The following is a 72,089-nucleotide window of genomic DNA, read 5'->3' as shown; positions in this document are numbered from 1 at the left end:
TAAATGACTTAATGTACCACCAACATCCTACCTGGCAACCACTGCGCATATGTGTTTGGCACTCTTGTAACATGTACAAGCCACTTTTCTCTTGTAAACACATTATTTAATACCTCTCACATTTTGCAGGCTTTTGATACTTGTGCCAGTGCCACAATTGCCTACATAGCGCTTATGCTGGAGTGTCTGCCTTATAATGCAGTATTTTACCTCTGATTGCACTTGGTTTTCTCATGTAATCTGTACACCTGTCACTTTTTTCCTCCATTAATGCACCGTTTGCTACCTCATGTATTTTGTATACTCACACTTGTCACTTTTGCCTCATGTAATGCCCGTTTGCCACCTCATGTATTTTTGTTTGTTCACAAATGTCACTTTTACCCATGTAACTTATCGTCTGCTTTTGTAATTTTTTCACTTGTAATTTTCTGTTCCTATTGTGAAGCGCTCTGACACGGCCGGGTAAAGTTCGCTCTAGAAAAAACACCCATCGAGGCTGCAGGGCATGGTCCGCCCCTTCAGTGACTAGTGCTGACATCACTGGAGGGGGAAGGGCCTTGCACACCAGTCCCTAGGGGAAGAAACACTATGCCATGCTGCCGCTGCTCCAAGGACCCACGTGGGCCCGTGGGAAAATGCCCTGGGACCCACGCAGGACAACAGAACGAGCCTCGGAGCCCTGCCCCAGACACCCCCGAGCAGGCTCGGGGTCATTTTTTTAAAGAAAGAAAAGCACCAAAACTTGCCACGAGGCATACGGGCCAGAAGACCGCCCCCCAGAGACCCCGAGCAGCGCCAGACACAAGCGGGCTCGGCGGCATTTTTTTTTTTTATTTTTTTTTTTTTAAAGCAGCACCTGGGGCACGGAGCCCCACAGGGACCCCAGGACAACAGGACCCTCACCCCCCGAGCAGCGCCATCAGCAAGCGGGCTCGTGGGGTTATTTTTTTTTTTTTTAAGTGGCTAACGGAGACCTAGGGATACCGGAGCCCTCCAACCCTCACCCCCCGAGAAGCGCCACCAGCAAGCGGGCTCGGAGCTATTTTGAAAAAAGCGGCTAACGGGGCACTGAGCCCCCAGAGCAGCGCCAGACACAAGTGGACTCGGGGGCATTTTTTCAACAAAAACGGGACAAAGCATTTGGGGCCAGAGCCCCACCGGACACACAGCCCACGCCCCAGCACCCCCGAGCAGCGCCATGGAGAAGCGGGCTTGGGGGTATTTGATTATTAATATAAAAACGGGAAAGAAGGGCCCTGGAGCCCCAGGACAACAGGACCACCGGAGCCTGACACCCTCAACCCCGAGCAGCGCCCTGGAGAAGCGGGCTCGGGGGCATTTTTAGAAAGAAAAAATGCAGCACAAGGCCCCAGGAGCCACGAGGACCGCCGGAACACCAGCACCCTCACCCCGAGCAGCGCCTGCCACAAGCGGGCTCGGGCTGATTTTAAAAGGGCCTCATACACCAAAACCCCCAGGACCATGGAGCCCAGAGCAGCACCAAGTATACTGAAGGACAACCCTGCAAGAGCTCCTACAAGGATACAGACCCATACTTCTGACCCTAAAAAAAAAACAACGGTTTGGCGAGTACAATAATGCATTATTTATTTTGAATTATCTGCCATGTATATTATTTAAAGACCTTATGGTAACCTTGCAACACCAAAGCCTCTAACATGTATTAGCATTAAATGTACAACATCCTGGTAAAATGTTTCTATGAGCTGTAAAATACACGTTTCCCCTCTGCATGTACCCTCCTAAGGCCTACAACATTATGCCCCTTAAATACAAAGCCTGCAAACTCTACCCAACAACACCGCCTCTATTAACATTAAATGCCTACACGCATAGCTTTAAACTCCATGCCTCAAAGCCTTTATTCATTTTAAATACATTTACATTACAATTCAAGTCTTGTAAAAAACTTCATTGGCACCATTATTCACATTAAACACAACACATAGCCTTAAAGATTAAGAGTTTACAAACCATTCTACATAGTACTATTTAGCATTTTCAAAACTACAGTTTTGTATACTTTAAATACCACATAAACATACATCCTTTATTTACCTTCCTTAAACTGTCGCAGGCGGCTTCAATCTGGGAGAAATTGCTCAGGTCCATTCTTGCCTTAAGTTCCAAGGTTGGCTCTGTGCCTCCAATCCACGCAAGTCGCTTCTCAATGGTTTTGAAAGGTTTGTTGGTTTAGAAATTCTCAAGGTACAGCAAGGCAGTCCAGGCCAGTCACTTCCAAAGTTTATTGAATGGGTTGTTCGTGCAGGAGTCCTCAAGGTGCAGCAAAGCAATCCACGCCAGTCGCTCCTCAAGGGTTTTTGAATGGGTGTTTGGCAGTGTTCCTTAAGGGGCCTTTTTATACCTGTCCAAGCATGCTAATTAGAAGCCCCCCACACCCTTTATGACTTGAGGGGGTTTAGAACAATGTCATGGGGTCTTTTGGATGGGAACTTTTTTTTCTATCCTTGAACAGTTTATGCTGTATACATCTGTTACTTAAACTCATGGCCTATCTTGGAAGGAGTAGGGTTATCACCGGTGCTTGGGGGGCCATCGCAAAACATATCTAAATCTTCTGGACATTTTTATAATGGGCCTCATATGTTAAAGCGGTTTGTACCTGCTCCTGGGAAGTAGGGACCCCCGGGAACAGACTCTTGACCCAGCACTAAACCCATCACATGTCATCTTTCCTGCCAGGCATGTCAAGTTTGGGAATAGCCGGTCAACTTTCCTGCCAGACCTGTCAAGTTTGGGACCAGGGGCTTTGGGGGGGTGTGAATTACATCCCAACAGATGGCACCCTGTTTCAGGTTCTCATGTGAAGCTTTGCCTCTACACGACATCTGTCTTTTTCAACATCTCAAAGCTCAGGGGTTGCTGTGGTTTATTATTTTATAACAGGCCCAAACCTTCCTGGGAAAAGTGAACATGGTTTGTGCTTTTTAAAACATACTATGGGTTTCCCACCAACTACATTTTAAAAGCTCCCCTTTTTTTTCCCTAACATTAAAAAACACCTCCCACACCCTGGGCTGGGGACTCAGGACTGCCCCGCAGCTGTTCAGCCTGCAGATGTCTGCAACCACCAGTTTTAAACATGCAGACATTTCCAGCCTACAGCCACACACTTTCCTATGCACTTTTAAACATATACACAATTACCTCATGTTTTGCAGCCATACCTGTTACTTGTTGGGAATATCCCTACATGGCACCCCTTTCAAAACCAGGCCTGTTTAAGGCCAACAGTCTGCGCCCAGGCCCTGTCAAATTTAAGGCCAGGGTTTCCTGCCAGAGCTGTCAAATTTAAGGCCAGAAGTTTAATAGACCTTTCAAATTTCCAGACTAGACCGGTCACATTTAAGGCTGGGGTTTCCTGCCAGACCTGTCACTTTTGCGGCCAGAGTTTGATGTGAAAGGTATCACTATACACTACTCATGGTGTACAGCTCCAAGTAGGCTGCGTTTTACTCGGGAAGAACACAGGTTCCCCAGTATTGGCAACTTTCATAGATTCCCATGCTTTGCATCATTCCCCCGTCATCGGAATGATAGCATTGGTAAATAAAAATACCATAGCAGTAAGTAAAAAAGCGAAAACTTGGCCTAGGCCTCATCTCATTTTGTAGCCTATCCGCCTCTTTTTATAAAAAGAGACCAAGAATTCTGTAACAACCAATCAGAACAGCCTCACCCCTTAGAACCCTCCTGAGAGAGCCTCAGATTTAAGTAGCCGTTGTGCAACAGCCACTATCTCAGGAAAAAGGCAGAGCTTTCCCAGGGGAGGAGGGTGGGCGCATGGGAATCTATGAAAGTTACCAATACTGGGGAACCAAAGTTACAGGTAAGTAACTTGTTTACTTGCCCCAGTATTGGAACTTTCATAGATTCCCAAGCTTTGTATCAGAGTAGCTAGCAGTAAGCCCTAAAAGCACATTTTGTTACAAGAATATCACTTCCTTGCCACATAGATACTCACATTGGAAAATCCCGTCCTGCTTGTTGATAAAATGCATGGCCGTCCGTTCGGACCAGCACTTAACAATTCTGAATTTGTGCCAAAAAAGCCTGCAAGGCTAATCGAATGTTTTTGAGTTCTAACAGGTTGATGTGGCACTTGCGTTGAACTGGATCCCAGTGACCGCTTACGTGCAGCTCCTGGAGCACCACTGCGCAGCCTTCTAACGAGGCGTCCGTGGTGAGAACCATGGGAGACGGAGGAAGCGTGAATGTTAATGCTTTTGCGATGTTGTCTTTCACCAACCACCAGCCACATGCTTTTTCATTGCTGGGGTTACCGTAATCCTGTTGTCGAAAGAGCCCTCTGCCTGGCACCATTGCTTGTCGAGCTGCTCTTGCAGTGGACGCATTCCCAGCCTGCAATGTGGAATCAATGGTATGCAGGATGAGATTGATCCGAGCAGGGACTTGTAGAGCCGTACTGACAAGGATTTCCTCTTTAGGAAGAGGCGAGCCGATAGCATCAATTTGCGTTGATGTTCCTCTGTTGGGTAAGCCTTTCAGCGTTTCGTGTCCAGAATGCATCCCAGAAACTTTGCTGACCTGGATGGTTGAAGAACTGATTTGTCCTTGTTGAGCCGAAGGCCCAGGTGGTTGAACAGTTGGATGCAGGTCGTAATGGCTTTGGAAGTTCCCTGGAAAGATGGAGCCTTGAACAGCCAGTCGTCCAGGTAGGGAAACATTTCCAGACATTGTTTCCTGAGGAATGCTGCCACTGGAGCCAACACCTTTGTAAATATCCTTGGTTCAGACCGGAGACCAAAAGTAAGTACTTTGAACTGAAATGGCTCTTCCCTACTGTGAAGCGCAAGTATGGCCTGTGAGATGGATGGATCGGCACATGGAAATAAGCATCCTCTAAATCCAGAGTCGCCATGTAGTCTCCTGGATTAGCAGTCGAAGAATATCCTGGAGAGTGACCATTATGAAGGATAGCTTGATGAGATCGGTGTTGAGCTCCCGCAGATCTAATATGGGGCTCCATTTTTCTGTTTTGCGAACCAGGAAGAACCTGGAATAAAACCCTTTCACCCTTTGTGAAAGTAGTACAGGTTCTATTAACCCCTTGATGAAAAGCTGGTGGGCTCCGAGGCGTAGTAGTCCCAGATGTTTCGACTCGTTGGCGCCTGGCGCTCTGTTTGGAGGAAGATGCTGAAATTCCAATGTGTGGCCACTCTGAACGATATTCAGGGCCCACTGATCCGATGTAATAACTTTCCAACTGCTTAGACAATGAGAAATCCTGCCCCCCACTGATGACATCGGAGGGGTAGGAACAGCAGAAAGAGCCGTGAGGCCGCTATTGAAGTCATCCCGTCCTTGAAGATTTTGACGCCCTCTCTGATTGACGAGAGAAAGGCGCCGACTGGCCTTGGCGTTGGTTGGAGTATTGGGGTTTGTAAGATTGGGAGTATTGCGAATATGACTATTACCGCTGTTGGTTGCAACCTCTGTAGGAGGAAAAACCTCTCCCACCTTTGAATGGAACTTTGCGGTAGTTCAATGACCCCAAGGACTTCGCCGTATCCTTTTTGATGCCTTGAAGGGCTTCATCGACATGCTTTCCGAAAAGCATGTCCCCATCATATGGCAAGTCTAAAATTTTGTTCTGGACCTCTGGCGAAACCAGGTTGCCCGCAGCCAGCCCTGGCGCCTTATCACAGCTGAACCCACCAGGGCACGAAAAGCAGTAGTCGCTATATCCATAGCACAATCTATCACCTCCGAAGAGGAACGCTCTCCTTCCATCAGAACCTTCCTGGCATCATCTTTCGCTGCATCTGGAAGCAGATCCACAAACTGGGATAAATCGCACCACATCTGGCAATCATACCTGCCCAAGATGGCAAGAGCATTAGAAGCTCGAACTAGTAGGCTGGCCATGGTGGAGAATCTTTTGCCCGCATTGTCCAGACGTCTCCCTTCTTTGTCTAGAGGTCTTTTAAGTGGCGTTGATGGGTTTTTAGACTTGCTTTGTGCCGCTTGGGAAATGACGGAATCCGGTTTTGGTTGTCCAATCAAGCAAGCTGGACTGCCCTCTGGTGCTTTATACTTCTCCAGCCGGGGAAGAACAAGAATGACTGTTACCGGATTTTGCAGGACCTTAATACCTTCTGACCATACATGCACTATAATAGGGATTGACCGAACAGACTTTCTGTAAGGTTCCTTAAAGTCATAAAGGAAGCAGTCTGTCTGAACAGAAGTAATCGGCAGGCCAAATCTCTTAGACGCCCTTTCCATAAGGTTATAGAAACCTCCAATATCAGCTTGAGGGGAGGTAGCCGTATCCGGCACTGGTGCATCCGGATCCTGAAGGTCATTATCATCATAACCTATCTGGATCATGAGTAGGATCTTCCTGAAGATTCTTATCAGAGGAGACAGTCATCTTGAACGGTCACCACCTCATGGTAACTTTCTCTGGGTTCTGGTTCTGTAACTCGTGAAACCACAGGTGTCACTGCCACCGCAGGAGCAGTTGGAATAGGAGGAGAAGGAGGATGCTCCTGTTGTACTGCAGGTTGCAATGGAAACCTCTTCCTATAATCCTGTAACATTAACTGCAAATCCGTAATCTCCTGGCGTAAGTTCTGTGGAGGCCTGCCTTGCTGGACATGTTGGCGTCCTGTATCGTAATATTTCTCCGAATCTGTATCCTGGCACTTTACTCGTAAGTCTGATGGGCTGTAGGCATCCCCATAAGGACCATCATCACCCTCGTCATCAGACTCCTCATCGAACAACAAAGTGGAAGGCAAAGGTTACTCGTCTAAGAGAGGTCATCTCAGGAGTTATTTGTTGCCTTTTTATGGAAATGCGAAGTTTTCGGATCATCGATGACCTAGTCGATGGACTCGTCGTCGGCAGACTCGCCGGCGTAATCGTCGTCGATAGAAGCGCCGACGGGACAGTCGACGGTGGAATGGATCTCGACGGAGTTGCCTGTCGACAGTGGATTGATCGTCGACAAGCTAGTCGTCATCACCATCAAAGCAGCTGTCGTCCTCGCCACTACCTTCGCTGACATAATAGTCGACGTCGAGAATGTAGACACCATCGTCTACGAGCAGGAAACCGGCACTTTAAACGTAGACGACGCCACCTTTGACGGAGCTGTACGAGAACTCTGGTCTTTCTTTGAAACCGTCGTCGACATACCTGCTGATTTCGGCAACGGACGTGGCTTCTAGTCAGGCTTTCCTTCCTGAGGGACAGCAGAAGGTTTCTTGCCTTCCTTCTTCTGAGATGGTGGAGAAGTAACAGAAACGTCTTCTCACCTTCTTTGCTGTATCTGACTCCGCAGCCTGTCCCAGCCTCTCCTTTTCACCTCAGTGAGGAGATTTAATGGGACTAACCTTTTCAGACCTATCAGCTTTTTTTTTAAGTCTTGATAGGTGGCTCAGTAGAAGGGGATGACCTACCCCTCTTTCTGGATCTTCTGGAGGATGCAGCTGATGAAGAGTCCTCATCGTCAGATGAAATAACTTCTTTACGTGATTTCATCTTTTGCAGCCAAGTTAATAGGCGGCCCTCCCTGTCTCAAGGTCTTAGACGAGAAAGTCCTACAGATCTTACAATCTGTGGCCTTGTGGTCCGGGTACAAGCAGTAGATACAGTCATCATGCTTGCCCTCCACAAACAGCCTCTTTTTAGAACAAGTAGCACAAGCTCTAAATAGTACCTTCTTCTCCTTGTCAAACATTGTACATTTTGAAGAAAAAGTCAAAGAATTCAAGTTGAAGAAAAAAAATCTGAACAGAGCTCAGTGGAGACTCCCTAGCACGTGTGGTAGAAAAATCTGAGGCTCTCAGGAGGGTTCTAAGGGGTGAGGCTGTTCTGATTAGTTGTTACAGAATTCTTGGTCTCTTTTACAAAAAGAGGCAGATAGGCTACAAAATGAGATGAGGCCTTGGTCTAGTTGTCTCTTTGTACGTACTGCTATGGTATTTTTATTTACCGAGGCTCCCATTCCGACGACGGGGAATGATACAAAGCATGGGCATCTATGAAAGTTCCAATAGTGGGGCAAGTGACAGAGCCACTTATTAGTTCCTTTCCGCACCCTGCCATGCAGATCCAGAGCTCCACTCCAACTTGCATGTCTTTTATTGGCTCCCAAAATGAAATCCAGTGCAATGAAACAATGCCACCATCTACAACTACAGGTTTCACACCATGCAATGACTGCAGGGTCTGTTACAGTCCCTGCACAAGTTCCATCTTTAATGTCTGGGTTCAGGGAACGACTCAAAGTCATGTGATTAGTGCACCCAAAGTTGATCTAGGGCTGTGAATGCTGAATTTCAAACATAGGAAGTCGTCCTAGGCCTCAACAAAGTCCTGCTCCAAGTAAAGGATGAAGACCAACTGCCAAAGCAACTTGCTCAACAAGTCCTCCAGGAATTCAAAATTCAAGCATAAACATAAGCAAAACAGGATTCAAGCCCATCCTTCCAATCTATCAAAAGGGAAGTTGTGAGAGCAAAATGGTACCACTAAATGTTGCTTCAGTACCTACAGTTCCCGATGCACCCAAAGTTCTGACCCACAGCAGATCATTGCCTTTAATAAGACCATGCTCATATCTTTGGCACACTTCCTGTTGCCTGTGGAGCACCTACAGGTCCCAATGATCCATATGAACCATCAACTGAATTACTTCAAGCAGATCGGTCCTCAGTGGCAACTGAACACCTTTGATAAGGTCCATCACAGGTTAAGCACAAAGTCAGTGATCCAGATCTTTCATGCATGGTCACACCCCAAAACGGACACAGCGCAACTGAAGTCTGAGCCTATGCCTATGCTTTTACTACTAGAGCACAGGACTCCTGTATGCCTTCACACCTCTGCCTTGCCAGAGTGCTGAAGATGATCAGGCCCAAGTTATCCTAATCACTCCACACTGGGCCAGGAGTCTCCCACTAACTATGGAATAATCTTTCTGCCCACGTCAAAGTTACAACACACACACACATTCGGCTTTTAGGAAACCCTCACCCATATTTCACTAACCCCTTTCCATTCAGCCCACATCTATCTAGTGCTGGGTCCCATTATTATACTAGTTTGCCACATTTCATTAGACTGTTCCCAGCACCAAGAAACCTGGAGGTGAAGTTATGCTTTATAAATATCAAATACAGCAAACCGAGAACAGCTGAAAGGCGGTATATTTCAAGTTAGATTTTTAAACTACTGCCTGTCCCATTTTACAAGGTTAAGGATTAGTAACTTTAATTCAAACGTCCATCAAATAGAATAAAAAAACTAAATAGAACAGATTAAGAAACTGCAGAGAAACAAAATATGACAGTTGGTGTCAATCTGGATACTAAAGGCGAGTAAAGGATCTTCATGTCCTCTTGCCCTGAAAAGCAGACTACACTTAGTAGCCCTTCCACATGATGAGATCTAAATAGGTGGAAAGAAAGAAACGTGGGGATTGCACTGGATCTTTTACCACACAGTGATTGTTGGGTGGCCAGGAATGGTTAAATATTTTTTAGATAGGACTATTTTGAGATCCAGTATCTACAGATGGAGATTGTCACATCTGACCATGTTAAAACAAGCATTTGCAATGCAATCGGTCTCACATTTACACAACTGAGCTATTGTCATTGTAAATGACAATGCCTTTTATTTAGGTGTTGAAAACATGAAAGGTATTGTCATTTACAATGCCAGTAGCTTAGACTCGCATAAATGCCAGACCCATTGCATTGCAAGTGCTTGTTAACAAACGTAGGTGAACATTGTGCTGTAAAATGCACCATTTGCGCAAATTTTCAAAATTAACCCAACCAAGTCCCTCCTTCGGAGGGCAGGCCTGCGCGATGGCTACACTTCAGAATTTCGGTGAAGACCGTGGTGCAAGGAATTATTGGATCTGGGTTGCGCCAGATCTGGAAGAGGAAATAAAGCTCCTTATAAAAAAAAATTAAAAAGGCAACTGCATTAGATGGCATATTAAGCACTTCCAGTATCTTGGGCTCAGCAAACTCTGCTTGACTGGCATCACTCCCACTGTCAGAAGAGTGGGAGCTCTTAGGAGTTAGTTAACTGCTAAATTGTATACCGTGCCAGCATACGCGCTAAAGCGCGGTGCTGCCAGTGCAAAAAAGCAGAGAGGTTAATAGAAATCCAGAAGAAGCTTGTTCGTAAGAATATATCACATTCTCGCTTTCTATGAGGTATTGTTAGCGGTTATACATTGTGAGGTGAGAAACTCAGTTACCAAGCAAGCAATATTTCAATGATAGCCTCTTTACTGCGGCTATAGCATAATGTGAACATGCAGGAGTCAATGCTACGTGGCGAGACAAGGCTTGTCCAATTTTCCTTCATTGTACTGCACCTCTAGTGGCAGATCCAAGACTGATCTATTTTGAATGTATTCAAGGAGAAAGGTGCCCGTGTTTCATGCCTTTTCGGGCCCAGCTTGCCACCTCAGACAAGCTACAGCCACCTGGTGGACTGCATGGACGAGATTCTCTTTAATACAGAAAGTCTGCGGTGTCACAGATAGGGACCCCGTAGCTGCCTTAGGAAGAGATGGGTCCATGCACTGAAGAGGCATGTTTAAATAGATTTAAACTTGAATGAGTTTACACAACTCATCAGCTCGCCTTGTTAAAAGAGGTGGGCTCTAACATGGGAAATGAAGACGCTGGAGCCTGAAAAGTTTTTTTTTTTTAAATATCCATTATTTAAATATATATATATATATTTTTTAACGGTGCCTTTTAATCAGCTCTAGAAATTGAAAATAGGGGTGGGGTGCCACTGAAGTCTTGAACCAACTTCAAGCTAGTTGCATGGCTTGTTTTGCTAAGCCAGATACATGGCTCTGGTACAGCTCAACTTTCTTGGAACCTCTGGTCAAATCCAGAACTGTGACGTGCCGCTCTCCCCATATCTAAATCAATATTGCACAATGCTAAGCTAGGTAACCTGGGTTCAAGCTGGGCTTCCCTTTTTAAACAGTTTTTGAGCCTGAGCAATTACTTTATTTCAATTGGCCTTTTCCTCTATCACCACACAAGAGCATCTTAAAAACACACCAATTTAGGAGGAGCATGTACAAAAAAACCTTCTGAATGTTTTTTAGTCCTTGATGTTGCTCCACCTGTAATATCACCTAAAGCAGAAAGCTGGGTGCATATTACAACTGACTTGCCTCACTAATGGAATTTTAGTCAGGGCAGTGGGTTGTGGGGCATGAATATTACCAAGTGCATAATTAGAAACATTTGATAAAGGTCACTCAATGCAGTGATACAATCTAATACACCAACGTGAAAGGCTTCCACATTTAGTAAAGTATACTTTTGGAATAAATAGTAGTTATCACGTTTTATACGATGAAAGTCAAATATGTTGAGCACTGTCTGTAATAACTAGCACCAAGCCAGGCTGTTTGCTCGGATCGGTTCTATTAATTTGCTGGTTCAACCCACCTAAAATGAAAAACACAAAACTGTAGCTGCTCACCATTGCAGACTGCTTTTATCCTGGAAAGTGCTAGCACTTGAGCCTGCTGAAGGCATTACCACGATTCTGAGTCCTCGTTGTACCAGCAATGTGCTAGGACAGGGAGACGGAGGACCTAGATGAGGGGGGGAGAGAAATAAAAAGCTGCCGTATGTCGAGGGAATTCCCGTTCAAGAACTGAGCAGGACTGTAATTCAAAGCAGTACTAGAAAAATAAATATCACCCCACCCCTAATGGAGGAGTAAGCTTAGGACACCTCCATCCAGAAGGATGGTCGGCGGAGGGGGGATACAGCACCTAGCTGAACAGGTCTATATACAGTTTGTACACTACATGGGTTTAACCTCTTCTACTTAGGTTTCACCACTAAGTGACCGGTACTCTGCGTGGGGCCAAGATCTAGCTTTAATTTTTTTTCCTGGGGAGAGGTTTCTTTTAAAAGCATTTAAAGAGGAAGTGGCAAAATGAATAGCGATAACTGTGTGGAAATGGAGTAAAAAGTCTATGGAAAATAAAAAGTTAAATATTCTAACAAACGTTGTGTCCCCAAAGCGGGTGCCGCGCTCAGCATGCACATACAAAAAAAAAAAAAGACAGCCACCATGATTCCCATCAGTGTTAATAGTGCTCACCCACTTCTAATGCAGAACGTGTAACAAGTAAAAGGTCCAGTCGTTCTGGGCAGTAACAAATGCAGACAAGGCAGTACCGAGGAGGGACTAACAAGCCTATTTACGAATCAGAAGGCAGCATTTAAGAAGGACAATGACAAGCCAATGACAAATCTGGGCGGAGTGTGGGTGGGGCGGCCAATGCATACTCTATTACAGCATACCTCGCAGAGCAAGCAGCGCATGCGTGCTGCCAATAGGCTCCACCTAAAATGCAAAGATTGTGTGGCAGTTACGTGACAAATTCCTGACTGGTAACGAAGGACTAATAGGGTCCAATGATACAGCAGTAAAGATTTAAGGTAAGCAGCTAAACTGAGCATTTGTGCGAGGGTAAAAAGTTTCAGAATGGGGAGATCACATCGAAAGTACCAAGTTACCACACTTCCCAGCAAAGACAACCAAGTAGACAACCCGTTTGCTAATTCAGGTCAAACTTATTTACAAATTGTTTTTTTTTTTAAAGCGCAACGTAGGGGCACACATCAGTACATCCAATCTAGATATTACACCCACAATAGTGATGGTTAAAAAAAATCTTTTATTGTTTGATAAACAATACTTTGCTTAAAAAAAATTTGAAGGCAAGGCTTGAATTACTCAACTTTGATCTATTTGCAAAGGATCAAAAATTTGGGGGGGCGGTCTCCAAGCAAACTGATGTCCCTGTGGAGAGCTAGAACCAGCCACACACTGTCCATAGTCCTTACTGAAACTCTGGCGTGCCCCACCGGAATGTCACCCTCAGTATATCAAGGCTCACATACCAACCCTCAACCGCCTGCAAACAAGGTTCACAGTAGGCAGCAAAGTGTGAAAGTACAGCCACACTGCACCATCGCTCGTACTCTGCCATGCCAGTTTGCAAACTGAGCCATACAAACAACTGTTTGTAACTATATCCTGCACCTATATGCCTGGACGGCCAGGGCAGGGCGATGCTTAAAGGTTTATCCCTGGGATATAAGCATGGAAGAACCTATCAGTCTCCTTCATAGAGGGGATGCCTTACTACGAGCATAGCATGAACCAATGTGATTGCTGCTCCTACATCATACTCTTGAGCTTACACTGCTTCCCATCCTTCCAAATATGTAAGAAGGCGAGGGGTGGTGGGAAGGGTCAAGTTGAAAGGAGAGGTAAAAACTTGCCTACAGCAAACGTCTACTGTAAACACATTCATGTTAGAAAAGAATTGATAGGTATCCAAAATGAACAATCCTGTCACCCAGCCACTGACTCAAATACCCAGGAGTACCACAGTAAGCACCAACTCGAAAAGGTTTAAGTACACAAGATGGGGCTTGCTTCAGCTTCTCCACTACAAAGTTTTCCATTTGCCGAAACAAAAACCAGAATAGAAAATATTTGAGCTCTTTTAATATACATCTCTCATATTTTGAAGTTCAAAGGAAGAGTAGAAAAGCCAATTCAAGCCTTGCCCTGAAAAAGGGAGTCAGGAGATCTTACATTTCCATTTCTGGATCTTGCTTGAATTTTGACAGTAAGATTGTTTTTTATTTGAGAAGACAGATTACATTCTCTTCAAAAACAGAAGAGAAATTAGGTAATGTGGAGAAAAAGAAAAAGTCAAGATGAAAGCGCTTCTTAAATAAAACGGACTGGGAAAAAATAAAAATGATAGCTCCAGTAATGAACAATCTTAAATTATTTATCCATTTTTTGAAAGTCTAGTTTGGACATCAGCCCTCTCCGTGAGAGCCAACAAGAAATAAAACCTAACCCTCCCTCCCCATTCCCAGCAGCTCTTCAGCCTCTTTGAGGCCCACGCTTGCTCTGCTGTATCTTGGAAGTTCCCCCCCATTCACATGGGGTGATGCTCAGGATGACAGGGCACTTTCCTTCTGTGACTGTGAAGCTGGCGAGTGCTGCACCTTTTGGCTCTCCACATCTCTAAAATGCTTCTCAACCTAAAGGGCAATCGGAAGACAAACAATTGAGCAATTAATTCAGTTACAAAATATAGCGGGTAAAGACAGTTCAATAGGATACTCGAACCAAGTTATGTTTTTATTCAGCAAAATAAAGCATTCCAAGATGTTCGCTATGTCTAAACTGGCAGAACAATTTAAAGAGGACCACTGTCCAATACATTGGTAAACTGTTTAAAGGATGTTTCACCAGCTTTACCCAGAGATGGATGGGATGAAAGAGCGGTGGTGGTGGTGGTGGTGGTGGGGGGGATTGGGTACACAGGAACTAGGTGCACAAGGGGAGAGTAGTATTAAAGAGTTGAGTGAGGTAAAAGGAACGGAACCCAAGGAAGAGAAGGGGCAGGAGATCTGTACTGCAAGGTCGCTGACACATTCAACTCCGAGAATCATGGAAATGGGTCAGTGAATTCCCTCTTGAAAATGGGATGGTCACCTCAGTTTATTTAAGAGGGGTGGGGATTTAAGGGCTATCCCCACATGAAAAAGAAAGTACATTTGCACAGTGGATTCCATTGTTTATATAGCATGAACAGTTCCCACAGTCAAAGCACTTCATAAGGACAGGGCTCAGAATATAGATAGCAATACAATAGATAGCAATGCAATAAGTCAGAGGTAAACCAAATGCTAAACTATACAACAATATAAGATACAATTGACTAGGTGAGGGGGAATATACAAACACTCCTACCGACATACGAATATAGAAAATACGAATATAGAAATTAAACAAAAGTGGACCTAGGATTCAAAGAGTAGCAATAGTTAAGAATAATCAGGGAATGCAGAGGCAGGAAAAGTGTTCAAGAGTGGCAGTTCAGGGAAGGTTTACTGCTCCAGACGAGAGAAAAGTAAGCGACAAGGGGTAGAATAAGGAGCAGATCAATTAGGTGAAATCAAAATAGAGCGGTTAGCTGTGGCTATAACAGCAGTCTCTTTGGAATAGGACTGGTCTTACTTGAACCTAGCCAGACGTAGTTGTGGGAAAACCTAACAGCAGGGAATCTTGCAGCGCTTGAAGATTGGGCAATTGTACTTTTTTTTGTTAAGTGCCAGAAGTTATCTAAAGGGTCATTGCCATTTCAATATCACTTATTACCAATATTTTAGAAGAATATACAATTTAAATACAGAAAAGACGAGCGCGAATCTACTAGTTTACAATAAAAATACATACTTTTTTACATTGTCTGTACTTCTATAATTCATACAGTGCAGATTAAAAAAGTGATTAATAAAAAGTTAATGGGAAGTAACTGTTGCACCATCTAGACTAGTATCTCCCAAACTGATTATGTGACAATCTAGCTGGAGTACACAAAACGTGAGCTGAACGCCTACAGGATGTAATTTTTTCATAACACAAAATCTAAATACCTGTAAATGAGTGGCATACATGGTTAGGAAAGTAAAGATGAAGCACTTATTGTAATTCTGAAGTTTGATGAAATCAGATTTTAACAGGATCAGAACAAATAAATATTCACTGAAACAAGATTTCTACACATCATTTGTGTGCAATGTAGTTGTGATAAGTAAAACTATTTGTGCAAGCTTTGTTACTATTTTAATGAATAGCATGTAAATGACAATGCACTGCCACACAAAGCTTTAGTTGCATTAAAAAAAAAGTGTGATGCTAGGTGGGTTGAAAAAGTGTGTTGTACTAATAAGTGGGGTATGGCTCTAAAAAGTTAGGGAAGCAACGATTCTAGACAGTCACAAGTCTATCCAAAGTGGTCTACGTTGGTGGAAATTAGTCAACGTTTCAACCTCAACTGAAGAATCCACACTCATCAGGACAAACACCATGTGTATCATAAAACAGGATAAGGAATTACACATGATCACCATCTTGATCGAGTTACAAGGCTTTCAAAACAAAAATGCAAACAATCCAAAAAGGTGCAAACCTGGACTTTAATGCAAGGGCATTCAAAAAGAAAATACATGCCTTTGTGCATTTCCGAGACACACAAATTAGCAAAATGTTCGCTGTGAAAGAAGCTAAATAGAGTAGACCGTGTCTAGCAGGTGATTCTAAACGAAGTGCACACACTATGTAGAGTACGTTGGCCTCCAGCCAATCTCAGCTGGTCAGGTAGAGAGGAGGCTATGTGCATAAGTGCTAAATGCAATTTTGTAAAAAGATGTGATCAAATTGTGTTGGGGACAAATTCGGCTGATGCATGCAAAACTGATCTAAGAAGGGTGTTTTAGGAAGACCACTCAAGAGAATTACCATAGGTAATTCCTGATGGTACCAGGAATTGGACCAAAAGTCTGAGGTCTTGTCCCAGGATAAACTAAAATTTCACTCAGCAGTCTGTTGGAACAATGCATTCTTGGCCATGGATTTTTATTTCGTTTTATTTAGCGCAAACTCGACCCGACGGTATCAGTGTTTTACATGAGCACCAGTTACGTTACAGACAGACACAAATTTTTTGTGAAGCATGGTGATTTGCCAGAATCGCAGGATGTTGAGCATTCCCTGCCGAGACTCGAACCTGGTTCCCCAGCTTAGAGGTCCGCCGCTCTAGCAGTTAAACCACATCCTCTCCCCAAGATTGATCTGTGAATGGAGATTTAGTCCCATCTAAAATAAAGTCCACAGATCTTGCACATATTGGTTTGCTTTCCAGAAGGTTACACGCGTCAATCCAGGATTGGAAAAGTTAGTTAAAATGTGTAGGAGTTGGACTAAAAATTGAGATTTCTCCAAGATTAAAATTTCGCAGTTTGGGCCAGGTACTGAACAGAAGTGGCTGATAAGAACTGAGTGGTAATCTGTTCCAACATCCTCCTTTATGAAATTATCTCCCCCTTATGAAATTAACGCTATACAGACTCCTGCACATAATGTAAACAAAAGCCAATATGAGAAAGGTCACATATTCACAATAGTAATCATAGAAAATTACACCTAGTGCAGCTCTTCCAACTTAAATTCTAGGAATGTTTGAGAGGGGGAAAAAAAATTATAAATCAGCCCGTACATATGCTTATTTGTGAACTGGGCTCAATGATGAAAGCTATTGCAATAAGCAAGAAAGCCACTAAACATGAGGTAATGAACTCCAACTCCCGGCCTCAAACATGAGACCCAGTAATGAATTTATAATCCAGTAATGGAAAGGGCATATACTAATAACCAATTATTCATAAGGACATAATGGAAGTGCCCTAGACTGAATAGGAATAAATTAAATTTACTAATAAAGTAAAGGGAATTGAAAAGGGTGCAATAAATTAGTTAACAATTGTAGAAAAGACAACCGGCAGGATGCAAGGATACAAATACGCTACTGATTATATTTCCAATAAATGTACAACAGATTTGGGGGGGGGGGGGGGGGGGGGGGGACCCCAGCAAGTGAACGGACATCAGAAACTCATACAAGAAACACCTAAAAGTGAATCAAAAGCAATATGTGGGGCAATCCAAGGGCAAAATGTAAGTGATGATTCAGTCTGGATGAAAGCAGGTCACCCAAAGTTGCAAGCAATGCTACAGTCTGCCAAGCATTGGGTATAAAAAAAGCATGAATGATATTCAAGCTTGTAATATATTAACCAAAAGGTATGGAGAAGTTAACCAGCTTTTATGTGTATTGACTCGATGACTTATCACACCGAGGTATTGGTGTCAAAGTACCTTGAAACGATTCCCACAAGAACAGAGGGAACTCATAGTAGGCAATTGGTACTAATATGCAAAGAGCATCTTTCAAATAAGATATCCCATGTGAAGTGTTCAGGGCCCTTTGAGAACAGTGAGACTAGTGCCATTGCCCCCATAGAGCATTTACATTTTATACCATTAATGGGGGAACCAGAAGGTGAAATTACTACAATGCTATATGATCTGAGAAAAGTTACTATAATTAGTCTAATGGGGAAGTCATGAAATAATGATAGATTGCCTGCGAAGCGAGTAATGCGGTGGACCACTTAAATGGTTTTGTTGAATTCAATCCCCTAGTAACTCCTAATGAGAAAAAATCATGGGTCAACCTTCAAAGCTAGTGCACGATGCTTTACATAAAACAATCCATACAGAGTTAGCAATAATTCTAAACTACAGAAATTTGATGTAGGGAACACTGTAAAAAGATGGAAGATTCTTTTGGTGCAACATTTCATATGCATACAAAAGCAGTTGTGCTGCAAATTGACTAGGTATAGGCGGTCTTACGATAAATTAAAGCTTAATACAAGATGGGGATTCCAAGTAGTATACCTGGGGGCCTCAAACAGACTGAGCTTGATAGACTGCGTTAAGTACGAGGATTACCAGTTTAGTAACCTTGCATCAGTTTCAGCACACGTCTGCTTTTGCACTTCCTACAATTCAAATTTCAACACAATTAGGTACGTAAAAAATTACTTACTATTTTGCGTACATGACTCAATAAGCTGCCTTCTTTTCCTTTACAGTTGTCCACTTGGTATGGTGGCGAAATAATTACTTCTTCCAACACAACAATATTTTTCTCTTGCCATTTACAATCTTTAATGCTGTAGAGTAAAGGGAATGTAGTCAATACAGGGTAGGCTGAACTTCAGACAGTATGAACAGGTCTAGTACAGCATGGTATTTTCAGTAGAGTAAAGGCTTTCATAACACTTGTTGGAAGACAGGAAAATAACCAAGTTGTTTAATTTTTAATTCACAGACCAAAGATGCAAAAAGAAAAATAATTTTTCTGCATCAGTTGTCTACTGGCAGAGACCATACAATCCACAGCTTTGCATCTCACTTGTTTCAGATAAGACGGGTCTAGAGTCTTTAATGTTACTGGATAGGTAAAAAAAACAAAAGAATAAAAAAAATAAAAAGAATAAAAAATCCTGTACCATACATCACTTACCAATGAGCAAACATTTCTCAGCCGTTTCAGTGAAGTATTTGCTACTAAAGTTGATAATTACGTGGGAAAGCAACCCTAGGGCATCTACAATCTCAAACACGGATGCTCTCAACATTAGCCGTCATTTAAACCAGAGTGGTTAACTAATGACGTGATAGCCTCGGCCTCCTACCTTTAGGAAAATGGACTCTGGGTAGCTTAGCAGCTCTTTGGCAGCCTCGCGGCCTTCCCTTCTAGGAGATCTGGAGGAAAATGTGTCCAGGGTTGCAGAGTGGATTACTGACTGTCTGTGCTCTCTCTGCACTAAGTCAGCCAAAGCGGAGGAGAGAGTCCCCATCCAAGCCTTGGTTTACTCCAGATTTGAAGACTCTGAAACATGCTTGTAAAGTATTGGAGAGAGCATGGCGTTACAGCGGTTGTTTCACTGCCAAACTTGCTCTTAGAGCCAAACAGAAACTCTATTACGCGGCTATTGGTGTGGCCAAAGGCCAGTATTACTCCGCACGCATTGATCGGGCCAATAGCAATTCCAAATAAATGTTTGCAATCGTGCAGTTTCTTGGCCCCCAGGTCTCTGTGGTACCTTCCTCGATTACCTGGTGTAACACCTTGGCAAAATTCTTTAGGGACAAAATAATTAGCAGACAAGATACTCTTTCGACCACTTCCAGGAAGTTTATAGTCGCCTCGCTAGGGAAGCAGGTGGCAGAATCTGCCTCCATCTTTACCACATTTAGACCTGTTGACTTGCCTAGTTCTTTTAGAATCCTCAAGGCACTAAAGTCGGGAACACCCAACGACCTGTGTGCGGCTAGGGTTCTGTCTTAAGTGGCAGACACTATCAATCCAGAGGTAAATCTAATGGTCAACAATTTGCGAGGCATGCGTTCCATTGTCGTGGAAGCAGGCGCAGATTCTTCTCCTCCTCAAAAAGCAGTCACTTGACCCTCTGCTACCTGAGAACTACCGCCCTATCTCGCTCCTGCCAAGTTTGACTAAAGTTTGCCAGAAGGTGGTCACATCTCAGCTAACCAACTATGTAGAGGTGTCAGGCCTGCTTCATCCAGCACAATCTGGCTTCCACGCCTCGTATAGTACGGAGTCAGCATTGTTAGAGGCGAGCGGCAATCCGGGAGATTTTGAGTGCCGGCGGGAGAGTAGCTTTGGTTATGTTGGATCTCTCTGCAGCATTCGACATTGTGACCCACTCTTCTCCTTAAGCGTCTATTAGAAATTGGTATTTCTGGATCGGCTCTGCAGTGGATCAGTTCCTTCTTGGAAGGCCGGTCACAGCAGGTCTGGCTCCCTCCGTCTGCCTCTATGCAGGTGACAACGGGCGTGCCGCAGGGGTCATCACTTAGCCCCCTTCTTTATAACATCTATGTGACTACGCTGGTTTATCTCTCGGACTAAAGTGATGGCCCACGCGGATGACACGCAGCTTTGGTTTTCCTGGAGGAAGGGGGTGGGGGGCGACTCAGTTGTGGCTGCGCAGAACTGTTGGTCTTCTGTGTTTCACTGGCTTGCGAATGCACAGCTGAAGTGTAACAAAGGAAAATCTGAGGTGCTCCTTTATGGCTCGTTCACGGCGGACTTCAGAAAATGGATGTGGCCTCCTGGCTTTCCCCAGCCCACTGCGGGAAAGAGTGCAGCAAAAAATGTCGGCGTCTGGTTCGATGAAAATTTGAACTTTGACACAAGTGAAGAAATTGGCAGGGACCTGCTTTGGCACTTCGAAAATCTTGAGGAAGTTTCTCCCCCTTCTGCCTGTAAGTGCCAAGGAAACTGGGGTCCCTGCTTCGATCTTGTCCCGTGTGGACTATGCCAACGCTCTTTTGGTTGGTAGCCCAGGCTATCTTGTGAAGAATTTGCAAGTAGTCCAAAAGAAGGCAGCCAGACTGCTATTGTGTTGGTCATCTAGACAGTGTGCGCACCCACCTGCGTAACTGGCACTGGCTCCCAGTTGAATCTCAGCTAAAACTCAAAATGCTGTCCATCACGCATCGGGCCTTCTATGGCTCAGGCCCTATTTATCTCCAGAAGAGATTTGATTTTTATAAACCTAGGAGACAGTTGCATTCGTCTGATCAGTTACTGATACAGACCCCCAGGTTCAATCACCAAAGCCGGTCTGGCACGGAACATGTTGCCCGTGGTACTCTGGGGCACCCAGGGTCCATTGCTTTTTAAGAAAAACTAAAAACTTTGCTTTTTTAGCTTCTAATCTGTGTGCAGCTTTCTTTCTGGAGCAAGGGTCGGGACACTAGCGTAGCTGTGAGCTTTATAAATAAAATACCGCATAACAAAATATAACATAGCATAGAAACTAATTCATGCTGAAAGGTTCAGAAAAGGTTTGCGGTTTTGAGCAGAGCTATGCAACCAGTTGTACTTGCTGGAAAGCATCATGGAAAAGATACCAAATCTTGGAGAGCAGGATATAAATGCACATGTCAACTCATTTCAGACTGCATTCTGAACACATTGCTATTTAAGTGCTGGCATTTAGCTTGCAGCAGTCTAACACAGCAAAATAAACTTAGCATTAGAGCCACTCAAATTCAGTCTCAATAGTAATACATAAATGTACCCCATCAATCCACAGGGAAAGTGCTTGTGCGACTACAGTTTAAACCCATTTTAACCTGGATATATTCAAAACACATGTTTTCATAGGATGTCTATGTGACTGCAGTTAGAACCTTGCATCATTATGCCAGACCACTGATGGCATCAAGCACTACAGTCACTAAATACAGTTGGCTTCCGAAAGTGGAAGCCAAAGCCCATCTAAAAGGACAGGGAAGGAAGGGAGTCACTTACGTTTTGTGAATGGTCTGGAAAAGCTGCTGCCCATCAACAGAGACACCAGCACTAATTGCATACGCTTGGCTCAGCTTTTCTTCTTTTTCCATCTTTGCTCTATTGGCCAGCTGCGAAAAAAAGGGAGGAATTATCAATATAAACAGCAAAAGGGATGGCCAAACAGCAGTGGCGAAGCAATAGTGCTTTATCAAGTCAGCTCTTACTAGACAAGATATACATACACATATATATGTAGGATAGACAGGAAACGTAATTACTTAATAAAATGTGTATTACGTAAACTGGTCTTAAGACATCAAAAACCCCACACTGTTCAGAAGAACGTATCCGGTTGACAAATTAGAGCAGCTGGTTTTTTTTATGGGGGGGCAGGGTGTTCTGTATTTGCAGGAAGCATTTACAGAAAGTCTACTAGACTCCACCAGGGTCATCAAAATAAACAAACATTCACATTTTGGAGATCCCAAAGAGATACCCCAGGTTTGTAGATTCCTGTGGAGAGAACCAAGAAAATAGTCTTTTGAGAGGGAGTGGCTTGGCAATGGGAAAGAGTACAGTGCAAAAAAGCTTATGTTGTTCCCCTATTAAAACAGCATCAACGTTGGCTGTGCTAAAAATCTGCATTTCCAGGAACAAGCAGACCGGTAAAAAAAACGGTTAACATTTTTTCTAGCTACTAGTTCCAATTTTTAACCTGGTCTACTAAACAGCACATGCGGTCTAACGCAAGACATTCTTAGCTTACAATAGGCTTAGAGTCAGCAAATTGCTTAGCTTCATTGTCACTCATTTGCTTGCTTTTTGTTAGCCTGGGTGGGCCTAGCATACTTTTCTAGTGTTGGTTCCTCCCGAGGAGCACGGAATCATTACTTGTGTTCAACTGCTCATTTTTCAAACACTCCGTCAAGTACTCCACCAGAGAGCATGGTTTTCCATGTCTCCCTTATGTGCTTCTCTTCCTCCACCCAACCCCCTCTCCCACCCTCCCCATCCTGCCACAAACATAATCCTAGGCTACACATTGCTCGGTTTCCCTCAACGCTCCCTAAATGTGGCTTGCCTCGCCCTCTTGATCTCCCACTCACTGCTTTGGCCTCTTCAAGCAAAATGTTGCTTTCTCCGCCCAGGTTTCTCTATTAGCAAATCTCAAGAGCCAAATTATCACCATCCATTAATCCAGGTTCTCATTTTCCAAAACTAATCAGGGATCGACAAATTTACTCGACCGCTCGCAAATGCGAGTGAATTTCTTCAAGGGCGAGCCAGTTTTCAGGCCTACTTGACAGGCCTGGCGAGAGAAATCTGCAGCTGCAGTGCCAGATGCCAATTTGTGGGTCGAGTGCAATTGATGTTAGGTAGAGTAGAGAAGTCTACTTACTCGACCTGCAGGTAAAGTAAGATTTTTTAGATTTGTCGAGCCCTGCTAATGCAAGTTTTGTAAATGCTCCACAGCCCTATTTTGAACATCCACTGCAGGCCTTACCTTGGATACCATTAAATAGTACCATCTCACCCACTACAAACATGTTACACCTAGATATACCTCAAAACCCAAACTGTTACATAGCTGGGTCATGAAAACAAACTCTATAAACAAAACCAAAATAGGAACTAGTCTAGCTACCACTTTGGTTCTAGATTGATTACCCCAGTTCAATTAAAAGAATCTTTTTTGGCCATGTCAGGCCATAAACGAAAGTGAGCTGCTGAGAGCCAGGGCGACAGCTGCCAAGTGCTGCAGCCTGGGACTGATCTGGAGGCCTGCGGAGTTTACAGCGAGGCCCTAGTAGGAGCTGTGATAAACTCACCCACCCCCCCCCCCCCTCTCTGGGGGGGGGGGGGGGGGGGGGGGGTGAATTGGGTCGCCACCAGGCTTATTAGCAGAGGAGTGCGGTGCGCAGGGTCCCCTGGGAGAGGCCCAGGAAGGTGGGGCCGCAAAGGTAGCCTGTTCAGTGCTTCCGGGTGGCGCCAACACTGCGCCAGATCCATCCGCCAGGTCAGGCCGCGGTGATCAAAATCTGCAAGGGTAGGCGGCAGAGCAGTGGGACTTGCCGAGGTGGCCTGAACAATTCTTGCCTTCTGCCCGGAACTGCCACAACTGCGTGACGTGCTGCGCCTGGCTGAGAGAGGTACGGGCCGCGAGACGGAAGTGACGCTGCGGTCCTGCCTTGAGGAAGCCCGGATGAGGTGGCAGTGTTCAGTGCCATGCTTGGTGCCCCAGAGCTGGGGGTGGCGGGGCAGATTACCTATTTGGTGCAAGATTGCCTCAGGCCTGCTATATCTGGCACGTGGGAGCTTGCGCGTGGGTGGAGTGGCAGTGGAGGAGGGGCACGTGATAGCTCCGGGGCCTCTGACTTTTGAATGCGTTGCATGGCCTCCAGCTGCATACACAAAGCCCTGGACGCCCTGAAAACGGCATTTAAAAGGAGTAAGGTACCCTATGGGGGAAGGAGGGGGAGGGGGGGGGGGGTCACATCCGCCTGCAGAGGCGTCGGGCTAGGTCCCAGTGTGGCCTGCAGGGAGGTGGCTTTCCCCGGCCTCCACCTATCAAGAAGATATCGGGCAGTCGTGGTCAAGGGAAGACATGGCTGGGTTTACCATGCGCCTGCTGTGATCTGCGACCTGGCCCTCAGCACTAGGCCAAACTGCCCAATGATTATGGATAAGGGTCTGGGTGAGAGTGCCAAGCAAAGAATAATGGACAAATACAGGTGCCGGGGCCCAGGTTGTAGATCTCAGGGGCTCTACTAGTGTACCAGAAAATACTGCAGTGATGGCTGCAATTATGCAATCTAGGTACATATTAGATGTGAAAATAGGAGCTGTTGGCTCCTATGTCATGCTTATACATCAAGATCTGCACAATACTGTGAATAGAATCAGAGACCGAGACAAAGTTGTCGGGTGATAGATTCGGTCACCTCCCTCGGAAAAAATGTGTGCACCTTTGAAACCATCACAAGAGCCCTGTTGACGCGGTGTTGAGAATGCAGAAGATCGGGCCTGAAGGAACAACCACAGTTTCATGGGATTCCGCAAGGGCTGCAAAGGAGAAGACCTGGAGAAATTTCTTGGAACATGGCTTATGGATTAGCTTCCTCCAAATACCCGGTCTCAATGTTTCATCATAGAGCGATCACACAGGGTACTCCTTCAGAAACCTCCTCATGGGACCAGGCTGAGACCGGTTATAGCCTGGATCCTGAATTACCACGATCGGGTTGTTATCCTGTAGCAGGCCAGATTAAAGGATCCCTTATCCTACACCTCTCAAAGTATTCTCATCTTTACAGAACATTCTAAACTAGTGTAACAGCACTGCCAGTACTTTTTGGAAGCAAAGGTCCTCCTGCGCGACCAAAGATCCCTTATGCTTTACTATTCCTGGCACGGCTTAGTGTGACTTCAATCAGGCTCGCTCTTCTTTGAATCTGCAGAAGTCTTTGCATGGACAGATGAAAAGATAGAGGTTAAGCTGCATACCCCGCTGCGCCTCCACTCAGACTCATTCTCCAGCAACCCGACTCACAAGCACTCCAAACCTTAAAGAAAACGCAACCATAGATCCAGATCACAGCGACGCTCCCAGTCGCACACGGAGCGAACTTGGAGAACAGTTAGGTTCAATGCCAATCAATAACTGGGGCAATATGCAAGACATACAGATGCTGATGGCAAAACATTGGAAGTGATAAAGCAGAACAGTTCCTAGTGCATTGTAGGTGGACGTGAGATTAGTGTGTAGTGGGTAACAAACTAGGAGCAGAATGAAATTTCCTCCTTTCGGAAAGAAGACCCTCACCACACTCCTGCCCCCCCCAATGGGATGTCTTGCTTCATCATCGGGTCGGCGCAGCAATACCAGATCGGCACCTTTGACGGGGTCTTTTAGCGGAGATCTTCATTTCCTTTGCCGTAAGGTGCCGTGCGTGTGAGGGCTAGTGAGTGTAGGAGTGAATTTAAAACAGAAGGAAATGGTCCACCCAACAATTACTTTAATGTTCGTGGCCACTTTCCTGGTTAAAAATACCTGAAAGTCGTGCACCCCTGTTATAAGGTCACAGGGCTGCGCGCATCTGGGGGTCAACATGTTTCTTGCCTATAATACAATTAGAAGGCAATTCTTCAGGACCAAATCAAGATCTATCACACTTTTTGGTGGTGGTACACTATTATATATTGGAGTGACCACCCATACAGCACCCTCAAAAGTGGTACCTGCAGATCTATGAAGTCAACCCAGTCTGGGTCAGAGAGTTATTACATCGGTGGCTAGCGAGCTCAAACACTGTACTACAGTGTCTTGGACATCCGCGCTCAGAGTCGGCAGACCTACCCCAGATCCGCCGGTGAAAAAAAAGATTGGAAGTGCTATATCCCGCCAGAGGACATAATAAGACTCTAGGGGTTACATCTGACACTTTAACGGGGATACATTTGAGTGGGCAGGGGACTGGCTACCGTTGGGGTCAGAACCATAACCACACTGCAACAGATGATTTAACTGGTATGAGTTATAAGGGGTGGGGTGTGGGTGTTGGGTAAGTTATTGTTAATATCTGTGCCATGTCAAATCATCATTTCCAGAATACCACCCCCAGTACAGTCCACACAGGTTTACTCCACAACACATACCGCCTGACCTGATGCCCACAGGTATGACCGATGCTCTGGGAGGTGGGCTCCAGATGGGTAGCTGAAACTTTAGAGGAGTCGTGGGACAAAATAAAAAAGGGGTGCTATTTTCCGCCAGGCTAAACGATACCAATCTGATTTCATGATGTTACATATGACTCACCTTATGGGCACAAAACGCCATGTCTCTTGCTTTGGTTACGCTCAGGTCTTCCACGCATGGTTCGGTAGGGCTCCCCGGTGAGTGGCTATCTTAATTCATTGCAGAATTCTGTATACACATAATCTATTCTGGATAGATCCCAGGGCAGATACAGTCATAGCGGGCACACTATACAGGGGAACAACTGGTACTAAGTTACATCTAAGCTCCCACCCCTTCACATGGAAGTTAGTGGAGCGGCTGACGTAGTTTTGGATAGAGATACAGAGATACCCAACGGACTGACTTGCCGGGGGGCAGGTATTGGAGTGGCGTGATAAACATGACCCGGGACAGTTGGCGATTGACAGGGGAACTGCTGTCGATACCCGACTCCTGTTTTAAATCCCTAGTGGATGAGATGGGGTGGATGGACACATTGAGGAGACTTCAGCAGGCGACTCAGAGGGACACAAACTACTCTGGGGTACATGACTTGTTTTCTTGCCTCTACTATTTATTTATGACCTCCAGAGACAAGAGATAGGACAGCCGAAATTCTGCCCAGGGGCCTATCTGATCATTCACCGGAGACACTTGGGCTGTGGATTAGACTAGAGCGACCCGCCTTTTGCTTGAGTCTCTCTACATGACACCTCCACGATGAACCCTATAGGGCACACATACACCAGGTGATAGATTAATACCTAGTTAGTAATGTAGGTTCAGTTGCATCAAAATGGATTCTATGGGAAGCTATGAAGCAGACGCGGAGAGGCATTGACATAACCTACTGTGCGGCGCAACATAATCACCACATTGAGAACCGGACACAGTCTGAAGCTCAGATCATGGACCTGGAGCAACACAACCGGGAGGAGAAATGGAGCCAGGTGCGCCACCAGATGCTTCTGGATGGCATCTAAGAGTAGGATAAGACAATGGATGAATACATCAGTAAATTACTACACCACCTGTGCCAACATGCGTTACACCCTGTGGACCTCGCAGGTATTTACAGCTCAGATGGAGAGTTGCTCAATGAGCCACCCCAGATCGCTGCCAGACTTGGGGCCTACTATACAGAGTGGTACGCCCCCTATGGAGAACATATCAGAAGTTATTGTACATCGGTTTTTTTGGAGACTTGTAACAAAAAGCCTGGTCATATGCAGCTCAAGCTGAATTAGGCACCCCCCTCACACTTTAGGAGCTAGGTGCCGCAGTGATGGACCTACATACAAGCAAGGTACCAGGCCCCAATGGCTTCCCATGTGAATTCTTCAAAATCTATCATTCCAAACTTGGAACCCACTACCTGGAGGTGGTCAATGAGACTGTGGAAGTGGGTCAACTCAACCCAGATTGGAGACCCACTGAGGTGGTGGGGTTCCTCAAAACCAGTAGACCTCCCTAACACGCCTCATAACGTCCCATTTCTTTGTTAAATATTGAAGCTAAAATATTTGTAAACGCTCTCGCCAACCGCATAATGCCGTATATAACAAAGTTAGCACACCTGGATCAAACGGGATTTATGCCTTACCGAGCCACGCCGCACAATATCCACTGTGCCCATAATGCTTTAGCGCACTACGACCGTCCTGCCGCACTTCTACTAGCAGATATAGACATGGTGTTTGATTCACTTAGTTGGCAATATCCCTTTATGCTTCTGCGACACCTTGACATTGGCTCTCTTCCTCTCATAAATCCATCTCCTATACACAGATCTCGCAGTGTTGGTGCATGTGGCAGGGGCGATATCTCACTATCTCCATAAGCAGAGGCACCCATGAGGGTTGTCACCTAAACTCATACTTATTTGCCCTGGCAATGGAACAGAATAGAATAGACGCCCAGGTGTGTGTGGATTTCTATGGTCTGATTGTCTAGCACTATGTGCAGACGATGTCCTATTTTTTCCCTCAGTGACCCCCAATAGGACATGGCCAAGATTACGCTGTATCATGTAGATCTTCGGAGAGACTCTGCCCTCTTTACGAATGCCCGCAAATCAACTCTAGGGTCTGGGGGTGGGGGGGATTGCATTGGGCACATGGTCCAAAGAGGTTACAGTTGCCACAGAGTATCTATTATATCTGGGTGTCGGTCAGCTTCCCAACCTAAGGGAGAAAAGGATTGTCCCTGTGTGGTCACAGTCAAAGAGGACACAAGGTCATAACCCCAACTGCTGCTGCTGTCCATATTTGGAAGATCTGGCATTTTTAAAATGATCGCTTTCACGTGTCTTATACCAGCTGCAGAATTACCCATACCAGATTTTGAAGGCGTGGTTCAGACATAAATGAGACCATGGGGCAGTTTTCCGTGTGGAGGGAGGGAGGGGGGGGGGGGGGTTAGATCGGCCCCGGTGGCCTTGCGAACCAGTTTTCAAATCTACATACTGTGGGATGATGGACACTGCAGACGTTTCATCATATTATGCCGCCTTCCACCTGCTGTGCTAAATGAATGGTGGTATGAGGATAGATGTGACCCAGCATATGCTGTAGAGCATTGGATAATTGGAGACACCACCCTCCATACATATCGATATGCTGGACCACGCTTCAGACGTTGCTGCGGGCATCAAAAGTAGTGTTCGAAACAATCACTAAGCAAGATAGGATGGTGGGGTACATTAAACAGGGTGACTCCTTTGTGGCTCAATTGCCTCATGCCCCAACTGGCTGCGTTGACAGGCTTTCAGGGATGGGACCATATAAGCATCTCCACGCTCGGGCGGTTACGAGAGGACAGGTTTTAAAGTCGTTCCAAGAGCTTCAATAGGAATATGGTATACCCTGTACCCAGTTTTACAAATCTCAAAGTACAAAATGCCCTGACTCAGTACATCACATCTAGAAGCCCTACCGAAATTTAATCAGATAGAAGCAAAGGTGTTTAAGGAGGACCTTGGGGACCACAAAATCACGACAATAAATCAATCCCTTATAACTAACAGCCCCACTACAATAGGCACAGAGAAATATGGCACCAAGATCTGTGTCTGCTTGGCCAAGACGATTGGACTGAGGCGTTGGAATCCCCGCTAGGTAGGGCCATCGCCTCACGACAGACTGATTCAGTTTAAATACTTACACAGGATGCATTATACTAGATACAGGCTCTGGAGGGCAGGACTCGTGACCTCCCCTACATGCATGCGATGGGGGGGGCACGGACCATGGACAGTACCTTTATGCACATGATTTGGCATGGTGCTGCACTAAATTCTTGGCGGGGTTATGGCATAGCTCTGAGGTACTGGGTTGAAACACCCCAATGACACCATGACTGGTCCTTTTACACATCAGAGGGAATCACTACAAGCAGCACCTACTGTTTTTGGGTCACACATTAGCGAAGCAGGATATCGCTAAACAATGGAAGGCCACCTCTCCCCCTTCGCTGGCTAGCTGGCAAAGGGGAATAGATAATTGTATGGGTATGGAGCTGCCTATATTTAAAGCTAGGGGATTTGTGCAGAAACCGCCCAAAACATGGAAGGGATGTGCAGACTAGCAAGGTCTCTTGATCGAGCCCACAATCCCGGTGTAAATAGAAAGAATAAAGGGGCATTGGTTAATATCTAGATCACAGTGGCTGGGGGCACAAAACATGAAAGATTGTGAAAAGATTTAGCACATTTGGCGACAGCTCGCGATGTTAAAGCAGTGTTTTCACCCTATTTTCTGCTTCTTTAATGTTGGTTGACGAAATGGCTATCAACATTATAAATGCAATACATGATCTGGCAGGATATACTGAAGCAATAGGCCGAACCAGCTGATGTGGCTGCTGGCAATGCAAATTATTTTAGAACAAGCATTTGCAATGCAGTAGGTCTCGCATTAGGAAAGTTTGAGCTAATGGTCTTGTAAATGACTTTTTATTTATGTTGGTTTTGAAAATCGCGAAATTAATAGCTTTGTCATTTAAAATGCCAATACTTTATCTTTTGCAATTGTGACACCTACAGCATTTGTAATGCAACATATTTTGTATTTAAGTGACTTAGATGTACAGATATTACAAATAACAATGGCTTTTCATTTTTTTAAATAATTAATACTTAAATAAAATTTATTGTAATGTATAATGGCAATAGCTTAAACTTTTGTAAATAACTTTTGTGAAGATTATGTTGTGTATTTTATGACGAAAATCCAAGAACATAAGTGAAATATTAACATCTTTTTGTGACATTTGGAATAAAGTTTTAAACCTTGAGAGAACATTTGAACCAGTTGTTGAATGGTTGCACAGATTCATACTGTGGTGGCGCCGAGTGATGTGGTGGTGACGAGTGATGCTGTGGCGTTCAGTGATGCTGTGGTAGCGCATAGTGATGTTGTGGTGCCCCGAGTGATGCTGTGGTGCCTCTGAGGGATGCTGTGGTGGTGCGATAGATAGAGTGAGGGCGATAGATGTGGGTGTGTGGCTGTGGCTATGTGTGTGGGTGGTTGAGAGTGTGGCTGTGGCTATGTGTGTGGGTGGTTGTGAGTGTATGGCTGTGGCTATGTGTGCAACGTCCCTAATACCCTGTGGGATGCAGATCACACTGGTAGTCAGCTAAGATGGAGTCTGAGCCTGAAGTGAGCAGTCTTTAACCAGCTTGGAGCACGGGAAGCTCCCGATGGTGTGAGACATTGCTTCACACTAAGTGTAGTGCCTCTGCCTCGAGGCATGCTGGTCACTAAAAAACAACTTCAGAAACATGAGGTTCCACGCCTCCTGGGGGCATGAAGTGAGCCACCTTTAACCTGCTTGTAGCACACCAAGCGCCCGATGGTGTTTCTTGTGGCAAGCCTGAACATCTAACACAGAGAAAGCCCTCCAGGACCACTGATGGACACCCCTGGCTTAGAAGATGTTTTTAGTTTGCCCTTGCCCTTCAGTAGTTGGGAGGGGTACTGAATGGCAAGGCTCAGGGTCCAACCAAGTTAAGGTTGTCTGGGGGAGGGCTTATGAAGTTGCAATGTTATCAACATCACATTAATACGTAGCAGCGGTGGTCTTTGCGGGAAGAGATAAGGGGCAGCTGCTGGGAGAAAAATGCGAAAGCATGGCGTGGGATCTTCGAAACAAGAAAAACTAGGAGTAAGTGTACACTTTGGGTAATTTCTTGGCATTGCTGTGGGGAGGGGGAGAAAGGGGGAAGAAAAGTGAGGCCGGGTGTGCTGGGGAGAGTAGAGATGAGGCCGTGACAAGTGAAGTGAATAATTAGGGGAGGAGAACTGGCAGAGGCCTGCCGAGCGCACGCTGTGGAAGCCTGTGGGAGGGAGGCTGATGCCTTTCATGTGGGGAAATGCGTGTGCTTGTGGTCACGTGATTCTCGTGAACTCTTGGAAATCCGCTTTTGAGAGCCTTGGGTTTAAGTCTTGGTTTAGCGGCATTACTCGCATATTCATTCCTGCGGATTGGAATAGGCGAGACCTAAAAAACACAAAGTAAAGATGGCTAGGTCTTGAACCTAAAAATGGCTCTATTTTAAGATAAAACTACGCAAACAGTTAAAAATAGTAGCAATACCAGTTGCTGTAGTCAAAAACCACAATAGCCTTACATTGATTTTCTGCCTCCCACTGCAGCTTTAAGAAAGGAGCCCACCCTAAAACAAATTTCATAGCTATTCAACTGTTGCAAGTGGTAAAACGCCTCTGCAGTTTGATGGCATAGGTTATTCAATGGCTTGAGGCAGTGTCTGAACAAAGGACTAAAACATTTACAAGTAAACAAAATTCAAATGAGTTTATTCTGAAGAGCCATCACTGGGGCAGGTCAGAGAAGTGCACCTCATAGGGCTAGAATTATCCCAGAAAGACCAGAGCCACAGAATCGTGCCTGCTCTAAGGCAGAAGAGGCTAGATATCTCCCAATGCGCAAGATCAAAAGACAGATATACTGGAGGTTCCACAGAAGAGAGACCTGTGAACGATTAACACGGATTTCAGCAATTCAGTGTTCAACCTACTTGTAAGAAGGTGATCTAAGGGACTGCTCTTAACCCATGCCTGGTTGCCCTTACTGATGTTCTGAGGCATCAAACTGGGTGAGCAAACCCAATGTATAGAAATTGTTAGAGATGCAATTTAACCGTGGAATGGTACTTCTCTTATCCAAGCTAAGACAATCTGAGATCTTTCTGTATACGGATGCCTCTGGGTTAGTCCAAACGCTAAACAACAACAAGAGATGGGCCAGACTGATCATCTCATGGCCTCTCTTGTGGGCAGGTCAGCCAACTTTGGATTCCTCTGCATGAATACTGCTTTCTACCTCCCTGTTACAGACTCACACTGGCGTTACCCAACAAGCAGATGGCACATTGTGCCCAACCTCTCAGATATAAATTAACTGCTAATCTTGCCCCTGGCCTTCTCTGTCATATTAAGGATGCAAGTATGCAGACCCAGAATGATGAGGATTTGGTACCGACTGTTAAAGGACTTTTTAGGGTGCTTTCCGAATTTAAATAAAAAGGTTATAAGTTATGGGTACAATTTAGGGGTAAAGCAGATCTTATCCCGGTAGAGGGTCTAGGGCAGGGGTCCCTATTGTTTCTGTAGTGAAAGCTACTTCCGACTAGTGAAAAGTATAGAGAAATACTGAAGGCTAAGCAACTTGTGCATGGTTACCAGACACACTCATGCCCAGCTCCAGCGACTAAGCCTAATGTCCATAGAGCAGATACTATGGTTTGAACAAAATACTTTTGACTACCAGAGGCAATGACAGGACTGCTATGTGGGTCAGTGAGTGTTGTCTTTTTGGGGGGTGTGTGCCTAAAAATGTGTGTATGAATGGGATGAATGTGTATGGAGACGGAGCGTTGTCTGCACTTGTAGCATCATATGTGGCACAGTTACATGTATAAACATAATACAAACAAGCATTAATTTTTTTAAACAGGAGAAATTTCAAGCGCCTATACCATGCAGTAAAAATGTTCATATTATGAACATTTTCTGCACTTTAAATCTGATTGAAATTTTAGTTATAAATATGGCACAGCATCTACCAGCCACTGGGAGCAAGATACGTGCTGTGTAAAGGTGACACTTTGAAATGGGAGAAAATGAAACTGAAGAGGTAGCTTTGTTTATATGTTTATATGGATACCACAAAACTCATTTAAGTTTTACTGCAGCGGACATTCGGCCGGGGTGCGGCCGAATCGGACGTGTGCGCAGATCGGACAGCCCCCGGCCGTACTTAGTCACTCTTTTGTTGATTTGTAATTACTGCTCATAAGGGGCACAAGAGTGGCCTTACAAGCCCTTTCTCTCTTGTTGATTGCATATACGTCCTCTGCACACGCCCACTGAATTCCGACGCATGGAAAAGGTTAATCCTATTTCCAAGTGTCACATTTACAAACACTAGGCGTCTTGCTCCCCACGGCTTCTAGATAAGCTAACACATACAACTGAAAAATACAGCCATTTGGTTAAATGGGAGGAATTTCAAGTGAAGAAACATGCTTTTGAGATGTAATTGGCTTAATTAAAAAAATAAGGACTAGTTCTTCAGTTATAAATATGATAGTCTCTACTGGGAGCAAGAGGTCTACTATTTGTAAAGGGGACACTTTCAAATGGGAGAAAAAGTTACCTTAAATAAAAATGTAACTTCATTTTAACTTGCTACCATTTAATGGCATTCAGAAACATTGTTCATATTCCAATATGGAGTTGATAAGGGTTAAATACCCAACTGGTTCAAGTCTTCACCTCTGAGCCCTGTGTCACAAATCCTACTGCCCATGCCATTGCAATGTGTCCAGCCTCCCATGGCCCCTCATCACTGGAGCTCACTGCACCAGTTTAGCACTTGCTTTTATCTCTTGGACACACGCTTTGCATCCTTCGAGGCCAACATAACAGGTGATATGCCGCTGCCTGCACATTTAACAGAGTTTAGCACAGTATACCATGGACAGGTTTAAAATTGCTATCATCTGCCTATGATTTCAAAGACCTGAATGCAAGATAGAGGCTGGAGAATAAGCAAGTGGGAAATCTCCTGTGCATATCCCAACCTGCATCATCAATTAATTGCGTATGCCTTCAATATGTTTAAACATTAGCAGTAGTACACTTTACTTAGGGCTTTAAGTGGGCCGGGTCCAAGCAGGTGCTGCAATGGGTGCCGATTGAGATCTTGGGACTTTAACGTTCACAAAGCCAATAGTTATGGCTTTTTGTAGATGTAATGTTAGTTCTGTTATATATCTGGTACTAACAGCAGTAACAAAATGCCAGCTTACGTCTCCTAAGCCATGCCATTTCTTTTTTGCGTAAGCCATCGCCATGTTCAAACATTATCAGTACTACACTTTACCTAGGGCTTTAAATAAACCGGGTCCAAACAGGTCTACGCACACACAAGCTCACAACCGCGCTCACAACCACACACACAACCCCACGCGCTCACAACCACACGCGCTCACAACCACACGCGCTCACAACCACACACACACAACACTCACACTCTCACCCCCTCACATCAAAACACGTCACTCAGCCTCTTACAACCCCACAAACACTCAAATAATGCTCAGCTTCACACTCCATCATCACACAATAACCAAAAGCTCACTCACGCCGCCGCCACTCACTCACGCCGCCGCCACTCACTCACGCCGCCGCCACTCACTCACGCCGCCGCCACTCACTCACGCCGCCGCCACTCACTCACGCCGCCGCCACTCACTCACGCCGCCGCCACTCACTCACGCCGCCGCCACTCACGCCGCCACTCACTCACTCACTCTGCCGCCGCCACTCACTCACTCTGCCGCCGCCACTCACTCACTCTGCCGCCGCCGCCACTCACTCTGCCGCCGCCACTCACTCTGCCGCCGCCACTCACTCTGCCGCCGCCACTCACTCACTCTGCCGCCACTCACTCACTCTGCCGCCACTCACTCACTCTGCCGCCACTCACTCACTCTGCCGCCACTCACTCACTCTGCCGCCACTCACTCACTCTGCCGCCACTCACTCACTCAGCCGCCACTCACTCACTCACTCTGCCGCCACTCACTCACTCACTCTGCCGCCACTCACTCACTCACTCTGCCGCCACTCACTCACTCACTCTGCCGCCACTCACTCACTCTGCCGCCACTCACTCACTCACTCTGCCGCCACTCACTCACTCACTCTGCCGCCACTCACTCACTCACTCTGCCGCCACTCACTCACTCACTCTGCCGCCACTCACTCACTCACTCTGCCGCCACTCACTCACTCACTCTGCCGCCACTCACTCACTCACTCTGCCGCCACTCACTCACTCTGCCGCCACTCTCTGGCCTTCTCATTCCCCGTTCACTTCTTTTCTCCCATACCGATCTGCTGCTCTCTTCCACTACCTCCTTCTCTAGCTCCGTTATCTTCTCTTCTCCTGTGCCGATCTGCTGTTCTTTTCATCCCGCCTCCTTCTTTAACTCCCTGGTCTCTTCTCCTGTGCTGATCTGCAGCTCTCATCCACCCCACCCCCTTCTTTAACTCCCTGGTGTCTTCTCTTCTCCAGAGCTGATCTGCTGCGCTCTTCCACCCGCATTCTTCTCTAGCTCCCTGTTCTATTCTCCTGTGCTGATCGGCTGCTCTCTTCCACCTGCTTCCTTCTTTAACTCCATATTTGCTTCTGCTGTGCTGTTATGCAGCTCTCTTCCACCCACCTCCTTCTACAACTCCCTGTTCTCTTCACCCAAGCTCATCTGCTGCTCTCTTCCACCTGCCTTCTTCACTAGCTCCCTGTTCTCTTTTGCTGTGCCGATCAGCTGCTCTCTTCCAACCTGCCTCCTTTAACTCCCTGGTCTCTTATCCTGTGCTGATCTGCAGCTCTCGTCCACCCCACTTCCTTTAACTCCCTTGTCTCTTCTCCAGAGCTGATCTGCTGCTCTCTTCCACCCGCCTTCTTCTATAACTACCAGTTCTCTTTTGCTGTGCTGCTGCTCTCTTCCACCCAAACTCCTTTTTTCATTGGCTTGTGTCATTGTCCTTTATAAATGCTGGCTTTTGATTTGTTAATAGTCTTGATAGTCCCTCCTTAGTATTGCCTTGTCTTCATTTGTAACCTCCTGTGAGGACTGGCCCTTTTACTTCGGTTGTTACACTGCACATCATATTTTGTCTGTAAGCGCTATTTTTCTTAATGAGTTTCTCCTACTGCAGGCATGACATGCTTTCCTTCAAAATTCGGTACAAAAGGGGGTGGTGATGGACGGAGCATCTGAATCAAACACTCACACCCAGTCAAAAGATCTGGGTTTAATCCATCACCGTTCTTTAGCCCACTCTGCCACCCCAGTTCAGACATGGCTATATGCAAATCAGTCTGACCCTATGCCTCATGGGAACAGTCCAGCCCGAACTGCCAAGCCATGTCTTCCCTGGACCGGAAACAAGCTTCCGAGGACCAGTTTCTGGCATTCCAGCCGTCTTCAGCCCGGCTTGCTTGAATCCAGTGGCAAAGTGAGCAAGGGACTCACGTCTGAGCATACCCTGCCACACTTATGGTGGCCAAAAGGGGGTGGTGATGGACGGAGCATCTGAATCAAACACTCACACCCAGTCAAAAGATCTGGGTTTAATCCATCACCTTTCTTTAGCCCACTCTGCCACCCCAGTTCAGACATGGCTATATGCAAATCAGTCTGACCCTGTGACTCATGAGAACAGTTCAGCCCGAACTGCCAAACCAGGTCTTCCCTGGACCGGAAACAAGCTTCCGAGATGGGGTGGCAGAGTGGGCTAAAGAACGGTGATGGATTAAACCCAGATCTTTTGACTGGGTGTGAGTGTTTGATTGATTCAGATGCTCCGTCCACCACCACCCTCTTTTGTACCGCTTCCTTCAAAATTCAGCATGCCATGCGCACTTTCACTTTTCAAGCAGCCCGGGGCAGTGGCAGCCGCTTCTTTGAATTGAAATGAGTCTAGCATTTACAAGAATTTTTTTGTTTTGTTTTTTTAAGCGCTCTGGGACACAGTCAACACAAAACTAGATGTCCACCTTCTATTAAAGCGACCCCAAAACACAAATTCTTTCACCAAATGACCAAGGAAGAAAAGTACCATTAAACTGAAAAAAACACAAAGCATTCAATCATATCTGCAAGTATTAAATCATCCCTCCTCAAGAAATCACACCTGATCAAGCATTTTTTATCCATGGAATCATGCTCAGTGCTTTGAAACCTGGTCATTGCAACCATTGTTGAGTCAAACAATGTGCTCAACGTCGAACACATTTCCCAGTTTGTTTTATTGCAAGTAAATGAGTGGAAACAAGACCACAAGACCATTACAACCACATGTAAGTAAGCCACAATTTGGATGACAGTTAATCTGAGCTCACGCCAGCCAAAGCCCCAAAACGTCCTTGAACCACAGCAGAGAAATGCCAGTCGTCAGTTAATAACTTAATATACAAATCTAGATGGCCCTCTGCAAATAACCATATTGCACCCGAGAACGGATCACAGGGCTAGAGCTAACAAGAGATGTAGTCATGGATCACTTTCATTCCTGCAACACTAAGCTACCCAAGTCACTTAAGTTACAAAAAATAAAAATAAAAAAAATCAGGAAGCCAGATTATGCTCCAACTTGCATACTGGCTGATGAGGGGTGGTGCCCCGAAACCGGTCCCGGGATGCTGGTTTCTGGTCCAAGGAGGACCTGGCTTCACAGTTTAGGCTTGACTGTTCCCATGAGGTATTGGGTCAAGACAAATTTGCATACGACTGGTTCTAAACTGTGGTGGCATGGTGAGCGAAAGACTATGGATTTAACACAGATCTTTTGACGGGGGATGAATGTTTGATTTGCTCGGCTTTCAGTCTATTTGCTGTCTTGTTTGCCAACTTGCATACAGGCACACATTACACCAGCACCAAAGGCATTACGCAGGCTCCCAATCAAAATATTCCATCTTTCACAAGTTATCTAGGGCAAATATCCAAGATACCAAAACAAACTTCACACACAAACTAGATTTGAAAAAGAAAACCATGCTCGATAGCAAAGCTTATTACTTATCACACTTTCACATAGATTAAACATGGAATGTCGATAGAGTCCAGGGCCCCACTGCCCATGCATTAAGGCAGAGCTAAAAGACTAGAGAACCTAACTGTTGTGTAATGGTTTAATCTGAAATAATCCAAAAACATGACCAGGGCCATTCAAGCACTGGTCAGACCAACTTCCTCATACAATTCTTAGCATCAATATAAGGAACACAGTGATTAAGAAAACACTTGAGGATATTCAAAATAAAAAATACAGCCCTTTATTCCTTGCAAGCCAAAGAGCTACTCAACACAGTTCTCTAAATAAACAGTCTCTAAATGACATTTGTATCTGCCCAAAAATCTAGCTTATGTATTGCTTCTAAATCCACAGGGTAGAACTATTTAATTGAAAAAATGCTTCCACAGAACACACTTAAAACCACAAGCAATAGATATATATTGATAACACATGGTACTTGAATAGATGCAAAGAAATTCCGTTGTTCGCAAACATTCACTGTAAGAGGAATTAACAAAAGCCAAAGGGCTTCCTCAGGCGTTGCTATCAAATACTGACTAATGGATTTTATTACTTGTGATCAGGAACAAATGAATGAGGATTCAACTGCTAAGAAGGAATCTGTTTATTCTTGTCTACTGAGAACTCTGAAGCCCCTTACAGTGGCAGGCTGCAAGGCATTAATGCGATTTGCAACCAAGTTTGCACTGAAAAGATGTTCACAAATGGTCATGCTGCACTATAACAGGCATTTCTGCAGCACACTAATTACAAACCAAGTACAAAGCAATAGTAGCAACAATGTAGAAATTAAAATGTGCTTACCTTGGCAATATTAAGTGATGCTAAAGGAGGAGGGGTTTCTGTGCGGTCAGTAATTACTTGCACATCTGAGACATATTGTAGATTTAGCAGCAAGATATCTGCGTGGTTAGGTTTGCCACTAGACGAAGGGCATTCTAAAACAAATAGTTAAGGATAATACTTATGAACAAAAGTTTCTGCACGTTAGGTCACAGTCCATTGGTAAACCCAAGACAGTAATTACTCCAACGACGTCAACTCCCATCATCCTCCTAAAGATTCTGAACATCTGCCGCCTCACCAAACTGGCTCTGTGCGTAGGTTCAGAGGCCAGACACACAACTCTATTTTCACCTCCAGTGCCTGAATCAAATTCAGCCACACCACAGAACTCACCTGGACGGACCACACCATCGTACACTTCACCATCTACAAAGCCCAGCTCACCATCACCAGGCGTCAAATCTCCCACTGCAACATGGTCACTGAAACTCAGTGGTCTCAGGCCCTCACTACCTCCCAACGCCTTTACAGACCTGGACCAGGCCTTCCAGAACTTCTCTGCCAGTACAGAATGGCCCCACTCAAACCTACAAAACCCAACTAGACTTCCAAACATGCCAGCTGGTATACTGCAGAACTTCGGACCACCAAGCGCAACTGCCACCAACTGGAGAAACGATTGGCTAGTTTCTTGGAGGCGCGCAACAGAGCAACACACAACAGCCCTCAGCAACTATCACTGGCACATCAAAGGAGTCCAGCCAGAGTCAGCCCATCTGTGCCCGTCCGGGCCAGGCCGGGACATAGGGCACAAAACTCTGCCTCTCCCATTGCACAGGTATGACGCTATCTGGGGAGTCTCTTAGAGCGCTACGCCCCGCTAGACATGAGAAATGCATAACGCTGAACCCATTGTGTGCTGGAACACAAACTTGCCCTGAGTGTTCTATCACTGTCAAATCACCAGCCTTACCCGGATACTTCTCACGGCCCCTCCCATATAATCCCATGGCAGGAAGACTGTTCTAGTACTTTTACAGTCAGTCATAAGCTTTTATTCGATATGCAGAGATATCTTATAAGCACATTTAAAATACAATCAATACAGTGTACAAAAAAAAAAAAAACATTGCCACAAGAAGTCAGTATGAAATATTAAAAGAGATAAAAAGATATAAAAGTCCGTTAATAAATTAGCTAAAAAGAGAATTAAACAGCTACTGACAATCTCTTACATCGAAAAAGCCAAAACTGCTTTAAAAATTTAGCTAAACCACACACAATGGGGGGAGAGGTGTCCGTGCTTAGGATACGCAAGGCTACTAAATGACTGCGTGTGCCCATATTACGGCAAAGTGGTTTCAGCCAGAATCTTCTAGGCCTTGCATAATCCGGGCATTCAAATAAAACATGCGCAATGGACTCAACCCTACTCGGGCAACATGCACAGTTAGGAGAAATACGGTCCGCCATTGCCCATTTTGATACCAGAGCGCCCAGCGGGAGGGAACCAACTCTGAATTTAAAATAAAGAGCTCGGTCGAAGGGGAGAGTGATCAAGTCCAGATAGGGTTCAGTAGCAACAGTGTCTTTAATTTGTAAAAAGGCGGCCGTGGACCTGCAGTGGTTGGAGTTTGTAATTAGACGCTCCGCAGTCCATTTCCAATAAAGCGCCTTGACAACTTCTTTTGGGGGGGCTGAACGGGATGACCAGCAATCTCCTAGTCCAATATTCTCCAAAAGCTTTTTGGTGTCATTTAACCATCTTATCTTGGCCCAACCCCCCTGGCTCATTATGTCTCCCAGGGCATCAGCATAGGATTTTAATTCTTCGCATCTCCAAATCCGTGTCCACAACAGGAGCAGGCGAAGCTGGGCCTGTTCTTTAATGTTTTTGCAACCCGTGTCCATCCACACTGGTACTGACGGAGTGCTCAGTGGAACAGAGATAAAGGATTTTAAGAGCTTGCTCTCTGCTGTGACTAGGGCATCCAGTCGACAGTGGCCCCACAGTTCTGCCCCATACAAGGCTGATGTCGCTACTTTGGCCTTGTAGATGTCGAGTACTGGGGTAGTTGATCTTCTAGTTGAGGCCCTGTATTCCCTCATAAGAGCTCCTCCTACTCTCCTGTGGTTAAGCACCATTTTTTCGATGTGGCTAGCCCAAGTCATCCTGTCTGTAATCCGGATACCAAGGTAGTCGAATTCGGCTACTTTCTCTAGGGGAATAGAATTGAGTGTAGGTGGGCGGCCCAATTTTTTAGGTGGGTTAACAACTAAGTATTTGGTTTTGTCCACATTTATTATTAGCCCTTTAGCATCACAGAACTCCTGGAATCGTGCTAAAAGTTTCTGTAGGCCTTGTGGGGTCTTCGAAATCAGGAGCGTGTCGTCCGCAAAGAGCAGGGTTGGGATGCGGACACCTCCAAGACAGGGGGCGTCGGCTGGTTCTTGTTGAAGGTGTTTTACCACCCCATTCAGATATAACGAAAATAGGGTGGGTGCCAAGACGCAGCCCTGTCTTACGCCCCTAGACACTGGTATCTTTTCAGTGAGCTCTCCGTTTTTGCCCCAGCGGACCTGTGCAAAGGTGTGGTCATGAAGGGTTATGAGAAGGGACAAGATGTAAGGTGGTAGTCCCAACTCACGAAGAACCCTCCAGAGCTCTTCCCGGGGAACTAGGTCAAAGGCAGTCTTCAAGTCTATAAAGGCTAAATAAAGACTACCCTTGCCCAGTTCCACCACCTTCCACCCCAATAGGGACAACCTAAACACCTGCTCTATAGTCCCCATACCAGCCCGGAAACCTGCCTGAAAGTCTGATAGGATTTTATTCTCCTCCACCCAATGGAGGATCCTACCAAGGATAGCTTTACCAGCTATCTTTTGGGTGGAGTCTATCAGACTTATGGGGCGATAGTTTCCTGGGGTTTCCCTACACCCTTTTTTATAAATAGGGACAACCACCGCCCCTTTCCAGGATTCTGGTACTACTCCTCCCCTCATAATGTCATTTAGGAGAGCTGCTATGATCCTTCCCCATTCCGCTGGGTAAGCCCTCATGAGATCACCCGGCAGGCCGCCCGGGCCTGGTGCCTTGCGTGGTGCTACCCAGCCTATAACCCTCTCGATCTCTAATGGAGTAAAGAGGTCATAGGCATGGGGTTCGATTGCTAGTGTGAAGTCCATCCCCACAGACAGTTCCCCATTTGGTGGGAGGTATAGAGATCCAAAGTGTTTTACCCAGCTTTGGGGCGGGATGTTGCAGGGTCTCATGCCTGCGTCGGGTCTGCTCCGTTTACCTATAAGGTTCCAAAAGACCTCTGAATCCCTAACCTTGCTAGCCTGGAGCAGGTCTTCCCAGTATTTATCCTCCCACTCCCTTTTAGCCAAATTAAGAGACTTTTTATAGGCCTTCCTCGCTTCCTGGATCACACTTTGAGATTTAGATTTAACTGCCTCAACCAACTTTGCCTTATGGCCCATACATGCTTGGGTGTACCACCCCTCCACTGGTTTTTTAGATCCTATATTACCCGGCTTTTTAGAGTACAGGGTAAACACGTTGGTTAAGGTTTCAATCAGGGAGGCAAACAACCCACTCGCTTTACCCACCCCTTCTAGGGAGGTTCCAAGAGCTGCCACTGCACGGTTTAGATGGGATTGAATTTCCCCAACCTTTGCCTCGGATAGGACCAGTTTCGCCCATTTAATTCTTCTACCACATGGGGAGACTTCTGATTCATCTAGTGGTGCGGGTGCCACTTTGACATTGGACTTCCCTAAGGGTTGCCACCATTGTTCCATTTTTAGGGATAGAGGGTTGTGATCACTTTCTGTCGAAGGGACCACCTGCATGTCCCTTACATAAGGCCATAAGCACACATCTATTAGAATATAATCCAGCCTAGAGGTGTGCCCTGGTCTATTGTAGGTATGCGCACCCCCCCTATCCGAGGAAGTCCTCCCATTCGCTGCCCTTAGATTAAATTCCAGGCTCAGGGAGTATATCTGGAGTGCCACTTCTGTCCACCTTTTGATCGGTGGGATGTCCAGTGCTGGGATCCCCCACCTAGCATCCTCCTCATCTTGGTCCAGGGAAACATCCGAGCCCAAGGGCTCGAACGTGCAGTTCATATCACCTGCAACCAAGGTGCGGGTCTTATGGGGGGTGTTGTTTAACAGGGTCTCGAGGAGAGCTATTACTGGAGACTTTCTCCCACCCTTTGTACCCCGTGCATACACATTAAAGATATTTAAAACAATTCTTCCCCTTTGGTCTATAAGGGTAATGTTTTGTATGTCCGGGGAACCTGTTGGAAAGTCCACTACTCTACAGTTTAGAGAAGCCGCGACCCAGATGAGAAGGCCGCCCGAGGGTCGGCCTCTCCCAGATTCCGAGACCCGCGCAGGAGAGGAGTATGAGGAGAATCCCACCCTATGGACCGGTACCAGGCTCCAAGTTTCCTGGAATAGGCACAAGGAGTGCTCATCCACCCATGCAGTAAAATCTGGAAGGGCCAGTTTTCCTGCAATCCCTGCGACATTCCAGCTGAAAACCTTAAAGACTAGGTCCGTCACAGCTGGGAGGTCGCTGGGCACCTGAGAGCCCCTATCTGCAGGATTCCCCCCCAAGTATCCGAGGAGAGCAGGGATCTTGTGGAGTTATTAAAGAGTCTCCCATTCCACTTGCAAGGTTTATTTGGATGGGCAGTGCTCCTACTTGTTCTACTCTGCTCGCTGATTCCAGTCAGCAGGGGCCAATTGCCCACATTTGATTCTCCCTATTGTCCCCTACCACCCCAGCCCAATTTTGATCGGAGTTCGGGGAACTTACACTTCCTCCATTTGGGCTAACAAGGTGCCTAGGGTAAAAATACGAGAGGTCTGCCAGTTTAACCCCCGGGGCCCCCATATTTTTAATAGGAGTGCAAATGGATGGTACCACTCTGGGGTCTTGGAAGTTTATGATTATACAGTCTCCCTCCTGCATTTTTTTTCCTTGCCCTACCCATCCCACTCTGCGGACACTTAGGATAATGCCGTCCACACCCAGGGGGATTGGCTTGTTTGCCTTCAGCCAGTGGATACACTTGTTTGAGTGATTGATGGTTTTCCAACTGGCCATCCTTTAGGGGAGGCACATTAACCATGACAGCAACAAAAGGTTGACAGTCTGGTGGGAGATTTACCGGGGGAATCCTTCGTGGGGGAATGCCTGGGGCCTGTGGGGAGGTAGTTGGGGGGCTGAACGTTGTGTTACAGGCCTAGGTACTTTCCCTGACGAAGGCCCGCTGGGCTTGCTGCTACCCTCTGATTTTTGACGGACTTCCTTTTCACCACTAGGTGTCTGTTTCTGTTTTTGGGGAAGAGGCTTTGGCTTATTTTTCTCAGGCTCTGTATGTGTTGAGAGTCCCTTGTGACTTGGGCCTGCTTTGGGATGGGGAGAAGATTTAGGAGTTGGGATTACTGAGCTATTAGGAGCAGCTTTGTTTTGGGATATTAAGGGCATAGGGCCGCTCTGCGCTGGTAAATCATTCCCTTTTACACCCCCGTCCTTATTACCAGTCACTCTAATTGTTTGTTTGATTGTTGTTTTGAGTGAGTGTAACCCGTCCAGGGTTGACTGCTCTAGTTTGTCAATCCTCTCCCCTAGACCCTTAACTTGTGTTAGTAACGGTTTCAAGAGGGTATATACCTTCTCCAGAATATTTTCAACCGCTACTAAGTCAATTGGTTTTGAGATCTTTGCTGTGTGTAACCCCTTGGGAGAAATCGGGACATCCTCTTCTATATCGGGTTCATTCAGCATGGGGGCATCCCTTGTAGTTCTCGAGCAGAATACAGGAGACTTCCTTACTCTTTGGTATAGGGCGGCCTGCCTCACTAGCCTACCCTTCTTGCGTTTACGCAACTTTTTACCTACGGGGGGAAACTCCTGCCTAATATCGGGAGTCACGGTGATAGGTGAAGCCCCAACTAACTTCCCATCTGATACAACTGTGGGGGGTACAAGCAATTTTGGGGACTCGGGATCTCTGATGACATCACTTGTCAGAATAGGTGGTAATGATGTGGACAGGTTACTAGGGCCTCCGTCTTCCATTATAGTTATAGGTAGGAGAGCAGCCAGATTTTCCAGCCTATCTATATTTTTCTCTAAACCAATCAAATGGAGGGGTTCTGAGGGAACACCGACCATACTAGGGAGAGTACTTTTACATTCTACCTGGTAAATTGCCGTTCATTACCCCAACATAAACTAGATATCTTCCACCTCCTATTGGAAGAGAAGCCCAGTGCGATATTTCTCACAGAGACCTGGCTTCACGATAGTGCAGGCCCTGATGTGGCCACGGCACTCCCCCCGAGCTACGCTATTGTAAGGAGGGATCGTATTGGCCAAACAGGAGGGGGCATTGCTATTATTTACAGAAGGGATTTCGTATGCAATTTCGAACCTGCAGACATTCCTAATTGTGAAGCGGCATCTTTTAAAATTATCCTCAGCCCTAATTTTACCTTCTCTGGCCTACTTATTTATCGACCACCAGTTAATAACCCTACTTGGTCAGAAAACTTGGCAAACCTTATCTTACCTCACCATTTAAAAGCTCAAAATTTTACAGTACTCGGGGATTTGGACGACGACAACAATAAGACCTGTAAAAATCTTATAGATGACTTCATGGCTTTAGACATGACATTGCGTAATAAGGGCCCTACCCACAAAGCGGGACATCTGCTTGACCCTATCATCTCTAACATGAAAGAATTATCATGGATGAACATCACTCCCATTTGCTGGTCAGATCATTTTCTCATACTCTTCTCTATTTCTCTCAAACCCACCAAACGCCCATCCACTACCCCTTCTGACTCTTTTAGGAGAAACTGGAAAAACTTAAATTTAGATAACCTCAATAATGCATTGAATAAAGATCATCCATGCCTTGATGGAGACATGGAAAATATATCTGATGCCATACAGACATGGCTAAATGACGCAGTGAACGCCAGTCTGCCCTTATCCCGCTGTAAAGGGAAAGTACATCGTCCCCCGGCCCCTTGGTTTACAGAGGCTCTCAAGAAAGAAAAATCTTCAGCGCCTTGAGACCCTACGGGTATGTAGCGCGCTTTATAAGTGTCACTGATTGATGGATTGATTGATTGAAGAACCTAGAGAGGCAGTGGCGTAAGAACTACGAACTGCACCAAAAAGAGATCTACCGCAAGGCCAGAAACAGCTATCATTCGGCATGTATGAAAGCTAAAGCAAGCTATGTGACTACCACCATAAATACAGCTGTTAACAAAGTCCAGACGCTCTTCAACACTGTGAAGGAATTGGCTGGAGAAAATTCTAGAGCGGAGGTGGCCCCACTCAACACCCAGCAGTGTCAGGATCTGGCGTCCTTTTTCACTACCACTCATAATCAAGAGGACACCTCCCTAACCTCTATAGGAAACTCATCTCGAAGCCTGGCCTCCCATTACACCAGATCAACTGAGGAAACTTTTAAAATCTATCAAATCGGGCTCCCCTCGTGACCCCATTCCCATCAGTATCATGAGCCAACTAGAGGACTCTACCCTGACGCCCATTACAGATACACTTAATGCCTCCATGGAACAGGCTTCAGTTCCTGCTTTATGGAAACATGCCATAGTCAGCCCTCTGTTAAAAAAGCCGACCGCCGATCCTACGATATTGGCCAACTATCGGCCAATATCGTTACTCCCCGCTTTTTCCAAAATGTTGGAAAGGCACATTCACGAGGCACTTTCCTCACATGTGGAAAACAATGAACTACTTCACCCGTCCCAGTCCGGCTTTAGGAGTGGATACTCTACCGAGACAGCCTTGCTCGGGATTACCGAAAAGATCAGAGAGCTCAGAGATGATGGACAAACGGAGGCACTGGTCCTGTTAGATCTTAGTGCGGCCTTCGACATCATCTCTCACTCCAGACTGCTTGTCAGGTTGGGAGAGTGTGGTGTCGAGGGCAGGGCGTTAGAATGGATTAAATCATACTTATCCCTACTCACCTTCCAGATTACCTCTGCTGAGGCCTGCTCGGATGTTCTACTCTCCCCATGGTGTACCACAGGGATCTATCCTGAGTCCCCTGCTATTTAATTTGTATCTTCGTCCTTTAGCCAATCTTGCAGAGAATTTTGGTCTTATTTTAATGACTTATGCTGACGATTCTCAGATTTTGTTTTCTCTCTCTAAATCTGATACGGCTGCTCCTTCTGCACTTAGAATAGGCCTTCAGGAGATATTTTGCTGGATGTCGGCTAACCAACTTAAATTGAATGGGGACAAAACAGAGGTCCTCCTCTTAGAGAATAATAAGGATCTTTGGAGCGATCCCCACTGGCCGACATCACTGGGCAAGCTACCGCCCCCAGCCACTCAGGTCAGAAATCTTGGGGTCATCATAGATGACAATCTCTCCATGACACAGCAAGCCAACAAAGTGGTGGGCACATGTTTTACTATTCTCAGATGGCTTCGTAAAATTGTCTGGATGTTGCCATCTACCACCCAGAAGACCGTAGTAAATGCCTTAGTAACTTCTCGGCTTGACTACGGTAACATCTTGTACCTGGGTGCAAACAAAGCAGCAGAAAGACGCTTACAACTGGTACAAAACGCTGCGGCCAGACTGCTTTGCAAAATACCCAGACACGCCAGGATCACTAAACATCTTGGGGATCTACACTGGCTCAGGGTTGAAAACCGGATTCGCTTTAAAACCCCGAGCTATCTGTTTAAAATCAAAGCTGGGACCGCTCCCAAGTATCTTCAAGATCTTGCCAAGCCCTACTTTCCCAATCGCAATCTTCGTTCAGCTACATCAGCGACCTTTGCGGTTCCCAGGTATAAACGGGCGGGAGATCGTTTTCATATCTGGGTCCTACTCTTTGGAACACATTGCCCATCCAAATACGCAAAGAAGAAAACTACAGGAACTTTAGAAAAAGTGTAAAGACCTGGTTGTTCGACAAATAAGTACCCTCGGATTTTCTCTCTCTCTAGCTGTGCCCGTGATCTGCTAATTCTGCGCCGGGAAACCCTTTATGGGTAGCTGTGCGCCTTACAAATGCTATAAAATAATAATAATAATAATAATAATAAAGAAGTCAAGAAAGCATCCATCACCACCTGTATCACCTCCGCAGCCAACCACACAAAGGAACTCTTCAAAATAGTCAAAGAATTCTCAAACCCAGTCACAGAACACCAGCCACACCTCCCAAGAACTCTGCGACACCCTCTCAGACTACTCCCACAGCAAGATGACCAACATCTACAAAAATGTATTTCTGCCACCCTCAACCCAATGGCCTCAACCAGCCAGCGAACATCAGCCAAACCATTACCATCTGGTCTCTGCTCACTGCACTCACCACCTCAGCCATCATGCCTTCCATCCACTCAGGAGCACCCACTGACATCTACAACCTTGCAATGAACCCAATCAGCATGCATTCACCAGCTTCCACAACACCTCCCATCTCCACAGCAACCTTAATGGACAGATGCAAACATGCAGACCACTTGTAAAGAAAGCCTCTATCAACATGAGCGATCTCAAAGATCATCCTATCTCCCTGCTCCCCTACCTGGACAAAGTACTACAGAAAGTCATCAACCAGTAGCTCACAGAATTCATGGAACAAAAACCCCCTACTGGAAGTCTCACACCAGATTGTGCCAACCACAGCCCCGAGACCGAGCTGACTGCCACCACAGACAACATCCAAACAGACCATTGAGAAAGAGTGGCCCTAGCCCTGACCTCTCTGTAGCGTTCAACATTCTCCCACAACACCCTCATCAACAGACTCTACAACATAAGCATACAAGAACACTTCTTCATGGGGCCACAGCTGGTGGCCTGTGGAACTCTCACCTTCACCTACCGACCATGTATGCAACATTGGCATCATCCGACAGCCAACAGACCATGAAATGACAAGTCAACGCAGTCACCGCCTCTGACTTCCACGTGCTTTGCATTCTTCACAGAAGCTTCAGATGGATCACACCCAATACCTGAAAGACCGTCACTCAGGCCCTCGTCACCAGCTGTCTCGACTGAGGCAATGTCCTCTACCAGACATCTCCACCTACCTCCTCAGAAGACTCCAGACATACAGAACATCGCAGCCAGACTCATTCTGGACCTCCCCAGACACCCACTAGCTCCCCATCCAGAAGAGATGCAAATGCAAGATCTCACTCACACCTACAAAGCCCTCCATGACCTAGAACCCGCCTACATCAACCCTTGCCAACTTTCACCAACCCTCTAAACACTTGCACTCCTCTACACAAACACACACACACACACTCTGCATCTGGCGTAGCCACAGTAGTGGCCACTCCATCGCTGCTAAGACCTGGACAACCTTACCCTCCAGCTCCATAAAGCCTCCTTGCTGGCAGTCTTCAGAAAGACTCAAGACTTGCTCTTCAATAGAGACAGACCCCAAATACCCCTAGGGGTGACAGTGTTGCGCTTTACAATTGAAGTCAATAGAGCATACCAAAAGAAAAGCTGAAAAGTACCTTAAATGTGGTCCTCACAATCATACCTGTGATCCCTGTAACACCATTTCCAACAAAAACATAAGTTTCAATAGTTTGCCATTTAACAAATAAAAACAAACTCTGTAAAAACAAGAGCGAACACATTCCTAGTGCAATGTTTGAAATTAGTAAAGACGGGCTCACTAGACCACCAATCAAATTCAAGCCAATCTGCATTTCTCTTTTTTAGTTGCAGCCATGCCAACAACTTTCAGTGTTTACCCACCCACAAGCAATGCTGAACAAGAACATTGCTCTTGAACAGCAAAAAAAGTGCACATTCGAGTCATGCTCATGTAAATGTAAGCCCCGATATGGTGGTAAAACAACCAGAAACAGCTTTTTGATATAATGCAGCTGAAGACAAGCCACAATAGCACCAATCGAACAAGCTGTGATGTGCTTGAGGAGTACTAGTGTGTAGTGGCATCCCAATAGTGTATAGCAGCCCATTAACTGCCAATGGCAAAGCACCTCCAAACATTACAGCAATGTGAACTAGATACTACACTTCTAGCCTGCACTGGAAACGTACCAATTAAATATGTTATGTGCACAGCAGTGTGGAAAGGCCCAGGTGCGGTACAAATGGTATCTGTAGCATAGTGACATTGGACATTCCACGGAAAGCCAACATATCAGTTGCACAATAGAATAGCTTGGTTACGAGTATGCACTACAGGAGGTACCAATTGTACAAGGACCCTGTTCAGCAGCATCAGTTATCGCCCTTTATCAGCACCTGTGGAGCAATGAACTGTCATGCGGCTGATGCCCTCACACTTACTGCCATGGGACAGTCCATGTTTAATAACAAAACCACCATTATAACCAAGCGACAGCCTTCTCAGCTTTAACAGGATGAACGCTTTCACACACTGACCACTAGACATTACATGCACATCTGTCAACGTAGTCAGGTTGCATGCACTACTATAGAATGAGATTTGTATTCAGTAAAACACTGCACTCTGTCATTCAGCGGTCAATTGTCGGACTTACAAAGTCAGAAATCAATCAACTGGCACAATCCGCGATAGGGTCCTGCAGTGGCACTAGGTTAAAGCACAGACAAATCGGACGGGAAAAAAATTACACAACCTATGGTGCACTGCTACAGTGTATAAAGCATCCCCAGAAGCGGCACCGTTAAAGTTATTTGATATGCACTGCTATGCAGCATCACATGTAACCGGTTGGCATACATGCCTACGAGGCAGACAACATATCCAACAGAAGCATCAGCGTGATGGAACTCCTTAATAGCAGCAGCAACATGGCTGTATACTAGAACCCACTGCCAGAATTCAGGTCACCCCCGCTGCAGGCAACAAGAAGAAACCTACAATAGTACATACGTGTATAACTACCTTACCATGCGGAGAGCGTCAGCTTTCCCGCGGCACCTTTCAAACAGAAGACGTTCAGAGCACAGCTACATTGTGGGGTCGCCTGAAAGACATGTGGCAACAAGAAGGGAGACAACCCAGCAAGACCTGCTGATGGAAACAGAACAACCCTGCCACTCTAAAAGAAGAATGTCGCTCAAAGTTCGCACCCCGGCTCAGCTATAATATTTTCTTTGTATTTTTACACATTATCGGCAGAACTACCAACCGCTGCTTAAGGGAAAATAACCATAACCCTAACATAAGTAGGCCTGTCCAAAGCCCCGGTATTTCCTGGCGGCCAGGCCGAGCAGTCGCCAGATACCTACAGCTCTTCTCCCACCCGCTCCCTACACGTTGTCAAAGGATACTGAGCGCCAGCATCTTGGATTGGTAGTCAAAGGCCACCACCTCGCCCTGCAACCGCTGCTCCTGGCATGTCCGACAGGACACCTGGCTGCCGACGCTAAAATACTCCCCCGGAGCCGCCATCTTTACAGCACAGCCAGGGCGGCCTCGGTTCGGCCTTTTCCACGCCGGCCAGCGCCTGACGTCACGACGCGGCGCGACGGAGAGAACCTGCGTGCTTCCTGGTGTCCGGAGTGACAGTGTCCCTTGCTCCGCCCCTCAACGGCCTCGCGCAGTTGCTCATAAGTCAAGTCACGAGCGCACTAGGAAGTGCTGGTTCTGTGACGTGGAACCCGCGGTATCTCCATGGTAACCAGACCTAAGCCATGTGACCGGAATTGGAGATATACTATGGGATACCAAACCGCCATAGAAAATAACGCGAATCGTTCTTGGTAATATAAATAATCATTTAGAGGCGTCAATTTTGCGCAGGTTTAGGAATATAAAGTATACGGAACTGAGAACATTACATTGGACACAAGCAGCCTAAAATGATAATATGACATGGTCCGACACCGGGCATGAACAAGGCAAGCAACGTATGATATACAAAGCCCAACCCCAAAATATAAAACTCTATCGAGGGCGTCACAATCATCTCCATTCATGTGAAATGTCTTCTATTGACTTAAATGGGACAAAACACTGTAAAAATATGAAAAGTCCCACTGAAGAAAGAACTCGCCAGTAAGTGCCTCAGCCAGGGATTATTGACCGAGATCCATCAATGCGCCTGGCAGAGCCAACGACAAGCCAACGACTGCCAGGTCCACCCCCAAAATTCTCTTTCCACCTGAGAAATGGTTTCCAGGATGGTTCAGTCGTCCACATTCTACACAGACCCCAACACATCTTTCCCCTTATTATAATACACAACACAAATCAAACAGATGAAATGATAAACCGGAGTATGATATTATCAAGCCCAACAACGTGTTGTAGCCTATAAAGTATCCAGAAGAACATATCGCAAGGAAAACAAAATTGCATTCCACTTGAAATGACTTCTAAAATTACCTGAAACTCTGACATCATTGAAACGAGAAGGTGCCTTCCTCACTCTCACAGACCTTCCTGAGTTCATATCATTCTGGACCTGTGAGTTTCCAGAAGCCCAATTAAACTGTTATTTCCCTTGTCTGCATTTTGCTTGGACAATTTTTCCTTATTCCACCATTTGCCATCACTTATTTTCACCACTCTCTCCTTGACCACCACAATCTGCAATGGCTAGGAGAACTTGGAATGACCACAATACCTGGTAGTTTTAACACAAAAGGTGGGAGATGCATTGGATCCCAAGCAGAATATCAAAGGGTTCAAGTCCCACACAAGAAGAAGATTGCACTGACAGAAATAGTAGTTCTTTCACAATGAAGCTGTTTTAGGTTCTTTTTATTCAGTATATTAAAACACAGCAGCCAACGCGTTTCACCTACACAGGCTTCTTCAGGGCTGCAAATAACAATACAAACAAATATCAAGCATATTATACAATTAAAAACATAGTTAGAGTAAATATTATCCTAAGCTATACATGCATAAATCCCTAAACGGACCAAAGTCATTTTATTCACAAAGCCCAAATCCTAGATACAGTAGGTTAAAAGACCAAGACCATGTCTCTAATGCAAGGATCACACAAGAATTATTTGCAGTTATGAATTGGAGTAATCAAAACTGGAGATATGCAGAACCAAAAACTCTAACAAAGCAAGGTATGTAGTAATATTCTTCATTAATATCAATAACCCACAAAAGAACATTCCATGGTATAGTCAAAAGTATATTCAGCCACTAGGAATCAAGAAGTGGCAGACTGAGCGAGAGGAGAAAAGGAAATAGCAAGGAGGAGAAAAAAAGGAAGAAAAAAGAAGAACAAAGGTGGGAGAAGAGATATCTACTTATTAGACAGACGTTACCCACCACAAATTAATGGACCACACAGTTCATAGAAGGAGTGTGTAGATTCCTCCAGGAGTTGTCCCAGGTCAGTCCACCATGAACTTAAAATGTCATTAATGGCGCAAAGAAACCTGAAGAGAGGTAGAATAAAAGCTCATTAGCATCCTCAAAGGATAGCAAGGATGTGTAATCCTAATCTAATCGCTGTGGGAAATAAAAGTTCACAGTGTACCTGTATAAGTATTCAATCCTCTAGATATTGAGTCTGTGTCAAATTCTGCGGTAACCGACCTCTTCAAGGACCAATGTAATGTACCACGGTCACTCATGGGCCGTCAGACATAAAACCTGTACATAAAAATGTACAAGATTCAGACAAGGACAAATGCCCTGCAAATACCATTGAACACATTGAACAGGCCAAAATAGTCCCTAGGTTCAGCAACTCATCCGATCTCAAATAGGTGTATCATCATACCTGAAATAATTCAATCAGTAGCCCTCCAGCATGATTGTCCCCTTCATAGCACAGTGTAGGACGGTGTAACACGAAGAAAAGACATATATGTATTAGGTGCGTAAGTCAGAGACAATCTGTATCACACAACTCTAATCACGCACAGTATCAAAGTCAAGTTAATCCCTAGATAAATAGGAAGATTCAAAAACGACACATTCGTGTATCTGCTATGGCCAGGTGATACACATGGATGCCATATAGTTCACATTCGTGCAACTAGTCAAAATATATAAAGTTTGCGATAATGGTGGACTGTTTAACTATTTTACAAAAGGATATTGGACTGTTTATCTATTTTGGAAAAAGTAATTCACCAAACCCCTAAATCCAATGTCAGAATTAGACCTTTCGCTAAGAGACTGGCAGGTCCAAAACGCAGGTTTTTTATTTAAAAGGTTAGAATACCTACAAATAGTTCAAGTAGAGAAAGTGTCCACCATTTATGAATAATATTAACACTAGAAAGATGCCCCACAAGTCCAATTAACAATTAACATTTCAAGGTTCTCAAGCTATTAATGCTTAGTTTTAGCAGGCCATTTAGTACTACAAACGTGTCCCTAACAGCACATGGCGCCACAACTTGATTCACAAGCAAAGAGGAGCTATGAGTCACTAGTCACTATTTATAATAACCCCAACATAGAGTATAGTCCCCACAGCGCTTACGCCCTCACCTTACCTATTCAAAACGGCTCTCCAAGAGAAAAAATTGTCTGTCGAGTGTTTGCTGCGCAACTTCGAACATTAATTGTCACGGTATATGTAGCCAAGCTATTAAGGTAACCGGTTGCAGCTGTGTCCTAAGCAGTGATCAACAAAACGCTACAACGCCACCCGTGGCCAACCTATTAAAACTATTATAATCCTAAAGCGGCGTGTGCTTTTCTGCCTGGTGACATAGTATATTATGAGCCCATCGCTGATGCAAATTAAATATAAAAGAATGCTACGTAATATTCCCATTTTTACAAAGCTAACCCTAGAACAAAAAACTTTTTATTGTTTTTATTAAACGTACTCCTCTTGGTTTCAGAAAACAGTGACATGGTGGCTCGAACCTTCTACAGGCAGTTAATCCAGAACCAAGCAGAACCCAGTGCTGTGCGCTATCGTGTAGGTAGACTTCCTCCACTTCATAAATGCACTTGAATATACTAAAAATACACAAAATGCTGTATTATGCATAACTCTAGACATGGAAGTCATACTCGGCGCTGGTTTCTGTTTTTTAAAAAAAAGGAGTAAACTCAGAAGGAACACACAATTTTTCCTTATTTCGCCATTTGCCATCACTTATTTTCACCACCCTCCTTGACCACCACACTCTCCAATGGCTGGGAGAACTTGGAATGACCCTTCGTCACAATACCTGGTAGTTTTACCTTTTCTTAGTTCCCTATGTTAAAAAGAGATTGGCGCCCTCCCTTTATAGAATCTACGCTGGCATTCTTCTCCTGAGCCTTCTTACAACTCTCCTTGAAACGCTCAAGTTTAACATGCGACACTTTCAAATCATTCTTTCAAGGTCTGACCAGTTTGGTAACAGCCACCCTTCCCTTATACGGAACAAATGATGAAACATTGCTGGTAGCACATGGAGTGGTGGGCAATGCCCACAACAAACCCCAAAGCTCTTTCTCCCAATTCAACCCATTAGCCACTGAAAGTTGAATGTTGTCCTCTATGAACCTGTTGTAGAGTTCTACTAAACCATTACTAGGGGGATGGCAAAGAGAAGTAGTAATATGCTTTACTGCCCAATGATAATGAACAGAACAAATGCCTATGTCGCTATTTCTGAATGAGACAATTATTAGGTCAAAACATACAGGATAGACAGTATGTTTGTTGATTTAAATCTTTATTCTTTATGGGTTTTTTGTTGTTGTTTTTTTTAGTTTCAGTTAATCACTTCTATTTGGGTGATTTTAATTATTTGTACAAATTTTAAAATCTGATGTACAAAACAAAATTTGATTTGTATCAAAATCCACAACATGTATTTACAAACGATTACATTTTAGTGACCATTCAATCCACATTCATTCGTGACTCACACCAATACAAACAACCACAACAAAACAAAAATGATTCACAAAATGTTGGAATTGCAATATTCACAACAGCAAGCCAATATTTTTCAGCACAAATATATATATACAGTTTATATTTCTCTTAATTCTTGAATTATTAAGTTTGGCTTGAAAATTAAACAGGTCAAATTAATTTCAAGCCAAACTTAATAATTCAAGAATTAAGAGAAATATAAACTGTATATATATATTTGTGCTGAAAAATATTGGCTTGCTGTTGTGAATATTGCAATTCCAACATTTTGTGAATCATTTTTGTTTTGTTGTGGTTGTTTGTATTGGTGTGAGTCACGAATGAATGTGGATTGAATGGTCACTAAAATGTAATTGTTTGTAAATACATGTTGTGGATTTTGATACAAATCAAATTTTGTTGTGTACATCAGATTTTAAAATTTGTACAAATAATTAAAATCACCCAAGTAGAAGTGATTAACTGAAACAAAAAAAAACCAACAAAAAAAAACATAAAGAATAAAGATTTAAATCAACAAACATACTGTCTTACCCGTATGTTTTGACCTAATAATTGTCTCATTCAGAAATAGCGACATAGGCATTTGTTCTGTTCATTATTAGCTTGTGGCAAGCTGTGTCGTTGGGAGCCCAGACCCAGTGGTATTGTTCGAATTACTGCCCAATGAGTTCCTTGGATGTAAATTGCACCCCATTGTCCATGTCCAGTTCAACTGGTGCACATTCCCTAAAGAACAAGATCAGCAAAAAGTCCAGCATCTCCTCCGTGTTAGCTGATTTCATAAACTGGACCTCTGGCCACCTTGTGCCATATTCGACCAGCACCAACCAATCCCTACTACATTCATTCAAAACATACATGGGCCCAATGATACCCAACCCTAACCTAAACCATGGTTTATCTGGAATAGGAATTGATTCAACCGGGCTGGGAAATGTCACTTGAGTCATATCACTGACCATACATGCCAAACAGTCCATGATAAAAAAAAAAGTTTAGATTACGCGTATGATTTGTGGCGTGCACCAGAGATATCACTCCCCGACAAAGGTGTGGAAATCAGTATGCTGTCCGCGACACTTAAGATAAGTGTCGACTCCCTAGGCACAACCAATGGAAACGAAAAGAACGTTTTGAAAGAAATTGCTTCAGTGAATACAGTTCAATCAGTGGTATCCTTGATTATCACAATGATTTATTCCATGTTGTTTTTCACATGTAATTCAATAGTTCATAGAATCATGGTTGATTTAATCCAAATATCATTCCCAGATACAATGTATTCAATTCATGGTAAACTGATCACATCACCCAATGCATTTCGGACAGAGTCCTTCATCAGGGGTAGTCTGCAAACAATACAAATGTGATGTTTGTAAAAACCGCCAAAGTGTCTACATAAAGAAATAATTCACATCAAACTCGACGTTAATGAAAAAATGGAATATAGAAGCAAAAGAGTGTCGTACTGAAAATGAACGAAATAAGTGAGTGAGTCCAGAACGAGAAGGTGCCATTACGGTTATGGAGCAGCAAGAGGCTCAATGTGACTATAACTGTGTAAGTACTTGAATGATGAGTGAAAAAGTCCCAGACATAGATAGAATAAAGGAGCGGCGAGTGAAATCACGCTGCCCGACATTTCATTGGAAAATAATAAAAACAGAGATAGCCGCGGTGAGTTTGAGGGTAATATAATAAAATCAATGCCCAAAGTGAAGCGCAAGCATTCAAACTTACTGGTGATTCAGCGTAAAGTAGCCTAACTACATCGTGCGTCCATCGCTACGTGTGAGTGTTTGCTGGTGTCACGTATTCGAGAAAAAAGATCAGTGAAACATGCGCATAGAAAGAGGACAACGTAAATAGCGGCCATGTTGTAGTGGTATGTAACACGAAAAACGTAAAAAAGGTGTGTTGTTTGCAATGAAGTAGAGTACAACAAAAATTGCATCAAACCAATATATAGACAAAAGATGAAGTAAAAGAAAATGTAACTAGCAAGAGAAAACTGTGTACATTGAAAAATCGATATGAAAGTAACAACAATCAGATTAAGTACAAGAAAATCTGCTCCTCACAAATAACATGAAAATTCCATCCGATCATTTAAACCAAAAGGCTTGGAAGATTGCAAAAACTTGATCCAATGATTCTCACGCTGCAAGAGAAAGTTATTATTGTCTCTACCCTCACGCTTGGCCACCACTTCAACAGCAGCAAATCTGAGTTGGCTTACATTATGTCTATTATCTTTGAAGTGTATTGCCAAATTAGATTTTACGTTCTCAGTCCGTATATTGCTTTTGTGCTCATTAATTCGCGTTTTCAACTTGCGTGATGTCTTGCCAGTATAGATCAAATCACATGGGCATTTGATAATATAAATCACATTTTCAGTGTCACAAGTAGCATTAAGTCTCACATGGATATTGGTGTCTTTCATCGGATGTTTCATAATTGGCCCTTTGATTAGGTTATTGCAATTTTTGCAATTCAGACATGGTTGATTGCCCTTGTATACAGTAGGAGTGATTTGTCTGGGTTTGGTGATGATTTCTTTCAGATTATTTCCCCTTGTATAGGCAAATAGCGGTTGTCCTTGATAGATCTGTTTGAAATCAGGCTCCGTGCTTATGATGGAACAATGTCTCAGTATAGATGCCTTGTATGCTTTAGAAACTACTGAATATTTTGAAACGACCACTGGTCTTTTCGTAGTGTCCTTATGTTTAGGATGCAATGTCTCATCACGACTCAATTTGTCAAAGCGTTCGTTGGCGTTTCTCAAGATCAATTGTGGATAACCCCTCTGTTCAAAATGTTTGATCATGTTAACAGCTTGTTCCTCGAATTTGGTAGTATCTGATACGATTCGTTTTACACGGAGGAGTTGAGAGTATGGCAAATGATTCTTCAAGGCCGTCTGGTGAAAGGAATTATAATGCAGGGTATTGTTCTTGTCTGTCACTTTTCTGAATAGATTCGTTTCTAGATGGTTACTGGCCCGGATGATTTTGACATCCAAGAATGTGATGGATTCTTGACTGAACTCGTATGTAAATTGAATCCGGTCATTGATAAGGTTTAATTGTACTAATGCTGTCTGTAGAGAATCCTGATCTCCCTGCCATAAAACAAAAATATCATCAATATATCTTAGGAAGATCTTGGCATGTGTTTCCCAAGAGATGTGGTTCAAGATATGGTTTTCCTCAAAGTACTTCATGAATGCATTAGCATAGACCTGTGCAGCACAGTTGCCCATAGAAGTACCGGACAACTGTATGTAGCATTGATCCTCCCATGAAAAGTAGCTTTGGTACAATGTAAAGTGCATCAGTTGCATGATGAAAATTTGAAACTGAATGTCTAGATCAGAGTGCAATAAAATGTTCTCAATGGCTTCCATACCGAGATCATGCGGTATGCTGGTATAAAAAGATTTGACATCTATAGAACACAGCCAGATGGAATCCTGTTCTGCAAAAGAAATGTCACGTATTTGATGCAAAAAATCTGTGGTGTCTTTGACATAAGTGCGTGATGATTGAATTAAAGGCTGTAAGTATCTGTCTATGAGCTTTCCTGTAGCTTCATGTATACTGCCCCGTGTAGAGACAATTGGTCTGAAAGGAGGTTGTGTCAAATTCTTATGGATTTTCGGCAGCATATATGCTGGGTGTTCTTGGATTGTTTGGAGTAAAAAATTTCACAGTTTTCTGATTAATGATTCCATTGTCATAAGCTGTTGATAGAATATTCAGCAACACTTCTATGAATTGACCGGTGGGGTTGTGTTGTATGACACTGTATGTATTAGTATCAGAAAGATGTTCTTTGACTTGTGTGCGATAAAAATCTGTGTCCATAAGTACTAGGGCTCCCCCTTTATCTGCAGACTGGTAGGTGATGTCAACTTTTTTGGCTAAATTGTTTAGAGTGGCGTACTCCTTGTTGGTCATGTTGGTATGTTTCTTGTTACGTTTGTAGTTGTGGCGATTACGAGGATGAAGGGGTTGCCTTCCAGCTATGTGAGAAAAACGGGTATGTTACAAACAACTACAACTCCCAGACTGCCATGGGGGAGACTCGTTTGTACTAAGCCCCTCCTTTCCCAGAGAAAGGTGCTTGTCAATTGTTCCTGCAGTTCGAGTCAGAGGAGTGGCGGATGGTGTTCCCCGCCGGATTCCAGCGAGAAGAATCACAGCGTGTAGGAGAGAACTTTTGTTTTGCGCCTGGTGGAGAAACGGAGATCTCCAAACGAACTTTTGTATTGCCAAGAAGGAGTGCGGGCTCGCCTCCTTCTCTTTCCAGATTTGTTTGCCGGGACACTTGAAGGGGTGGAGCCTGTTAGAGTAGCCGCGGAGTTTCGTTTAGCGCGTGTTAGCGCTAAAGGACACGTGAGTAAATACAGTCTTTATTTTTGTGCGCGTCTATATAGATACGCGTGCAACTTACAGGCTGATAGTTTGAAGAGGACTAGGGATCCGGCGCGGCTGCGCAAGGTAGATTCCTGATTAGAGTCCGAGCGTGTTTGAAGCAGTATTCAAGTTCCAAGTCGGATAGTCCTTGACAATTGAACTGCCTTATGGGAAATGAAGTCCAAGTTGTGCATATAACAACCATAGGAGAGAAGAGATCAGCAGTATATCTTGTTTATCCTTTTTGTTTAAGTTTCGTTAAGTTAAATCGTGGAGGAGTTGAACGTCTAAGACTTTGGGACTAAATCCTATTTGTTAAAGGACACTTTGAAGAGGAAGGGATCTAGTGTTAACCTTCCACTGAAGTCCTGTATAAGAGAAGTTGTGGTGAGTGAAGTCATAATCCCTATTGATGGTAGAGTGAAGTATTCATGGACCTGAAGGGTAATTGTGTGTTTGTTCACCTTTCAGATACCCGTGAAGGTGTTTCAGAACTGTCCCTTAGATCCAGTCCCTCTCAGAGAGTAACGAAGATAAGAAAAACCACATCCACGTTCTCCTCCAACGCTTCTTCTCTCCTTTTTTCCCTTCTTTGCACGAAGTCAGACAGAGGTATATCATTTCTCTGTTGGGGGCCGTGTGAGAGGGGAGTAAAGGATCTAGCATCTGACATCGTCTCCGCTGGGCCAAGAAAGAAGGTTAGTGGCGTTTATGTTCCTTGCGCTACTGCCAGTCTTGACAGATTGACAAGCCCAAGTAACAAGACCCAGCCCGGACGATGAATATTGAAAGTGTACTGAATTCCGTGGTGGAGAGCCTTGCGGCTCTACAGCAGGAAGTCACCACGTCACGCACAGAGAGTCAGGTACTATATAAGGAAATGGGGGTCCTTAGGAAAGAGGTGTCCGAGTTGTCCAAGAAAGGTCAAAAGGGGGCTTCATATATCAAACCAGCCACTTTACTTCCCCCTTCCTCCACCGTATCTCCTGTGTCACAGGGAGCTGATGGGGGTGGGTTCACTATATCATCTCCCTCTTCCTCCTCCTCTTCTGATGCTGTTCCTACAGTCCATGTTATACAAAACACCGGGATTCCACTGGCCCCCCCTGAAAGGTTTTACGGGGATCCCCGTAAATTTGAAATATTTCTAAACCAGTGTAGATTACACTTTCTGTGCAAGCCTGGGGTGTTCCAAGAAGATTCAACAAAGACTGCATTTATGATGTCCTACATGGGAGGCAATGCAGCAAGTTGGACTATACCCTTGTTGGAGAGAAACGATCCTGTGTTGCATGATTTTGATGAATTTTGCTTGGAACTGCGACGATTGTTCGACAGAAAACTTCATATGTTATCTCTGGATAGAGAGTTGTTAACCTTGCGGCAAGGATCTCAGGATTTGCTCTCCTATATTACTTCCTTCAATCGACTCGTGGTCGAAACAGAGTGGCCTACGGCAAAGAGGATATCTATCTTCTATCAAGGGCTCCGAGGGGAGCTAAAGGATGTATTAGCTCAAGTGGTACAACTACCCACATCCTGCGAAGAATTGATTGACTTAACGGTTCAATTGGATCATCGCCTTCTGGAAAGACGGGGAGACAGAGGTCGAGGCGACGGTCGCTTCTTCTATCCTCGTCCACGAAGTACCATAGAAGACCATCCGAAGATGCCCGAGGGTGTCGAACCTATGCAGATAGGAGGTCTAAGAGGCCCCCTTTCAAAGGAAGAAAAAGACAAAAGAAGAAGACTGAAACAGTGTCTGTACTGCGGAAAGGGTGGTCATTTCGTAAAAGATTGCCGAGCCAGAAACGCGTTACCTGGAAGATCGACGACACCCCCTTCTCAGGCGGTCATACAAGCGGGAAGACCGGCGGAAAACTAGCATGCCCAAATCAGGAGGAGGTCGCTGCCTTGGGTTGTTCACCGTCAAAGATCTCATCTACGCTTGCGAATACATTGCATCCTGCAGTGGCCCACATGAATCTAAAGGTAACTTTATGGGTCAATTCCCGCGACGCCATGGAGATAGATGCTCTGCTAGATTCAGGAGCCACGGGTAACTACATTGACCAGGAATACGCCCTGAAAATTGGGATAGTATGTGAGAAAAAGGATAAACCGGAGCTGGTCAAAGCAGTGGATGGAACAGTCTTGTCATCTGGCCCAGTATCTTATCATACTCAAGCATTGTTGATGCAGACGAATCGAAATCACCAGGAGATGATACAATTTGACTTGATAGATGCGCCCCAGTTCCGTCTCATATTGGGGATGCCGTGGTTGACACTTCACGATCCTCAAGTCAGTTGGGCAGCACGTACGATCACCTTATCTTCTGCGTTTTGTAAGGCCAATTGTAGACAGGATTTGTCTAATACTGAAGAACAACAAGCTACGCCTTCAGTCTGCCTGGCTTCTGGATGTTCTATCGGACCATACTGTTGTGCCACCGCTCTCCCTGACGAATACCAGGAGTTCAGTTCCTTGTTTGATAAACAAAAGGCCACCGATTTGCCTCCACATCGTGTATACGATTGTAGGATTGACCTCATTCCAGGTGCTGATATTCCTTGTAGCCGAGTCTACGCCCTCACTGAAAAAGAAACAGTGTATTTGCGGAATTACCTCGATGAAAATCTGGCTACGGGGTTCATCCGTCATTCTACATCGCCTGCTTCCTCGCCGATGTTTTTTATTCCCAAGAAGGATTGCGAGGAATTGAGGCCCTGCATCGATTACAGGGCCATTAATAGAATGACGGTAAAAAATCGTTACCCACTACCTCTTATACCTGTACTTTTGGACCAATTGAAAGGAGCCCGATTCTCTACTAAACTCGATCTCAGAGGGGCGTACCATCTGGTTCGAGTACAGAGCGGGGATGAGTGGAAAACCGCGTTTAGAACAAAATTTGGATTGTTCGAGTACCTTGTGATGCCGTTCGGGCTCTGTAACGCCCCTGCCGCCTTCCAGTACTTCATGGATGAGGTACTACGTGGGTGTCTGGAGACCTTCTGCATCATGTACATAGATGACATTTTAATCTATTCATCTACGCTTCATGAACATGTGGATCATGTGAAAACTGTGCTACATCGATTACGGCAGAATTCCTTGTATGCCAAACTTGAAAAATGTCTTTTTCACGTGAAGGAAGTATCCTTCCTTGGTTATATCATCTCGGCCCAAGGCTTCCAAATGGATTCCAGTAAAGTGGAGGCTATTATAGGATGGAGTACACCCAAGAACGTTAAGGCAGTGCAGAGTTTCCTTGGTTTTGCCAACTATTACCGCCGGTTCATAAAGGACTTCTCCAAGATCATTCAGCCCATATCTAGTCTGCTGAGAAAGAACACTGTGTTTGGTTTGACCCCTGCAGCGGAAAGGTCATTTCAATATCTCAAAGAACAGTTTACACAGGCTCCTATCCTACGCCACCCTGATCCACAGATACCTTTTGTCTTGGAAACTGATGCCTCCCTGTATGCTATTGGTGGAATACTATCTCAACGCCACCCTGAAACAGGACAGTTGCATCCCGTGGCCTATTTCTCAAGAAAACTTACACCTTGCGAGATAAATTATTCTGTCACGGATAAGGAACTCCTTGCAATCAAAAGGGCCTGTGAGGAATGGCGTCATTATCTGCTGGGAGCCATGCACACTGTTGAAATCTACACCGATCACCGAAACCTGTTGTTTCTGAAAACAGCCAAGGCCCTTTCTCCCAGGCAATTGAGGTGGACTCTGTTCTTTTCGGACTTTGATTTTGTTATCAAGTATAAACCGGGGCCTCAAAATGGTAAAGCTGACGCCCTCTCTCGGATTGGGGAAACGGCAGAGCAGAGTACCGAGAATGAAAAAGGACCTCCACTTATCCTTCAAGAATCCAATAATCCATCCTCTTTGATCGCCTTGGTATCTACACCAGAATTCCTGGATGATGTTCGAGTGGCTCTTACAGATATTGATGTACAGGAATGGGTGCAGGAGGATCCTGAACATCGAACGGAAAAGGATGATCTTGCCTATCAGGGATTAGCCATCTATGTCCCTACTGAAACCTTGCAACGGAAGGTGTTAACCTGGATACATGATTCGCCATTGGGTGGTCATTTGGGAATTTATAAGACTATTGCTGGTGTGGAACGTACCTTTTGGTGGCCGAAATTAAGAGAAACTGTGAGACACTATATAATGAACTGTGCTGTTTGTATTCAAGGGAAAGCCATTCATGTCAAACCTGTTGGCCTTCTTAGACCTCTCCCTATTCCGCCAAAACCTTGGCATACCGTGTCAATGGACTTTATTGTTGAAATGCCACCCTGTGAGGGGAAAACTGTGATCTTAGTGGTCGTAGACCATTTAACGAAGATGGGACACTTCATTCCTCTGAAAGGCCTGCCTACATCTGTGGAATTGGCGCAAGTGTTCTTGCAACACATCGTTCGTGCCCATGGGATACCTTGTGTACTCATCACCGATAGAGGTACTCAATTTACCTCTCACTTCTGGAAGGCCCTCTGTAAGACCATGGATGTTGATGCTCGACTCTCTTCGTCCTATCACCCCCAGACTGACGGCAAAATGGAACGCCTGAATCAGACGTTGGAGCAATACCTTCGCTGCTTTGCCTTGCAAAACGATACTGAGTGGACTACTTTGATATGGATTGCTGAATTTGCTTACAACAATGCCATTCATTCCACGTTGGGCTGTTCACCTTTTTTTTGTCTTTTTGGCTATCACCCTAATGCACTGCCTTTTGAGGTTCCTGTTCACTCCCCGGTGCCCAGCATACACGAACACCATGCACATCTTAGGGCAGTGTTAGTTGAGGCGCGACACAATTTGGTTGACGCTCAGACTTCTCAGAAGCGTTATGCTGATAGTGGACGGTCTTCTGCTCCCGTGTATGCAGTGGGGGATAGGGTGTGGCTTTCCACAAAACATCTACATCTGAAAGGGGAGAACAAGTTGAAGCCTAGATATGTGGGGCCTTATAGCATTGAGAGAATCATTAACCCTGTGGTTGTACGGTTGACGCTCCCTGATTCTTGGAGGATTCATCCCGTCTTTCATGTTTCTCTGCTCCAGCCTTGTCCTGTGAGTACTAGGCTGTCGGATAGACCCCTTCCAGTTGATGTAGATGGACAGGAGGAGTATGAGGTCCAGTCTATCCTCGACTCCCGTATGGTGCGGGGGCGGATTCAATACTTGGTTGAGTGGAAAGGGTATGGCCCTGAGGAGCGGACCTGGGAGCCTGTGGGTAATCTCCATTGCCCTGAGTTGGTTGCTCGTTTTCACGACCTGTATCCTGGTAAGCCTGGTCGACCGCCGGGACGGCTGTCCTCGAGAAGGGGTTCTGTGGCGATTACGAGGATGAAGGGGTTGCCTTCCAGCTATGTGAGAAAAACGGGTATGTTACAAACAACTACAACTCCCAGACTTCCATGGGGGAGACTCGTTTGTACTAAGCCCCTCCTTTCCCAGAGAAAGGTGCTTGTCAATTGTTCCTGCAGTTCGAGTCAGAGGAGTGGCGGATGGTGTTCCCCGCCGGATTCCAGCGAGAAGAGTCACAGCGTGTAGGAGAGAACTTTTGTTTTGCGCCTGGTGGAGAAACGGAGATCTCCAAACGGACTTTTGTATTGCCAAGAAGGAGTGCGGGCTCGCCTCCTTCTCTTTCCAGATTTGTTTGCCGGGACACTTGAAGGCGTGGAGCCTGTTAGAGTAGCCGCGGAGTTTCGTTTAGCGCGTGTTAGCGCTAAAGGACACGTGAGTAAATACAGTCTTTATTTTTGTGCGCGTCTATATAGATACGCGTGCAACTTACAGGCTGATAGTTTGAAGAGGACTAGGGATCCGGCGCGGCTGCGCAAGGTAGATTCCTGATTAGAGTCCGAGCGTGTTTGAAGCTGTATTCAAGTTCCAAGTCGGATAGTCCTTGACAATTGAACTGCCTTATGGGAAATTAAGTCCAAGTTGTGCATATAACAACCATAGGAGAGAAGAGATCAGCAGTATATCTTGTTTATCCTTTTTGTTTAAGTTTTGTTAAGTTAAATCGTGGAGGAGTTGAACGTCTAAGACTTTGGGACTAAATCCTATTTGTTAAAGGACACTTTGAAGAGGAAGGGATCTAGTGTTAACCTTCCATTGAAGTCCTGTATAAGAGAAGTTGTGGTGAGTGAAGTCATAATCCCTATTGATGTTAGAGTGAAGTATTCATGGATCTGAACTGAAGGGTAATTGTGTGTTTGTTCACCTTTCAGATACCCGTGAAGGTGTTTCAGAACTGTCCCTTAGATCCAGTCCCTCTCAGAGAGTAACGAAGATAAGAAAAACCACATCCACGTTCTCCTCCAACGCTTCTTCTCTCCTTTTTTCCCTTCTTTGCACGAAGTCAGACAGAGGTATATCATTTCTCTGTTGGGGGCCGTGTGAGAGGGGAGTAAAGGATCTAGCATCTGACATCGTCTCCGCTGGGCCAAGAAAGAAGGTTAGTGGCGTTTATGTTCCTTGCGCTACTGCCAGTCTTGACAGATTGACAAGCCCAAGTAACAAGACCCAGCCCGGACGATGAATATTGAAAGTGTACTGAATTCCGTGGTGGAGAGCCTTGCGGCTCTACAGCAGGAAGTCACCACGTCACGCACAGAGAGTCAGGTACTATATAAGGAAATGGGGGTCCTTAGGAAAGAGGTGTCCGAAGTGTCCAAGAAAGGTCAAAAGGGGGCTTCATATATCAAACCAGCCACTTTACTTCCCCCTTCCTCCACCGTATCTCCTGTGTCACAGGGAGCTGATGGGGGTGGGTTCACTATATCATCTCCCTCTTCCTCCTCCTCTTCTGATGCTGTTCCTACAGTCCATGTTATACAAAACACCGGGATTCCACTGGCCCCCCCTGAAAGGTTTTACGGGGATCCCCGTAAATTTGAAATATTTCTAAACCAGTGTAGATTACACTTTCTGTGCAAGCCTGGGGTGTTCCAAGAGGATTCAACAAAGACTGCATTTATGATGTCCTACATGGGAGGCAATGCAGCAAGTTGGACTATACCCTTGTTGGAGAGAAACGATCCTGTGTTGCATGATTTTGATGAATTTTGCTTGGAACTGCGACGATTGTTCGACAGAAAACTTCATATGTTATCTCTGGATAGAGAGTTGTTAACCTTGCGGCAAGGATCTCAGGATTTGCTCTCCTATATTACTTCCTTCAATCGACTCGTGGTCGAAACAGAGTGGCCTACGGCAAAGAGGATATCTATCTTCTATCAAGGGCTCCGAGGGGAGCTAAAGGATGTATTAGCTCAAGTGGTACAACTACCCACATCCTGCGAAGAATTGATTGACTTAACGGTTCAATTGGATCATCGCCTTCTGGAAAGACGGGGAGACAGAGGTCGAGGCGACGGTCGCTTCTTCTATCCTCGTCCACGAAGTACCATAGAAGACCATCCGAAGATGCCCGAGGGTGTCGAACCTATGCAGATAGGAGGTCTAAGAGGCCCCCTTTCAAAGGAAGAAAAAGACAAAAGAAGAAGACTGAAACAGTGTCTGTACTGCGGAAAGGGTGGTCATTTCGTAAAAGATTGCCGAGCCAGAAACGCGTTACCTGGAAGATCGACGACACCCCCTTCTCAGGCGGTCATACAAGCGGGAAGACCGGCGGAAAACTAGCATGCCCAAATCAGGAGGAGGTCGCTGCCTTGGGTTGTTCACCGTCAAAGATCTCATCTACGCTTGCGAATACATTGCATCCTGCAGTGGCCCACATGAATCTAAAGGTAACTTTATGGGTCAATTCCCGCGACGCCATGGAGATAGATGCTCTGCTAGATTCAGGAGCCACGGGTAACTACATTGACCAGGAATACGCCCTGAAAATTGGGATAGTATGTGAGAAAAAGGATAAACCGGAGCTGGTCAAAGCAGTGGATGGAACAGTCTTGTCATCTGGCCCAGTATCTTATCATACTCAAGCATTGTTGATGCAGACGAATCGAAATCACCAGGAGATGATACAATTTGACTTGATAGATGCGCCCCAGTTCCGTCTCATATTGGGGATGCCGTGGTTGACACTTCACGATCCTCAAGTCAGTTGGGCAGCACGTACGATCACCTTATCTTCTGCGTTTTGTAAGGCCAATTGTAGACAGGATTTGTCTAATACTGAAGAACAACAAGCTACGCCTTCAGTCTGCCTGGCTTCTGGATGTTCTATCGGACCATACTGTTGTGCCACCGCTCTCCCTGACGAATACCAGGAGTTCAGTTCCTTGTTTGATAAACAAAAGGCCACCGATTTGCCTCCACATCGTGTATACGATTGTAGGATTGACCTCATTCCAGGTGCTGATATTCCTTGTAGCCGAGTCTACGCCCTCACTGAAAAAGAAACAGTGGATTTGCGGAATTACCTCGATGAAAATCTGGCTACGGGGTTCATCCGTCATTCTACATCGCCTGCTTCCTCGCCGATGTTTTTTATTCCCAAGAAGGATTGCGAGGAATTGAGGCCCTGCATCGATTACAGGGCCATTAATAGAATGACGGTAAAAAATCGTTACCCACTACCTCTTATACCTGTACTTTTGGACCAATTGAAAGGAGCCCGATTCTCTACTAAACTCGATCTCAGAGGGGCGTACCATCTGGTTCGAGTACAGAGCGGGGATGAGTGGAAAACCGCGTTTAGAACAAAATTTGGATTGTTCGAGTACCTTGTGATGCCGTTCGGGCTCTGTAACGCCCCTGCCGCCTTCCAGTACTTCATGGATGAGGTACTACGTGGGTGTCTGGAGACCTTCTGCATCGTGTACATAGATGACATTTTAATCTATTCATCTACGCTTCATGAACATGTGGATCATGTGAAAACTGTGCTACATCGATTACGGCAGAATTCCTTGTATGCCAAACTTGAAAAATGTCTTTTTCACGTGAAGGAAGTATCCTTCCTTGGTTATATCATCTCGGCCCAAGGCTTCCAAATGGATTCCAGTAAAGTGGAGGCTATTATAGGATGGAGTACACCCAAGAACGTTAAGGCAGTGCAGAGTTTCCTTGGTTTTGCCAACTATTACCGCCGGTTCATAAAGGACTTCTCCAAGATCATTCAGCCCATATCTAGTCTGCTGAGAAAGAACACTGTGTTTGGTTGGACCCCTGCAGCGGAAAGGTCATTTCAATATCTCAAAGAACAGTTTACACAGGCTCCTATCCTACGCCACCCTGATCCACAGATACCTTTTGTCTTGGAAACTGATGCCTCCCTGTATGCTATTGGTGGAATACTATCTCAACGCCACCCTGAAACAGGACAGTTGCATCCCGTGGCCTATTTCTCAAGAAAACTTACACCTTGCGAGATAAATTATTCTGTCACGGATAAGGAACTCCTTGCAATCAAAAGGGCCTGTGAGGAATGGCGTCATTATCTTCTGGGAGCCATGCACACTGTTGAAATCTACACCGATCACCGAAACCTGTTGTTTCTGAAAACAGCCAAGGCCCTTACTCCCAGGCAATTGAGGTGGACTCTGTTCTTTTCGGACTTTGATTTTGTTATCAAGTATAAACCGGGGCCTCAAAATGGTAAAGCTGACGCCCTCTCTCGGATTGGGGAAACGGCAGAGCAGAGTACCGAGAATGAAAAAGGACCTCCACTTATCCTTCAAGAATCCAATAATCCATCCTCTTTGATCGCCTTGGTATCTACACCAGAATTCCTGGATGATGTTCGAGTGGCTCTTACAGATATTGATGTACAGGAATGGGTGCAGGAGGATCCTGAACATCGAACGGAAAAGGATGATCTTGCCTATCAGGGATTAGCCATCTATGTCCCTACTGAAACCTTGCAACGTGTTAACCTGGATACATGATTCGCCATTGGGTGGTCATTTGGGAATTTATAAGACTATTGCTGGTGTGGAACGTACCTTTTGGTGGCCGAAATTAAGAAAAAATGTGAGACACTATATAATGAACTGTGCTGTTTGTATTCAAGTGAGGAAATATAAATTTTATGGTCAAGATTGTGTTCCCTAGCGTGTACCCCACCGACTCCATGTGCCCGCTTAAAGTGCATGTAACTTCCCTCCTGTGCCAGCTATGACGACGCAAATACATTTGCGTCCAACGTTAACATGTCCTCTTTCAGACCCACCCTGAATGGGTTGAATAGTCCGTTCCTAAGTATGCTATGCCAACGTCTTTTTGTAGTGTACTTTACACGTTTTCCAGCTCTGGCAAAGTAGGCCCTGAATTACTGCCATCGAGCCTTTTTCTGGCTTCTGACTCTGAAAGCCTCAGCCCAGGCTGTCTCTGTACCCGTGAACTCTGACTTACTTCCAGCGCGGCCCACCGCGCTTAGCTCAGCCTGTTGCCTGCCAAGACTGACTACAACCTTCGAATTATCTGTTCCGCTCCTCGAAAATACATTCCTGACTACTAGTTTAAGTAAACATCCTCCCAGCTGCAGAGCACAGGGCCCGGCGTCACTGTCTTCATGCAAGTAATTCATAGCCTCTGTTACCATGCTCCCATGGAAGGCCCATGCCCCCACGCTCCTCATGCAGACACTCAGGCGCTTATACACGCACTCACAGTTAGTATAGAATAGCTTCTGCCCCAGAGACCTCTCCCTCTAGATAGTATGGTTCCCAAACATCAGATATCAGATATGATAGAAGTACGAGTTGATCTGACATGCCAGACTTCTGTCTCTTTCCGCCAGTGTAAATGTCAAATCTCCTGCACCCCTCCGGTTTCACGTCAATCACACGTCATGCAGCTGCGCGCGCATCCAAATCTCCGATTTCTGCTGACATTGCAACATTTCTGTTTAGTGCCACCCCCATGTGACACCTACCTGTGACGCTTCTAGCACATACCTCTAGTTCACGCCCAGTCCACGCCTTCTAATTACGTATTGCTAACACGTGGATGCTGTTATCATGCTGTTATCTTGTCTCCTCTCAGCTGTTACGCCTACTCTATTGCTTTCTATGATGTAAATTAAGTATATAAGCTATGTATTGTCAATAAAGTATGGCTCTATCCCTTCCTGAACCCCTTGTGGTTGCGGGAACATGATATCCTGTTCCGGAACGATTCCTTTTTAAGGAATAAAACCCCTAAGAACTCTAACACCACGGACTCTGCCTTTTTCTTTCCGATTGAGTTATTATTGATTAAGTACTTACCTGCATAGAAATTACGATAGTAAATTAAA

At 45.1% G+C, this 72,089-nt stretch overlaps 1 protein-coding gene across 1 annotated transcript; it reads right to left on the bottom strand.

The window, feature by feature from the left end:
• Positions 1-12,743: 12,743 nt before the first annotated feature.
• LSM12 (LSM12 homolog) lies at positions 12,744-52,128 on the bottom strand. The gene is made up of 5 exons (XM_086923946.1): positions 51,877-52,128; positions 39,533-39,666; positions 21,875-21,984; positions 18,572-18,698; positions 12,744-14,153 (listed from the first exon to the last, which is right to left on the bottom strand). Exons 1-5 carry the CDS (start codon positions 51,995-51,997, stop codon positions 14,064-14,066), a joined length of 582 nt encoding a protein of 193 aa, XP_086780072.1. The 5' UTR covers positions 51,998-52,128; the 3' UTR covers positions 12,744-14,063.
• Between the last annotated feature and the right edge of the window lie 19,961 nt (positions 52,129-72,089).

Source organism: Lissotriton vulgaris, chromosome 5, assembly GCF_964263255.1.
Source record: "Lissotriton vulgaris chromosome 5, aLisVul1.2, whole genome shotgun sequence".
NCBI lineage: Eukaryota > Metazoa > Chordata > Amphibia > Caudata > Salamandridae > Lissotriton > Lissotriton vulgaris.
This window is presented reverse-complemented; position numbering and strand designations above follow the sequence as displayed.

Coding starts and splice junctions, on each gene's coding strand:
- LSM12 (XM_086923946.1), bottom strand. CDS start 51,997: ATGGCGGCTCCGGGGGAGTATTTTAGCGTCGGCAGCCAGGTGTCCTGT. Junction 18,699..21,874: donor TTCCAGACCATTCACAAAAC/GTAAGTGACTCC, acceptor TTTACTCTACAG/CATTAAAGATTGTAAATGGC. Junction 14,154..18,571: donor TGAGTCATGTACGCAAAATA/GTAAGTAATTTT, acceptor ATTGCCCTTTAG/GTTGAGAAGCATTTTAGAGA.